A 72,089-nucleotide genomic window follows, 5' to 3' on the forward strand; every position below is an offset into this window, starting at 1 on the left:
TTGTAAGAAGCAATTAATGGGACAGGTAGTCCAGCTCACTGATTTATTTGATCATGTATCCCATATCATTCTCATCATATCTCAGCTGCAATGTTCGATGCTCATGATGTTAATCACTTGATGTTAAGTCCAGACTGGAGGATCAATTACAGACTGCTGTCATACAGCTTGAATATTGCTGAGGACAGTGTATGATAACAATGACAATAACATTACACATATAGGATTGCGCAACAGGGAGGGGTGCAATGACTGTCTTCTTATATGCCAGCAAAGTGAGCAAAGGTTGGCAACATAATGCTGTCAAACAGCTTGAAAATTGCTGAGGACAGTGTGTAATAACAAAGTCAAAAATAACATTGCACGTCTATACGAATGATCAATAAGGAATGTTAGGGTTTCTGCCCCAAGGCAGTCAGGGATACAACCATATCATTCGGCATGCACAGGCGAACTATTGCTTAAATAGGATTACGCAACAGGGAGACAATGACGGTCTTCTTATATGCCAGGGAAGTGAGCAAAGGCTGGCAACGTCCTTCCCTTGCTTCAGTTTGGAAAAATGATTTTTTATGACGAAATATAATAACACCATCATCAATGGTACACACCCATTTCCTCACTGGGTTGTGCTCTGAGATTTCCAACCCCATACTTAATAATTTTATTCAACACTTTAACTCACTTTAAGCATTATTCATGGTTTAGAAGGTCGTTCTTCACCTCCATTCCCCCTGCCAGTTTCCGGTTCAAGGGAGTGAAGGAAAGATAAGCAGAAATTATGAAGTAATACAATATTGCCTAATTTTACCATGAAACTGTTGTAGGACATATTTCTATCTGTCATCGTTATTTTTAGAATTTTCTTAGCATTTATTGTACATAAAAATAAGTCTAATGTAGTGGGCGATTGAAGCAGGGAGGTAAGTGTTCCATATGATGGACACATATTTCAACAAGTATATTGAGATTTAACTCCTCTGTTCCTTCATTATATTAAACTGGAAGGTGGCAGGGAGAATATAGGCGAAGAACAATCTGATATGCCAGGAGTGGCTCTTAAAGTGTTGAATAAAATATATTTCATGTGAGTAATTATTAAATATGGGCTTGGAAATCTGAGATCACAGCCCAGTGAGAAAATCGGTGTGTATCTTTGATGATGCCGATATTTTATTTTGACATTAAAAATAAATTTCATAGGGAAGTATATTGCCAACCTTTGCTTGCATATAAGAAGACTAGTCATTTTCTCCCTGTGGTGCAACCCTTTTTGCTCTACAGTTTTTCTGTGAATGAAGAGATAGCAGTAGGTTGGTGGGTCACATCCTCTGTGCATGCTTCAAAGGGATAAATGAGAAAATATGTTGGCCCATTTTATAACTGCAACAGAGTTTCCCAGTGCACTAGCTTTTCAAAAATGAGTGAATGAGGGTGTTTTATGCAATATTCTACCTGGAGTCCCCAGAAATAGGCTTTGCACATTGTACAGAGGGAGAAATATAACCACCTGGCAACCCTACAGCCCCAGCACTATGTAACCTACTATCACCACTTTATATAAGCAGCACCCATGCACATGCCTGCATCACCTACCCACCCACATGTCTGCATCACCTACCCACCCACATGTCTGCATCGCCTACTAACATGGTTGCATCACCTACCCACCCACTTGCCTCCATCACCCACCCACTTGCCTCCATCACCCACCCACCTGCCTCCATCTCCCACTCATTTGCCTCCATCACCCACCCACTTGCCTCCGTCACCCACCCTCTTGCCTCCATCACCCACCCACTTGCCTCCATCACCCACCCTCTTGCTTCCATCTCCCACCCATTTGCCTCCATCACCCACCCACCTGCCTCCATCACCCACCCACTTGCCTCCATCACCCACCCACTTGCTTCCATCTCCCACCCATTTGCCTCCATCACCCACCCACCTGCCTCCATCACCCACCCATTTCCTTCCATGTCCCACCCATTTGCCTCCATCACCCATTTGCCTCCATCATCCACCCACTTGCCTCCATCACCCACCCATTTGCTTCCTTCACCCACCCTCTTGCCTCCATCACCTACCCACTTGCCTTCATCACCCCACCCACTTGCCTCCATCTCCCACCCATTTGCCTCCATCACCCACCCATATCTTAAAATCAGTACTTGCAAAAGACAACATAGGATGTGGAATTGTCTGAAAAGGTCTTGTAAGAGGAATCAGGAGATAATCCTACTGTGTTTACATTTTGGAAGTGATTATAGTTGGTTGAATTACTAGTATTAGATGTACATTGTGTGAAGTTATTTCCTCAGGACAAAAATGTGCAATTCTCCTACAACCATGACAGTCATGTTTATACAGCATTCCTTTTCTTTGTAAAGTCAGGATGCCATTCATCTCAGATGGTCCATTTAGCTGTACAAAATTATAACCTTTGACATGACAAGCCTCTGGTCATGTGCTCAAATCCCATACTTTGATGTTTAATACCACACCAGCTTTATGATGGTGAGATTATGGAAATTATGATGTAAATTATGGAGTCTTGCTCATACTATCAAGTGATTGACATTGTAATTGGGATGTGATGACATGCATTGGGTTAAATCCCTTTCACCCCAGTTATGTTTATAGGTTTTAGCCCAAAACACATTATTGTGTGTTTTCACCAAAGTAGGACACATCTGGGACATGCATCACTTTTCTGGTAGCTATGAGCTGATACCCTATTTAATCTTTGATTTCTCTGTATATGTTTCAGATTATATCAAACTCTGGGTTCAAGACTAGCAGGAATTGGACATGCAAAGTTTGACACTTCAAGTTTGAGGTGGTGATTAGTGTACTGAAAGTGGCCAAGGAATGATCCAATGCTGGATTGAGGAATGATCTGCCCCAGCAACTGTGGGCAGCATGGCAACACTCCTGTTCGCATCACTAGCTGAGTAAGATCACCAATGTTTTCAGGGGGCAGTGCATGTTTCCCTGATGTCAGAAATGAATCTTCAGGGCATCAAGGAATACCTTGTCCACAGATAAATCACAGCAAGCCTAACAGACAAGATCTACCAGCACTTCCCACCCAGACTGACTACTTGAGAGGTGGTTTTGGCCTTGTCCCATGTATTTTTGGCAACAACAGGGAAACAAGCATGTCACAGAAGGCAACTGGCATCAGACAAGTGACTATCAACACACATGGGGACCAGCAAGCCCTCTTCCCTACTGTGATGCCTGTGGAGTATTTTGGTCCTCATGACTATGCAGCATTCAAGGCCCAACTTACACAAAGCAACTATGGAAGAAATGGAGCCAGTCAAGCAGGAGCCTCACAATGTGAGAAGTCAGTGGAGAATCTGCTTGGTCAGGAGGCTTTGGTCAATAAAACAGTTCAGTGTGATATCTGTGGGGATGTCATAAAAGACTTGTATGAACTTAGAACCATAAAGTGTGATGCTTGCAAGAAGATGTCCACCCACACAAATGCTGACCTGACTCGACCCCAAAGTAAAGTGTACCCTTGTGACATGTGTGACAAGACTTATGTGTCTCAAACAACTCTGAAAACTCACATGAGAGTCCACAGTGGAGAGAAGTCCTTCAGCTGCCCGTTCTGTGACAAGATGTTTCTCTACGAAGGAAATATGAAGACGCACATGAGAACTCACACAGGGGAGAAACCGTTCAACTGTGAGGAGTGTGGAAAGAGTTTCTCACAATCTGGAACATTGAAGAAACATCTTAGAATGCATTCTGGAGAGAAGCCCTTTAAGTGTGAGTTTTGTGACAAGACATTTGCATATTCTGAAAATCTCATCCCACATCGACGGGTCCATTCCCGTGAAAGACCATTCCAGTGTCATTTGTGTGAGAAAGTGTTTTCTCAACCAGGATCTCTTAAGACTCATTTGAAATCACAGCATGGTAGTGGTAATGGGTTACCTAACTCAAAACCAATGACAAATGGAATTAAGAATGAATACTTCAAGGATCCTGTTTTGGACGGAGATGAGGAAATAAATTTGATTTAGTTAGGTCTTTGTAACAATGCCCCACTTTTATAGACCTTCTAGGGTTTTTTGTTGAAGCTGTCTTCAGAGCATGTTGCTCATGTTAAACACAAACTCAAATGAGCAAACTCAATTCACCATGGTATCTCACCAATGTCTAAGTCCTATGATGAATTTCAAACCACAGATCTTGTTATTGAAGTTTGATGCCATGTCCACATGACCAAACAGGTTAAGCATACCAGCAAAGATGATCATGTCATTGATGGCATAACTCTATGCCTGCTGCATACTCCTGTAACTGAAGGTAGGTTTTGTACTGAGACATATTTTACATTACCAAATGTAAATCTGCCCAGAAAGACAGGTACCTCTGTAGCAGCAAGAACAATCCTGCAATGGGATTCAAAGTGTGTACCTTCAGATCTTGGATCAGATACGTTTTTCTCATAACCAAATAGGTCACCAAGGGGGCAAGGTAATGATATCATCAGTGGGATGCCTCATTCCATTTAGCTTGGTGAATGTTTTGTTGCTTTTTGGAGTATGGTTTTACGCCACTATGGCAATATTCCAGCAATATCACGATGGGGGATTCCTGAAGTGTTGTTGATTTTGAAGCCTCATTGCTGTTGCTATGCTGTCATTCACTGAAGGGTATTGATAATTTTCTTATTCTTCTGTACTACAGTTTGGCTCACTAAGTTGGTTGACAGGTCATAGTTGTGTAGTCTGATGCTCAGGCTGTTGGTCATTGGATTGTCTGGTCCAGACTTGATTTAGGAGATAAACATCATGTGTTGGCCAATTTCCGGGTGTTATTGAGTATTTGAAGCATGGGAATGCATTTGGAACCGACGGCGTCAGCCAAAGGGGTTTTACTGTCTGCACTCATTTACATCGAGTAGGGGTACAGCAGTGAAGTGTCATCAGCTGACCGTATCAGCTGGTTCCTATGGTAGCATCTGGAGTTGCTCATTAGTAGTATAGGGAATAGGGGTTCTGGACCACTTTCAAGAAATGTCTCTACAAAGCCTTATTTAGTAAATAAGGCTTTGGTTGGACCCTTAGCTCTTGCTACTATTACCCCTACTACAAAAAAGTTGGCGGTAATTACTGTGCCTTGGTAGGAGGTAACACTGTGCCGTACGGTACGATCAATAATTCTTCTCTTACAAACCCCCTACCCGGCCCATCCCTCAAGTAGTACAAGTTAGGTTCGTCGGCTTTTATATCCACTTTATCTATGTTGTAAGTTTTGACTGACCATATAGGATCGGTGGCTCGCTTACGGCTATCGCCCTCGTGTTCCCCCGGCTGGTATAGATACCTCACTAAGGCCCTATCTGGTATCTGTTTCTCCTTCCCACGCAATGGAGCGGCCGACTCTGCAACTATTGATTTTAGTTTGATAGCGTCTGCCGGTTTCTTACCGGTGAGACGGGTGACTTCATGGTTGATTGCCGACACCACCTTGGGTAACCTCGTGACCCATTCAGTCGATCGTTTTCCAGGGGTGGCCATCTCCCTAGCATACTGATAGCCGAACAAGCGCTCAGCCAAAGTCCTATTAAATCTCTCAACTATGGCTTGGCTGCGATGGGCTCCGGCCGTGCCACGCCTGACCTTTGTATCGTGTTTGGCTAGCAGTTGTGACACGGCACCCATGAACTCCCGTCCGGGGTCAACTTGCAGCTCTGTTGGCCACGTCAGCGGGCTGCGTTTGTATATGCATTCAAATCCTCTGGCTACCTGGGCCGAATCTTTCGTGGTCAAGGGTTCGGCTTCCTTGTAACGACTGGCTACATCCACTACGGTTAAGGCATACTTGTACCTCTTGTCGTGGGGTAGGAACAGTAGGTCTGCCTGGTGAATGCTATTAGGTATGTTAATACCGAACCTCCTTCTAGGCACGTAGCGTGGTGCCGGCAAATAGATCTGCCACAGGGCTTGTTTTTCAAGCCACGCTTTGGCTTCCTCCGGGGGTACTCGCGCTAGTTTAGCTAGCTTATCTACTGCGCTAGCTCCTTTCCAGTACCCACGCGGGCTGTAGTAAATAGCCTCAAATTTTTTCATGTCCATACGCGTATGTGTTTATTCCATCAATAGCTATCCAACGTTTCGTGTCCATAGGTGATAGTGACGTCTTGTTTATAGTCAGTCCGTATATCTTATGCCCATCACTTCTAAGTGTGTTCATTTTATGTCTAAAGGTACGGGTCTTGAACAGGGCTTCCTTGAATCTGGCGTGTTTGATGTGTTGTTTCACCACATACTTCTTAACCCCCTTAGCCTTCCGGATCTCACTATTGTCGGCTTTCAGTATGGAGTACATCTTAGGTCTCAAACCTATGTACTCGGCTATGGGCGTGCCAGCACACTCGTCCTTCATCTTACCTAGGACCTTTTTATTTACTGTACTGTGTAGGGTATGGGTCTTAGGGTAGTCGCTGGTGTCGTATAAATCAAGGTGTTTTTTCATGTCCTCGTACACGTCCTCGGTTCGAATCTCCATCAGCAGGGAATCCGTGTCAGTGTACAGTACTTCACACCTGTCGCCGTACTGTTTCTTGAGCTCGTTGTAGTAAAAGTCGTACATCAGGTGTTTGGATAAATCGAGGATGCTCATCCCAACGTAAACAGGCCGGTTGAATTTTATGTGGCTTTTCTTCATGTGTAGGGCAACCAGGTTGTCTGTGAATATCTTACTACGGTTGAATGCCGGATTGGTTATCAATTTCCTGAGCTTGTCTTCCTCACTAGATCTAACCAGCTTCACGGTCACGCGTTTCCTCAGGTTCTCCATAGTCTTACCAAACACCGAGTTGTTCATGAGTTTGTAGAGATTTTTCTCAAAATCACTGGTGGCTTTTTTTCGTAGGTCTGTGTTCATTCTGATGTAGGGCTCCATCCATGGACTCTGGTCGAACATGAGCACCCTGTGTATTTTGGTCAGCCTCATACCCAACGACAGGTACAACTGTAGGTTGCGATAGTGAACGATGTACTTGGTCTTATTCATTAAGTTAGGCACGAGTTTTTCAACGTCTGTCACACGCCCACCTGACAAGTTATGTTGGTACTCAGACATCCAGTCTGTATTAACCCTCATACGTTCGGGTGCAAGGGGATAGCTGTTGTGCGATGTGTGTAATTCCTTAGGATACTCTAAGTCAACTTCGAGGATATACCCTTTGTTCGAATCTGGTGCGACCCCCATAACATCAACGTGGGGTACCCATTCGAATCCCCCTGTAGGTAGATACTGGCTCATGGCCCAGCCGTACAGGTTGTTTGCGTCGAGGTATAGAATGTGATTGGTTGGTTTGTTAGGATCGTAACCTTTCACGTATTGATTATTTGCTTTCGCGTATCGTTTGGATGCCATGGAAATCCCACCTCGCAAGCCTTTCTCAATGAATAGGTGCATGTCGTAATCTGTTAGCAATTCCAAATTAACTCCGGTCTTTTTAAGCAAGGCGTCCCACGACAGACCTGGGCTGGTGTAATACCATGCGGGGTCGAGTTTATACTGCTTTAAACAGGTCCGCCTGAACGTTTCAAACACGTCGGCTAACAGCAGTACATCTGTCCTCAAGTACAGGTCGTGATAATCACCCAGGTTCTTACAACCCAGTTTATTCCATACGTTAGTCGCGTGCGAGTAATCATCTCGTGAGACGGACGCCTCATTCAGCTTGCTATAAAAGCAGTCAATAGGGGGTAGTCTGGTCTCGGTGAACTTGGGCCAACTATCAATGTACTCATAGGGGTACACACCCTTCCTCATAAGCAGGGGTCTAGTCTCAGCGTCTGTGTATCGATCGGTGATAGGGAAGGTATTGTTGGCCTTGACCAGACTGTCGAGTGACGACAGGAGGAACTGAAACGAGTCAATGAACCTAAGTCCGTTTAAGCTGAAGGAGATGTATCTCTCCATGTTGTTGGGGATGCACGTTATATTACCATCGATTTTCGCGATGGCCTGCATGATCAAGTGTGAGTCGTACCCTCTCAAGTTGTGAAAGACAACGGGGATGTTTATTGTCTTAGGGTTGATTTTAAGCTTGAGGTTGCACGCGTTGTGAGCGGCGCCTCTATACTTACCAGTTATGTGACAGTGATCTCTCACCGAATCACCGTTAAGTGGTGATTCACACACGTGACAGTTAGTGCTACTAGCGTGAGCTAGCCTGTCGGCTCGGGTCATACGCATGGGAGCGATTCTATACAATGCATTCCTAATAATTTTTTCTTCCTCCTGCAAACACTTTAGAAACCTTTCAGCCGCGTCAGGCCCCCTATACACTACCGGAGCTTTCGTTTCCCCGTCACAACGGACGACAATGTATCTAAACGAACAGGCTTTATGCTCTTGTGTCTTGTGGGTGAAGCTACCCCCACTGGGGGAATCCCCACCCACAACTAAGGCTTCGAAGTCGGCGTATATAATATAAGGTACAGACATTTGGTTCTTGTGGTTACTGAATTTTAGGATATTTTCACCTTCCTTAGGCATTTCGACTCGTATGGCCGTCTGCCCCACACCTTGACAATCATCCCGGTGGGATTCTAATAAATCAGCTCGACTGAAACCGTGTAGACATCGTTCACAGAAGTGGGTCTTTCCTTTGTATGCTGATTGGTCATACAACAGCTTGCTAAAGTGTTTTATCCATGTGTAGTGATACTTTTCACCTCGCTGGATCATGAATATATTGATAACTTGGCGATCCTTCACCGGGCTGACCCTGTGTACTATTGTTGTGTTACCTTCGTGCCCAAAGACATTTATAGCCAGATTATTCTGTTTTTCTACTTTAGTGATCTGGGATATGGGGGTGGGTTCATCTATACCATCCCAATTAAGCCCATCATCTTGGGGATAGCTAGAAAGCCTATCTGAATGAGTGCCAGCTGGAAATAAGGCTGACCTGATAGCTAACCTAAGGCAATCGTTTCCTCTATTCTTAACGTTTACTATGGCATGTTTGTTCCTATAGTAGGGAGGCAAGGCTAGGTATGACCCGCCTCTGAACGGCACGTAGTTAGCTATGTCTAGATAGACGTTATCGATTTTATCTACAGCCCACCCGGACCCCAAGTGTGTGTAGCGTTCTAGGTATTCTCGTATCTGCTGAAAACTATTATCGATTGATGCGTCAATGGTCTCTGCATGTGTGACGACCTCTTGTTGACCTCGGAAGTAAGGCTGAACATATTCAGTGGTACTCCCAACCTGCTTATCGAGCGACATTTTCACTGTGATCTGAAACTTGATACTTCCTAGATTATTTAGTTCCTGGTTGACCTTATCAGCTATCAGAGGATATCTGTAATGTCTATGTTTCTATCAACGCGCATACGCCAACCTCTCAAATAATTACCTACGGCGTGCTCAGTGCGCACGAACTGTAGGTCAATAGCTCTATTCTGTCGTAATAATTCTACAAGCTGTGGTTTTCTCATACGAGAATACCCGCCTAAACCCAAATCGTGTGCCTCGGCTTTCAGTTGTTTTACAGTGGGAGGTTTTGCTACGGGGGCATGTGATAATAATGCGGTTAACCCGGCTCTCCCCAGGTTTGAATAACCCGTGTATCCAAGCTGTTTTGCTTGAGCTTTTAATTGTTTTACCGTAGGAGGGGCTTCTAAACCTAGTAATCTCAACAATGCTGACTTCCGCATTCTAGAATACCCGATAACACCTCTCTGTTTTGCGGCCCGCTTGAGCTCGCGCACAGTAGACATCGTGTTTACACCTAAGAAAACTAATGTCTAATTGGTTCACAGTAAGGGGAGGTAACTCTTAAATGGCTATCTTGAGCAGTCGCCTACGTTCTTTTATGTAGCCTTTTTTATTCTCGTATATGAGTTGATGTCTGACTACGTTCGCTCCGTGAGCTTTACATAAACAGTAGTGTCCTTTAACCCCGATACCACACACAGAACACGTGTAGTTAGGACTTCCCATATGGAAACAACAGAACCCCTGATTCCTGCATTTCCTACCACAGGCCTCGGTCTTCCCCATAAGTATGTATTCGCATCGGTATGGAGCGGGTCTCATGTTTACTTATATAGGTATTTTAGTTTAATTGCTTAGCAACCAACACAGTAGCTGCTATACCCAACACTATGAAGCCCAGTTCACGATTCATTTGTCCCTTGGATGGTGTGTAGTACTGAGCGAGTGTGGGTTTATTGAGCGGTTCCAATTGTTTACCAGTTAGTAGATAGTATTCTTTCATTGCTTCATCGACATCGTAGAATGTTTTAATGGCATGGTTTTCACGCTTGAGTTGTTCGTTAATAAAATCGATCCTCTGGAGGCGTTTTTTAACGTACTCGTCCTGTGCTCTTTGTAATTTCTCAGTAGCGAGATCGTGTCGCTTCCTTTCTTCCTGTATTTCAGCCGCGTGATCATCTCGTAGTTTAGAGAAGAGGAAATTACTCCCGGAAAATGCCAGGGCATTCACTAACGCCCCACCGACCATCATAGCTATCGTGGCCATCCCTATATTTATTTCATTATATTATCAGGTATTATTCCTTGTTTTACTAGGATGTCTTTTGTGGCCATCGCCATACCAAGGTTCATTATGAGCATACCCATATCCTGCAGGTTGAAATCTAGCTTGATAGTTGGTTGTTTAAGCACCATTTTAGTCAACCGAGCGTACCCTACGGCTAGACTGGCGACCACTGTGGCGTGGTATGCGTCGTTGACGAACGTTTTCCCCTCAGACATTATGTATATGATATAAAATATTAAAATTATAACATGATATGCGGGTCGACGGTGGGGGTACCCCCCACAGTGGGGGTTACCACCTCAGGTACCACCTCACGTCCCTCACGTGTATATAACCACGAGATAGCCAAGGCAGCAGTTACACCTACAGCCAACAACAGTCGGGTTGGGTTGGTCACTTTATGTTGGTTACACCACCGTTTTTTACCGGCAGCTACTCTCTTAGGATTCTTCTGTCTGGTTACTGTTGAAGTGGTCTCCACCGTCACCTCGGGACTCACTGGTTCCGTCACCTCGGGACTCACTGTTTGGGGTGTGGGGGGTACCACCACTGGGGTTTCCTGTGCAGCATCCATCTATACTATTATTATTATTCTTTCTCTCAAATTGACAATGTTTTGCCGTGATAATCGCCGCCGTCACTGGAGCCAACAACATGCCATATTTGTGGTACAGCCCGCAGCTGATAGAGCTCACGGCGTGTTCGATAAAAGGGTCTTTCTCGAGGTCCTCCCATAGGTAAAGTCGGCGCTCTGGTGGAATGGGAAGGAAGTGTGATACAATACCGGTGTATATCTGGGTCATAGCCGATCCTATTGTCTTTGTCATTTCTGCTCCGAGCCGGGACTCGTATCTAGCGTACAGCTTATCGATTTCTTCGGCTGACATTTTGTTAATTTTATCTGGAGTGTAGTCTCCAAAGTAATGTTTGGCTTTGCCGCCAACAGCCAATGCCACCAGTTTCTCTCGCTTGGGGGAATCCCCCACACCCCCACTGGGGGAACCCTCCAACGACAATTGTTCGAGCAATTCCTCACACTCCATCTTATAATATAACAAGTAAGATTTAGTTTTAACTATATAATACCCGATGCAGACAAAACACAGAGAAATGAAGGTTAAGTTGCACACGACAAATACTTCAAATATCATAGCTTTGCTTAGCTTTGCTTAGCTTTGCTTAGCTTTTGCTTAGCTTTGCTTAGCATACTATATATGCTACTGGTTGGTCGGTCTTTAGAACGAGCTTAGCGTGTTTAGTTTCAGCGAGCTGTTTCTTCACCCGTTCCCGTTCTAATTTACTCATCACATCGTTCTCTCTCAAACACTCCTCAAACGAATCCCTATCCTTGCAGTGAAATAAGGCCACCCATCGCGTCTGCTCCCTGAGGTCTTTCAACACCGAGTTGAACTTCTGCGTTAGCACCCAGACGCTGTGATTTGCATGCCGGCCGGAGAAGGCCAGGTACGATAGCATGTCTCTCTTTTTTGTTATCTCGCGATTAGCGCTGCAGTCGTCCAGTATAAACAGCGTCGGTTCCCCTTTAAATTTCTCGTGAAGAGCTTTCAACCAGTCCTGCAGGCGTGTTCCAGGGTCGATTTTGTGTACGTCAGGGTCCGTCATTACCCAAGGTCGCGCGTACGTTTTATTCATGCCCAGAGTAGGGCACATGATAACGATGTTATCGAACACATCCTTGTAGTAACCCTCCAACATATCCAACACGAAAACGGTCTTCCCACAACCAGTCTGCCCGCATATGATAGCGCAGTGTGGGTCAGTGGGTAGTGGGGGGTACCCCCCATCAGTAGATGGCTTGCACGAATCTCCCATTGTCTATATTAAGTTGCGCGTCCATAATAACGTACAGATATAATTTCAACTTACCAGCGGTTTGAGCCTTCTTACTAATCTGGATGGTTATCCCTTCGCTGCCGTTATCTATACGACGCCCGCTACCGTGCAGTTTATCATCATCCGTGGATCGCATGTCCAACCATAGGGCGTACTTGGTGGTCAGGTATTCACCGATCTGCACGGAGCTTAGGTCCAGGTCCTTTGTTATGTAATCCCCCACTGGTAGCTTTTTTATCTCATCCCACTGCTGGTGTGGCCTCATACCATGACTGAACAGCTGGTTGGGCACGCCCTCGATGGTCACTTCCACCTTTTCAATCTCGGGGTTGAAAAACTTCTCGCTGTCCCTCTGGAATGGCTCGTAATCCTCCACGGGGACGACCAGGATACCTTTCATCGATCGCGCCGGCACGTTCAGGTTGATATTCCACACAGTGTCGCTCTTATCTCGCACGACTGATCTATGTCTCAGTACGCGATCGTATAGGATAGCCATCTTCCCAGAGTACTGACTTCGAACCTGCCTGGCCAGCTCCGGGCTAGTGACCATGTCGAACTCCAGAGAGATGTTGTCTATGGCATAACTGGCCTCATCACCGTTCGGCGTACGCACTACTTTGCTATAGTCGTTAAACGTGAGCTCGTATTCGAGCCTATCACCCAGCGCGGCCTGGTAAAACGGCGCGTGTCCCGTGAGCAACTCGAAGTCGAGCGGCACGCAGAATCGATTCCCGTATGCTAGAGCGATGGCCTTTTCACCGGCCGATAGCTTGTCTTGTTGGTCTTGCGTGAAGACATACCCTATGCGCGCCCGGGTTGATTTGCTGATACCCTGGTACACATCATTGACTCGTTCTCCATCGCTTTTCCAGAGATCCTTGTAGCAGTGAAACACGTCGCTGTCGTCGATGCTCAGCACCTCGTTACCGCTGATCTTGACGGTCGTTTTCTTGATGATAGCTCGACCCACGTTCCGCACTAGCTCGCGTTTGTCGTTGTCGGAGGTCAACGTGATATTGAACGCCAGTCGAACAGTGCCTGGTACAATGAGGTCATTCTCACCAAGGTTTGGAAATCTAACCAGCAGAGTTTGGTTCTGGTCTATCTTGCTGGGATTGTTGGTGATGGTCACCGACTGTCGCACGGCTCTGGCGCCTAATGGCTCTCTCAATTTTCTGAAAGGATCTAATTTTCTACCGTACATTGTTATATAAAAGAAATATATTTTTAATACTAATGGATGAAGACATACCTATGGATGAGATGCCGGGCGCTAGTGCCCAGGCATTCGATGATGAGCAGGAGACCTCATTTACTAGTTCACCATTGAACCAAGAACTCTTGGAAACAACGGTAAATGATTATTTCGAAAGTTTAAGAAGAGATAAAAACTACGTTGAACCACAGGGTCGATACCATAAGGATTTTTTTATTGATACAAAGGGTGTTCTACGCCTTAAGTCTGACCCAGGGGTTGACCTCTTTAACAAGAGCAATAAAAAACCACTGGCCTTGTCAACTCTAGCCAGCCGCTATGGTGTTGAATTTATCCGTAAAAATCTAAACATGAATGATTACGGTGGTGCAATACCTAAGGTCGTTAAAGAAGATCTGCAAGCTACCAGATCCCACCTCACCACTAGAGATGAAATGACACCACAGCGTGCTACAGAAGCCTCAGACAGCATAGAAAAACTGTTGAGCACCTACTGGGACAAACCGTTACCGGGGTTTGACTTTCCGGTAAGGGAACTGCGCGGCTTAGACGAAGCCGTGAAACGCGTGCGTGGAGAACTCGTGAACAACATGGGGAAACTGAACGAAATCGACGAGCACATCGCTAGGGAAAAAACCAAACTCAACGAAACTGAAAACGATGATATGAAGCGCCGTATCAATGAACGACTACGCGATTTAGAAGACGAGAGACGTACACGATTGGAATCCGCTTCCTCGAATCGTGAACAGCTTCGATCCCAGATCAGTCGTATTCGTGAAACAATCGATAGAATACTGAACGAGGATACAACTTTAGCCAACAGGATTCGGATATTGTTCCGGGAGCAAGGGATCACCATCGCCAGCATTCTGACTGCATTGGGTTTCATTATATCAACCCTGGTGGTGTCACTGGTGGGGGGAACCCCCACACCCCCCACACCTGGCGGCGGGGGAACTCCAAGTGGCGGTGGGGGTGTTAAAGACTGGATTAAAAAACTCGGGGAAGGCCTAGCTAAACTGGCTGGTAAAGCCGCCGAAGCCCTTCCCGGCATACTGGGTAGCATCGTCTCGTGGTTGTTGAGCGCTCTGTCTAAAACTGCCATGTGGCTCAGTCAAAACCTGTGGGCAGCCATCGTCGCCGTGGCGGGTCTGGTGTACGTAGCGGCTAAGAAATCTTTAACCAAATAAGCCCCAAAGCTACCCCACCAACCACTAGGGCTGTTTTATTATCGATATGCTGCTGTACCCCCACATGCATATGGGGGTGTGTGGGGGGCACATGAACTTTAGGCTCCGGGGGTGGCGCCACTATACCCTTTTCACGTGGTTGGGTGTGTGGGATATGTGGGGTGTTAATATCGGGGTTGATACCCAACTTTTGATCCTTCGTGGCTATGACTATTTCGTTGTTATAACCCACCACTTTTTTTATTCTCAGTTGCATATCACTCGGAGACATGTACAGCCCCACGCCGAACACGTAGTTGACTTTCGATCTGGCGTATTCTAACACGTTTTGGTAGCGTTCGATGGCCCACGGGAGATCAACTGGAGAATTAATAGCATCCTCAACGTTGGCAACGAACTGTTTCTGAGCGTCGTAAGCAGTTCCCTTACCGATGATGTTGGAACGCGTTTGCGACTGCGCACCCAACAGCGACCACACGTACGTTCGAATCGAGTCGTTCAAGCGTATTGTACCAGCACGAGTGAATCCTTTCGATGTGTCCAGCATAAACATTTTCCACCCGTCTGCGGTTGACTGCTCCACTTTCTGGACTGTGAAAGCAACACCACCTTTAAAGTTCATACGATCATCCCTCCATTCATTACTCGACAAAGCAAAGTCCGGGCGTAGTTTACCTTGTTTCAGTACAAGATCACTGAGTTCTTTCACTGATCGCACGCCATCAGAAGGAATACCCAACCCGTGGTTCGGCCCCGGCAAACGCCAATCCGTCTTCGGGTTTATTTCGAATTCATTACAAATACGTTCGTAGGCCCGTCTATCGTATGGGTTGTTTGTTGCGTCCCACGCTTTGTCCTGTGGGAGGGGGGCACTGATCTCTTTAAGGATACGTCTGACCTGGTAGTACACGTGGAACTTGAACACAGACTGACTCAGCGGTCCACGCTGAGAGTCGGCCAATGCCACACCACACCCCGTTGTAGCGCACCACACAGCAAAGTTGAATTGATTCTGCCAGAACTGCATAGGGTTGTTGAACCACGCGTGGACTGCCTCAATGTTAGTCACCATAAGCTTATACTTATCGAACACATCTAAAAGCTGGGCATTGAAATACAACTCAGGAGCAACCACGATCTTCATGGGGGAGAAATCTACATCCAGTTTAGGGTAAAACACACCAGGGGAATACATTTTAAAACTATTATATAAATAAATATATATGTAATATGTACATAACACTTCCAGGAATAACGAGCGGTGAGGCCGTTCAGCTGACGCACGCGATCGATAACACGTCAGGTCAACTCGAAGTCGCACTCTGCGATATCACCTACCTACCGCAATGGACTAACATTAATATCAGCAACAATAAGCTGTTCGTCAGTGGAACTCGCAGCCAGATAACTGACGGCTACTACAGCGTGTGCTCTCTAAACGACGAGGTCTTCAAACCCCTGGGAGCCGAACTCAAGATGAACGACTCAAACGGTACAGTGGTGTTAATCAACAACGGAAGAACCTCCTTGAGGCTAGGCCGACCATTAGCGAGGATACTCGGTATGTCTCCTGACGAGATAAAACCAACAACAACCGTCACAGGCACGAAGTTACCCGACCTAGTACCGTACCGAGAGCTGTACATTCATCTCAGTCAGGTGAGCACAACGTATAACATTCAAGGAGGCCACCCTTCCACTATACTGAGAGCAGTGCCAGTGAAAACTGAGAAATTCAACGACGGTAGAACCGAGTCATTTTCACCACGGCAGTATAAGAAATTAACCCAGGGCAACATACCTGAGCTGACAATATCGGTGTTAGATATAAATCATAATCCTGTAAATATAGGATACCTCAGCTTAACGCTTCACGTAACATGACCAGCGCACAAGGGCCCGGAGTGAAAAAATGCGTCAATATCGGGATCTCCGACCTCGGAGACACACGCGGTTTCGACGCTCCCGGAATAGATGGTAAATCGTATGCCTTGCAACTGAAAAACAACATTTACAAACGCGTTGAAATCCCCTCCGGTGGAACCCTAAGTGATATGATAGATACCACAAGAGCAACAGTAAACACTAAGTACTCCCTTGTCAACATCGGTGATAATAATTGGGTAATATACCCATCGTTCGGTGGTAAACTGTTCGACTTAGACGATGTTGAGAGCACTACCGTCGTCAAAAACAAACCATATATGCTCGTCTTCACCGAAGATGACAAGTGGGTGTTGTTACCCGATAACAAATGGTTTCTCAATATTAAACTCATCTCCCCTTACGTGTTCACGGATAACAAAGACAACCACCTAAACAAAGTCGTGAACAATGGAACCCTGCTCGTGGCTTACGTCCCAACTCAGAGACGTAGTATAGTCGTCAGCCCAGTCAACACTATGGCAGCCCACATGCTATCGAGTAAACCGGCCATGCAAAACGTGAAATTGCAGTTGGTGTCTGAATTCGAAGGCGTGGTCAAGATACTAGAGGATCTACCGGCAAACTCAACACTGTTCATCAAAGTCTACCTAGGGGAACCATCGGGGAATGATGTTGAGATCGTGAAGGGGATCAAACTCGGGTGGGTGAAACGACACCAGTTTCAAGTTTGCAACGTTTACGTGCGGGTGGGTGTCGACTCCAAGACCAGTCTGCAGGGGGTCAACGTGATCGTGGAAAACAAGATATCATTAATCAATATATTCCTGCCTGACAACATACACTTCATGGGTATGAAGTTAACCCCTGAATTATTATCAGAAAACCAGTTGGAAATTATATCATAATAGTATAATAATGACTAGTCATCATCCCAACACTACGCTTAACGACCTGGGAGATACGGAGGGATTCGATCAGCCTGGTGAGGAAGATGAATTATACATCCTGCACTTCAAAGACAACGTGTACAGACGGGTGTCGTTATCAGATTTAAAAGAACCCAAATGGCTGATCAACTTAACACTCGCCTCACCTTATATCACAACAAAAGAGGGGTGGAGGTTTATCTCTAAGATTAGGAATAACGGTATCTGGCCCGGGGATTTCATTACGGGGAATGAAGCAACAGCCAAGGTATATTTTTATGAAGGAAAAATTGGATTAATTTCTGGAATAGAAAGTAAATTAACATTTAGCAGTAGTTATTTACACGAAAGGCAGCTTGAGATATTCTCCCCCTACACAATCATCATAGAAGTCATGTTTACGTATTTTGACCAGGAAAACTCCTCGAAAGGACGTCAATTTTTACCCGGGGTGGTATTACACTGGTTTACCGAACACTTAGATCAATATTGCCGTATTGTTATACAACGGGATACCCCCACGGGTTCTATAAAACGTTTAATAAGCCTCCCTGGGGTTTTTATTACAACAGAAAAGTCTATTAACCTCTCACCTCTTAGCATTAGTTATGATCTACTCCTTATAGGCTTCAAATACATTGATAGACTATTAACTGAAACCCAATTAAAATATTTTTCAAAATATATATTATAGGATGGGTCTGTACCCAGTCGTAGAGGAAGTAGCGAAGACGTTGGAAACCGTAGATGGGTTCCGCTTGAGGCAGTTATGTGATGTGAAACGTCAACTAGAACAAGACCGTGACACGCGGAAAGCACTATGTAAAAAGTACAATAGAGCTTTCAATATCGTGGACGGGGCTGACACTACCCTTATGGTAACCAGCATGGGACTAGGGGCGGCAGGCGTTGGGTTGTTAACCACAATCGTGGCTGCACCTATAGTGCTAGGTATTGAAATAACGGCTGGGGTGACAGGGTTGGTAGGGTTGGCGCTTAAGTTAGTATCACGCAGACTTAATCGTAAGGCATTGAAACATGACGAGATCAGGGTTCTGGCTGAAGCAAAGCTCAACACAGTGAGTGAGCGAATTTCCACGGCACTCTCTGATAGTAAGATCTCAGAAGAGGAGTTTCGTTCAATCCTTTCTGAACTCAAAAAATATAACGGAATGAAACAAGATATTCGATCCAAGTCTCGTAAGTCTGCTATCAGCGAGGACGAGAAAAAAAAGTACATAGCACAGGGAATACAAAAAGCCCAGCAAGCCTTTATTATGAACACCAAAGAGATCGTAGGCGGTTCACGTTAAACTGTTTCCTCGATATAAACATGATATAGGGGCGATAACCGTAAGCGAGCCACCGATCCTATATGGTCAGTCAAAACTTACAACATAGATAAAGTGGATATAAAAGCCGACGAACCTAACTTGTACTACTTGAGGGATGGGCCGGGTAGGGGGTTTGTAAGAGAAGAATTATTGATCGTACCGTACGGCACAGTGTTACCTCCTACCAAGGCACAGTAATTACCGCCAACTTTTTTGTAGTAGGGGTAATAGTAGCAAGAGCTAAGGGTCCAACCAAAGCCTTATTTACTAAATAAGGCTTTGTAGAGACATTTCTTGAAAGTGGTCCAGAACCCCTATTCCCTATACTACTTCATTTGTGACGTCATTCTAACTTTACGTCACAATATGATTTGAATTCACTGTTGATGACACAACAAAACAATTGTTTAGGTGTCAATACACAGTGAATAGTCTTGTAGTTTCCGGGAATCTAATACCATTTGATCATGTTTTTCAACCAGTCAGATTACAGAACACAGTAACTTTTGGTTTACAGTATTTATCAACTGCTGGCATATAGTTGGAGTATGGCATCAAAAAGCAAACAAAAAACAATCTTGCCCAACAACATGGTTATCTGAATGAGTTATTGAGTTTCATAGTTTGATCCATGTTATGCATGTTGCCCTAGTACACTGCAGTTTGTAATCAGTGTTAGTTGTTACTGTCAGTGTACAGCTCATGGTGAAGTATTGTATGTGATTTATGTGTTGCAATACAAACATAGAAATGTCATCTGTTTTCATCAGATAACTAATACTGTTTATGTCAGGTGAGCTGAATGATGTGCTACAGCTGTATCTGGCTACCGATTAATTACTGAGTGAGTTTAGTTTTTTATGCAGCATTTAGCAATATTCCTCTAATATCATGGTGGGGGATACCAGAAATGGGCTCCTTTAGTGAGCACACTTAGGAAAAATCGCGACATGTTTGCCAGCATATTGCTGCAGAGAGGAGAAAATGGGCAAGAAATGGCATTGATGTGTGGACATGTATCTTGTCATCTTGAAAATGTTTCCATGGTTACCAACTATTTAACTTTCTGTAGCACTTTATAAAACTGACAAAAGATTATTGTGTGAGATTGGAACTTTTAAATCACATTCTTTATTAAGAGCAAGAACAGATTCTATCTTTAGAATGTGCACAGTGAAAACTTGATTTCTTGAGGTAAGATAATTCCTCATGGCGGCTGATAAGGGACGTATTCAGCTTTTCAAGATGTGGCAAGCCATATTAGCTATTACATAACACTGTAATTTAGTTTCACTAAACGTGTCTGTGCTGCAGATTTCCTTCCACACAAGATTACATCCTTGCATTTCTTTCATCAAATAGGCTATGTATAATTCTCTGTATACACATATTGTTGCTTCTGTATGATGGACTCTGGTGAAAATATGTAAATATTTCTCCCAAGTTAAGATTTGCTTTCCATGCTATCTGACAAGTCATGGTGATGTGATCTACATGGGTTAATTTTCAGTACCCTAAGTCTTTTGATCATAGCTTTCATAGGTCTGTTGATCTGTTACCTGATCCTCACACTAAACATATTGGTGTCGAAGTCTCAAAGTCATTTTAGGGAACCCCAAAACAATGATTGGCTTATTTTAAAATAAAGCTTTGTCAAAGGACGCATTGTTGTTCTTGTATCTTGTTATCTGTTTGTTTTTGGATTTGACTTTAAAATGTTGATTGTCAGATGGAAGGGATGATTGTTAATTTGTGTGGTATGTCAGGAATTGGTTCATTTTGTTGGATTATATTAGGGTAAAAGTTTCATTCACCAGTAAAACAGACAAAGATGGTCTGCATGTGTAAGTTTCATGACATGCAGGACATAACCTGTTCTTACCAGTTTTGATGTTAACACTGTATTTTTTAGCATGGTGGGTTAGCCTCGTGGTTAAAGCTTGGGCTTGCCATACCAATACCCATGTTTGATTCTCTACATGGGTGCAATATGTGAATGCCATATCTGCTAAAAGAGGCGTAAACCCATACTCACTCACTGTTTTTCTGTGATCCATTCATATACTTTCCACAGCTATTTTGCCTGTTACCCCCAGTGCTACCATATACTTGAGACTTGTTATTTTCTCCATGTACTGTGTGCTTTTGTGGGGAATGAAACAAACAAAAGCGCACTATGCCTAATCTGTTAATGTTTTTCTTCATGTGGGCTTCTCTTCCTGTCATCCTCCTTTGGAACATCAAATGAATTGACACATAGAGTAGAAGGAGTGCTTTACAAAGCAAGAGTGGAACCATTTGACAAAAGGAATATTTAGATAATGTTATACCACCTTTACACCCAAAAACATAATCTGAATTTTTGTTGTTGTAATGGTTGTTTTAGCTATTCACAAACAAATCTTGTGAAGTATGAAATGAAAAACGGTGGCCTTGATTTATGCAGTTTCACATTCTGGTTCTTGGGGGAATAGACTTGCCAGTATGGTTGAATTTTCCCCTGTCCAAGGGATGGTCAGTTGGAAAAATAGATCATTGGTAGTATGAATACCATAGAAATGCATGTTATCTAATGTACAATTTGTGTCTGTTCATCTCGTTTGTTGTCCACCAGTCCAGTGCTTCTGTATCCCAGATATTTATAAGTCTCAGTCTATCTATCGACGAATTAAAACATCATCCAGACCTGATGCATTGTATTGGTTATATTTTTGTGTGTGAGAGTGTGCGCGCCTGCATGTAGGGTAAAAAATGTAGGTACTATGTCATTGTTCCTCCATGCATTAACCAATATTGTTAAATGAACTACACACATGCAGAGCTTAACTCCTCAGCTTGCAGAATCTCAGATTCATGGGGAGAAGAGTGCCATTTCATGTTAAGAGGAGTAAACCATATTGCATGTGAAGAAGTTGAGTTTTTTGTCAAGCAGATGCATGTGCAGCGTGATGACAAGAAGGATCAGGTGTATGATGACAAGAAGGATCAGGTGTGTATGATGACAAGAAGGATCAGGTGTGTATCATGACAAGAAGGATCAGGTGTGTATGATGACAAGAAGGATCAGGTGTGTATCATGGCAAGAAGGATCAGGTGTGTATCATGACAAGAAGGATCAGGTGTGTATCATGACAAGAAGGATCAGGTGTGTATCATGACAAGAAGGATCAGGTGTGTATGATGACAAGAAGGATCAGGTGTATGATGACAAGAAGGATCAGGTGTGTATCATGACAAGAAGGATCAGGTGTATGATGACAAGAAGGATCAGGTGTGTATCATGACAAGAAGGATCAGGTGTGTATCATGACAAGAAGGATCAGGTGTGTATGATGACAAGAAGGATCAGGTGTATGATGACAAGAAGGATCAGGTGTGTATGATGACAAGAAGGATCAGGTGTGTATCATGACAAGAAGGATCAGGTGTGTATGATGACAAGAAGGATCAGGTGTGTATCATGACAAGAAGGATCAGGTGTGTATGATGACAAGAAGGATCAGGTGTATGATGACAAGAAGGATCAGGTGTGTATGATGACAAGAAGGATCAGGTGTGTATGATGACAAGAAGGATCAGGTGTGTATCATGACAAGAAGGATCAGGTGTGTATGATGACAAGAAGGATCAGGTGTATGATGACAAGAAGGATCAGGTGTGTATGATGACAAGAAGGATCAGGTGTGTATGATGACAAGAAGGATCAGGTGTGTATGATGACAAGAAGGATCAGGTGTGTATCATGACAAGAAGGATCAGGTGTGTATGATGACAAGAAGGATCAGGTGTATGATGACAAGAAGGATCAGGTGTGTATGATGACAAGAAGGATCAGGTGTGTATGATGACAAGAAGGATCAGGTGTGTATGATGACAAGAAGGATCAGGTGTGTATCATGACAAGAAGGATCAGGTGTGTATGATGACAAGAAGGATCAGGTGTATGATGACAAGAAGGATCAGGTGTGTATCATGACAAGAAGGATCAGGTGTGTATCATGACAAGAAGGATCAGGTGTGTATCATGACAAGAAGGATCAGGTGTGTATCATGACAAGAAGGATCAGGTGTATGATGACAAGATGGATCAGGTGTGTATCATGACAAGAAGGATCAGGTGTGTATCATGACAAGAAGGATCAGGTGTATGATGACAAGATGGATCAGGTGTGTATCATGACAAGAAGGATCACGTGTGTATCATGACAAGAAGGATCAGGTGTATGATGACAAGAAGGATCAGGTGTATGATGACAAGAAGGATCAGGTGTATGATGACAAGAAGGATCAGGTGTGTATGATGACAAGAAGGATCAGGTGTATGATGACAAGAAGGATCAGGTGTGTGATGACAAGAAGGATCAGGTGTATGATGACAAGAAGGATCAGGTGTGTATGATGACAAGAATGGTAGAGCATGTCCTGTCGGGTAACAGGATGGGAAGACCAACATGTACTGTATGCCAAGAAGAGATGTCTTATGTCACAAAAGTTAATGCATGGTTGATAAGGATATTTATTATGTGTGTCCGATATGAACAAGTGTAGCATTGTTGAAAAGAGAATCACGACTTACCTCAACAAAGATAAAAGTGCCTTCAAGATGATGAAATCACATCCAAAAAGATTAGTACAAGTTTCATGTCAAGAACAGCAACACATCATACACAACATACATGTTTTATACAATTAGTAGGCCATCTTAAACACAATTCTTCTGCAAATAATTAGTTGAAATTGCATAAGCATTATATTCAGACACTAATCCAAATACTCGCAGTTCAGACATATAGGCAATTATTCGGCTAATCGTGACGAGAACATTTATATGAATATTAAAATCAATATACTTAGGTCATACGGGTCTGTAATCGAAGGACAGTAAAATGCTAGAGTATTCCAGCTCTTAACGTAAAACTGTAGCACGTTATAAACATGTCAATAGATCGCCAGCAAATGAAGACGAACATTCGCATAAACTGACGATTGCTGAAAGCCCCATCATTCAGTCAATAACTAATACATCTTGAATTGTGTTCGTGTTGAAATTTGGATCAACATCCTCTGGGGTGTTTTCAGTTTTCAGAGTGACTGAGTTTAGTTATACACCGCACTCCGCAATATGGCGGCGGTCTGTTTTATTCGAGCCAAAGTCCAAGTTAAAATATGCTTATTTGTATGTGGGGACACCGATCCATATACAGCGGTTACGAAGAAAATTTACATTTAGAAGAATAACAATTGTTTCTTTAATATAATACATTGATGGATAATACAATGATAATCTTTGTGAAATGGAGACATCGCATGAGGAACCAAAATGCTGTGTTACTACTTCTGTTTTAGTACAGTTTTATCTTAGACTGGACATTCAACAAGAAAATGTAATTCGTCTTTCATGCCGTTTTCACGAAATGGACATACTCTATGCTTTCTGGGTAGTCTTCTTCCTTCATTTCCTTTTAAATCTAATAGCCCAAATCTAAACTTTAAAAGTAGCTGTCTCAGATTCTTTGTAGTAACAAGGAATACATGTCTTTCTGATTCAAAAAGGTACTTAAACTGTCTTTGACAATCAAAACGGGAGCTTTCTTCTAATCTCGAGTGCCAGTCTCGTTGAAAAATACACACACAGCGATCTCTAAACTGGTTCAGGAACTGACATTAACTACGCATTGGTTTTAATACAAAAACCTTTAGAACAAAGACGGTTCCCTATATGGGACGCCGTTTCTTTGCCGTTATTGTCTAAATGTAGAAGCATATTGTAGGAAATTTTCGGAAGACGGTGCTCATGCATTTGCACGATCTTTAGCCAGTGTTTTAAGCATCTAATTCTAAGTATCTAATTTTAGCACTAATGAGAGCTGGAAATCTCCCACATGCTCCATATACCATGTCGTTAGGGGAAGATTGTGTAACGCCTAAACATTTCTTGCAAGCCTGTAAGTGTATCTTTTCAAGCTCTTGGGAAGGTTGGAAGCCCCCATATTTCATAACCGTGCAAAAGAATAGCCTGAATTTGTACATCAGGTAATTTGAAGAACACGTTGTGGGTAAGAAAGCCAACGTTGTTATAAACGGATATGAGTTAGAACAGTGCTTTCCTAGCTCTGAGAGCTAAATCTGCAGCACTATGTGTCCAATTCATAGTAAAAAACGTTTTTTCACCAAGGTATTTTTAACGATTTACGATATTAACGGGTGCTTGGAATTAAAACACCAATTTTCCTTCGAAGACAGGGGACCACCGTTTCTAAAGACAACAATATTAGTCTTTTCAAGATTTACTGATAACACCCATTCTGGAGAATATCTTTCTCGTATGTTTAGTTGGTTTTGTAACCAAATAATTGAAGTAGATACTAGAATTACATCACCTGCAAAAAGTAACTTAAATATTTCAATAATGTCAGGGAATAACTGGACACCATGCTTACCCTGTAGCGAAATGTCCTTATATAACTCGTTTATGAAGAAAGATAACTGGATAGGGTTCATAATACACCCTTGCCTTAAACAGATTGGACAGTCCCAAAAAATCAGATAAACAATTTTGACTGCGTACACATGATTTGATATTTGAGTGCAATGACGTAAGCATGGTGTACATTTTGCCTCGCAGGCCAGCATTTCTACAACAAAACCAAAGTTTGGAACGACCAGCAGAGTCAAACGCCTTTTTAAAAACAACAAATGCAACATACAATATAGAACTGCGTCGAGATACACATTTCTGAATAATTGCATATATTGTGAAAATATGGTCTGATGTGGAATAAGACTTTCTGACTCCTGCTTGACATTCGGGAATTTTGTCGTGCACGTTTGCCCACAGTGCAAGTCTGTTATTGAGAACAGATGCAAAAGCTTTACCTAAAATACTCAATAATTATATACCTCTGTAGTTGTCTGGGTTGTTTACATCTCTATTTTTATGAACTGGAACAATAACTGAGCGTGACCAGACTTCTGGAAAGTAGCCATCACTGAATATTTTGTTAAAATAATTATTTTAAAAAGGCAAAATTTCAGAACTAATAATGGCATTGAGAATTTCACTGTCTGTAATATGGCAGTCTAGCACCTGACTGTCTGTGTCATCGAGTATAATGGGTGAGTCGTCTGTAGAGCTGTCTTCATTCTGGATAATCTGAAAGATATTCTCATTCTTAAAGACAGACTTAAAATGGACTAGCCACTCTGATTTGATATCTGATCAGGCAAATTGGGTGATTTGCGCAATTGGGAACGGAACCAAGTGAGTCAGACCATCGGGTGCCGTTAGTCCCCTTTTAGTCGCCTCTTATGACAAGCATGGATTACTGAAGATCAGTTCTAACCCGGACCTTCTCTCGTGTTCAATCATATATTCTCTCAAATTACGGGTGACTTGTAATTTTTCAAAGCACTTTAATCCAGGTCAAACTAAAAAAATGTTAAGACAGCAAATCACATTGAATGCAGGTTTAAAGGAGTAATCAGTCGCCATAAACACGTCATTTTCCAAAATGCACACACGTTTTACGTGGAAATGGACCCAAATGCATGATGTACGAGCAAATTGGCGAGACTGTGTTCTAAGGTGAAGTTTTCAACAAACGACACAATGTTATTTCTAGTCGCATATTTGAGCTTACTCGGAGATTGTAGAAATGCCACAATTGGGAGCTGAAGATCGAAATATTGCAACTGGCCGTCTCGAGAGCCAGTCACATCAGTTGCATGCCATTTTCATGTTTCATGTTTCATTTAGGACTATTTAACGACTTAGGGGTCGTTACTAACAACTTTGATCCCACCGGGACCGTCCGCGAAGTGGAAGTCCAAGGGATTCCACTGCGGCACAGGGTCTTTACATCCGGCTGTTCCATCTGCTCATCAGAACTGTGGCAGCCACTGAAACCACAAGAAATGTCCCAGGACTACAGAATGTTTCTGCCCAGACTGTAAGAAATCGCGCACGACAGAGTGGACTTCTTGCAAGAAGACTGTACGTTAGATGTACGACTGTACGCTTTTTTGTTTGTGTTCGTTGGTGCAGGAAAGTTTAAAGATGGAACTGGAGACACTGGCAAAGTATTTGGTTCAGTGATGAGTCTCCTTTCATTCTGCAACGTCATGACAGTAGAACCAAAGTGTGCCGACGTCGAAATGAGCGTTACATCCTTAATTATGTCGTGAAGGTTTACAGAGTTTGAGGAAGATGTGCAATGATGTGGTCGAAAATTTCTTATAACCCAAGACCTGACTAAGTGCATATGGAGGGGAATATTCGTTACAGAGATGGATTCCTACATCGTCATCGCCTTCCCGTTTTCGACTCACAGAGATTTTCCAGCAGGATAACGCCACGCCCTATACAGCACGCATCAAACGTCTTCACCAACCAGAGTATTACCGTGCTTCCTATAGGAGTATCTCGATCGACGGCTCCGACGACACCATCCGCGACCCCAGACGAGCATTACGGCAATCACTACGACATGCATTGCAGGATGAATGGGCTAAAATACCAAGGGCTCGAATCCGAACACTTATTCCATCTATGCCCAGGAGATTCTCAACTGTGCTCCAAGCAAACGGGGGTCACAACCGGTACTGACGTTAAAGCCGGTTCCCGTGCAGCGTTGGCGTTGGCGTACGCGTTGTGTGACATAAACCTACAGTTATTTGGTGCTGCTTCCCAATGACCCTCGTGATGCAAAGCTTGATATCTGTGGGTTTTTTTGGTTTTTTTATTTAGTTTATTGTTGTCAAAATACAGAAAGTTTGTACCTAGATTTACCTCCGTGCGTTTCCTTTTGAGAGAGTGTATGATGTCTTTAATGAGCTGCAGCTGCCTCGCATGAATCAGACATGGTCGCCACTTTGTCACCCTTGCTTGTATGGGTTTGTGAATGAATTGCTTGTGAATCATAACATTAATCAGGCAAATGAACAAAAATTAATCGTAGAAATTTCAACTTGCACTGTTTTGCGTGAAGCACAGTTACTTTTTCTGTTAGCATGTAACATGAACAAATTCATGGCACTGTCATAGTCGTTCTGTTGTATCATACGTGGTTAAAAGAGGACATCCTTAATGCGACTATACGATACGTCATGATGCTTTGATCTGTACCTTTATTAATTACTCGTCGAGCTTCAGAAGCAATGAAACAATTACAAATGTAACCCAAGAATACATATCCTTGTTGTCAATTACGGATCCTGTATATAGACATCTGTACAGTAATTACAAGCTTAAAATGTATATGTCTACGAACTGATCGGAATGAGCGTCTGGTCAGTGTCACATAGGATCCTGACAATAGAGGATAGGAGGAAACTAAACATGATACTGCAAATGATTAAGTTGATGGTGTGCAGGCAGGATAGTGTAACCATTTCTTGTCTTTTTTCGCAAAACTGTTCATGATCTTTTCAATGAGAATTGATAAAAATAAAACCGTCGTTACGTTTAGTTTGTCTCCACTGCACCATCAAGATATAGCCACACCTTCTATTTTCTATCACACTGACAGTGTCTGGTGTCATTTGTCTTCCTGCGGTGGTCCACTATCACGACAAATTCTACATCAGATTACTACCGTTTCGACCACTTCAGTCCGATTCCAACTACCCTTACATGCACTCCTACAGCGTCTGACGTCAACAACCACGGCCACGTTCACGGCTTCCAACGCTACATTCGCAACCACATCGCTTTCTATCGTTGCAACCACACCAACGGAGTCCAACGTGTTAAGGTAAATCTGGTTCTTTGCGTACTGAACTTGATCCATGTTGTGTGATGGAATTACGTGGTTGAGTCCATTCAGTTGCGAATGTATTCCTTTTAATGTAGTCAACTGATGTTCGCTTAGTACAACATTTGTGTTCATTCGTTCGTATATCGTAATACCAGAGTGTTTTTGTATAAAATCTATGTTATGTCAATTTATGTCCTTTGCAGAAAAGATGTGATGTTTGGAACATCGAATGTGGAAAGGTTACTGGGTCTTTCTGAATGTTTCAAGACAAGACAACAGCGTGCATCCATACCTGTGAATGAGCGAAATCACTAGTCCATAATTATGAACTGCGTTCCCATATATCTTAGTATATGTACAACGTGTGACAGCGATCAAACAAAACCAACAAACGTGTATACAAGGGGTTGACCAATACAACCGATTCGTCAGGATGTCCAGAGGCACAGACCAGTGAGCTTTTGTAACAAAACAGATAATTAATGTCATCCAATTGATATTGTGACGGTAACGGATGACGTTGGTGTGAATTGGTGTACAATTCTTGCTTCAGTTTTCCTGTCAGATTAATCTGTTGAACTCACGCAAGTGTGCGAGAATTGTGTTCAGTTTTACCATCAAACTAAGGTGGGTATATTCATTCAAACATATAATCAAAAATGAATAACACAGTTCATTGTGAGATACCCGACCGAATAGAAGGAGTGTGGCTGACACTTATTACGGTTTTTGGAAGTGTTGTAGTCACGATCAGCACCCTTGGCAACATGATCGTTATATCCGCCTTCATCAATACAAAGACGCTCCGTAAACCATGCAACGTAATGCTGACAAACATCGCGGTGTGTGACGTTATGTTATGCGGCGTAGGTTTCATAATTTTCATCACCCCAGACTATTTCAAACGAATCTTTTGTAATGACAGCTTCATGCAAGCCCGGTTTGGAATTCTTTACTTTGTTCTCAATCTCTCCAAGACCAGTGTCGTGGTAACGTCTCTTGAAAGATTTATAGGAATACAGTGGCCATTCCGTTACCATTCATCTATGACATTCAAAATAAGTATCCTCGCTTCAGCAGCGGTTTGGGTTTTTTCAGCACTTAGAGCCGTACACGCCTCGTTTCGGTTCAACCAAGTGCATTCCTCACGAATTATGGAAGTCATTGTGATTACGATGGAGATATGTGTGACTGTTGTTTGTAATAGTCGTGTCTTCGTCGTCAGCAGGTGGCATCTGAATCAAGACAGACTGTACGGCATTCGGACACAGGACAGTAAGTCACAAGCCGTCGTCAGGATATCGCTTGTGTACTTGATGTCGTGGTCTTTGCCCCTAATTTTGTGGACGGTGGATCTCATAACCGGCAACTTGAAACACTGGAGGCAGGTAGCTATCCTTCCTCCTCTGTGTGGCACATTGGCCAACGTATACATCTACTCATTCAGGATGAAGGATTACAGGGAAGCTATAGCACTGTTGCTGGCTAACAGGTGTCGCAGATCGCCCTGAATAATCACTCCAGTTTGGGATATACAGATAAACAATGAAGTTGGATATGTAGTTTGTTATGTTTAAAGGAGGAAAATAAATGCCAGCTTTGGGATCGTTTCCTCTTGCTACTGTAGGTTTTTATTAACTACGTGAATAAAATTCTCTTTCGTTCTGATATGCATCACGTGAATTTGATATGATATTCAAACTTGAATGTGTGTATAGTATATCCATTCTACATTAAACGACCTAAATGGCAAAATAAATGCGAAGTCTTTAGTTCAATTGACAAATGTATTAATCATACTGAGATGACTAGTTTTAATCTGCATGTGTTTTTACTTTAATTTTCCAGACCAAATTGATATATTACAAAAAGAAACTAAACTCTACTAAATAAAAATACGCAAGATAAGAACAACTGAAAGTATCATATGAAGTTTTACTTGATATTTGATCACTGGACTGTCTGGTCCAGACTTGAATATTTACAGACAGCGGCCATATAGCTGGCATACTCCTGAGTGCGGCGTAAAACCAAACTCACTCACGCTATTTAGAGCCACTCTGTATTTAACAATATTTAGTACGGGCCAATAATGATCTCCTCATGTATGTGGAAGGAATGTTTGTCACGTGTTGTACCATTCCTTTGACAAAAGGATATGCTCTTAAGCAAACAGAAAGTGTCAAAGGGACGTTGTATATTTGCAACTTTGCTACGGAAATGGACATGGGGCTTACCGCTATTAAACTACAAAATGCAAGCATTCTCGCATTTCTATGTTTTACACATTTATGATATATTCAGTTGTTTAATTTCTAAATACCTGAAATGCGTGACATTTATCACAAAGTGAACTTCAACCATGAAATTGAAACAGCTTTGTGAGATGATCTTTTTTCATTATAACTCAGTGATAGGGATAAACGACATCGAAAATGTCGACATTGTCACAAAACGGAAGTCACGTGGTCACTTTGACTGTAGCCATGTCTTATTTATGGGCAATGGAATAGAAAATTTTGTATTTGGTTGAATAATTATCTATAATTACAAAGTATGCGTTTTTTGTCCGCTATTCTGATTGGCTGCACGGAATCGAGGCTATATTTCAATAACTGCAAACAGTCGGAGAGGGGCTGCACCACATTTCATGCACGTATATCTGCTATTTTCTATTTCACTTAGCAAAGCTTACTTACTTCTTAAAGCACATATAATATTTGTGGTGAATTATAAAAAGACGGAATCACCCATTTTCACTTCAGTTAACCCGTGAACATAGGCTAGAATAGGTTTTCAGCAAACCAAGCTTGTCACAAAAGGCGACTATGCTCATTCTAAGAGGAATCTGGAGTCAGGCTCGCTTATTTGGTTGACTCATGTCATTGTGCAGATCGATACTCATGCTGTTGATCACTGGATTGTCTGTTCCAGACTCGATTATTTACAGACCGCTGCGATATTGCTGGAATATTTGCTACGGGTGGTGTAAAACTATACTCACTCATTCATTGCGAGCAGGGTAATGCCGCTCGCAAGAAAGGGCCTGGGGTTGCGCTGGAAGTACTTTCACCTCATTCGTGTATAGTATACATGTTTGTTGTGTCTTGTGTAAGCAACTTAAGAAATCTGAACTCAACTATGCCTTCATCGTTTCGTCAAGGTATTCCACGTATAATTCTCTGATAAATCACGTCGACCACATATGAACGAGTTGGCACTGCTTCCTGAACTGTCAGTTTTCTTTTCGTTCGCGATTAAACTTGTGAACGACCTAGCCACGGAATACTTCCAAATTTCAACACAAGCTGAAGGTTATATAACGTGTTAGAAAAAGTTCCAGACATTAAGCCATTCCAACATAATACACACATGGAAATAGGTATCGCAAGAGAGTATAGTAACAATATGTTTACACTGACCATAGCAAAGGGATTTTCTTCAAACTTCATTTAAACTTAACATCTGGATAAAGTAACCCTAGTTTAAATATCGACTTCTGGAAATGCTCTCGTCTGTAAGATTTGAAATCAATTTACATCACGCAAACCAGCTGATGTAGTTCGAAATTACACGAAAATAGTTCTGGACCGAAATGATACAAGAGCCCAGGTAAGCACTCTTCTTTAACATTCACTGTTACCAGATTATTGTCCACCTCGGTCATGAGGCGGAGGACATATCTTTAATATATCTCTTTAATGATAAATATCGCTTTCATCGTCACGTAATTACTTATGAAAAACAGTATATAAATCAAACATCATTATTCTGTTTTATGTACTTAATACTGCAATCTGAAATTTTCTTTTCAGTTAAACTTTGTTTTCTGGCCTTTGTCATCGCCAAATTCGACCTTTTAGTATTGATAATCAATGTACTGTCAAGTAGACTCCCGAGTTGAATTAATGCATACTGAGACATTTGAAGCAGTTGGATCAGTAGAACCTTCAGCTAAACGCCTTTATGCAAATGTCCCAGTTTGGACTTTTTCATTTAACTACTGGATGTGCTCATGAAAGTGTAAACGATCTCAAGGCGTTTGTAAAAGTCTGTGAACCTCCGAACTTGGTGAACAAGATGATGATATCAAAATTATCCGACTTGTTCCTCAGTGAAGAATACTATTAGGCGTCATGGATTCAAATGAAAGTGGAAGACGAGTGTGTGGGTATTTCACTTTCTACCCAGTCCATATAAAGGAAGCTGTAACGAGGTTGCTAAAATTGGTGGAGACATTCACTCAAGTAGTAAGATCTTTCTATTCCACTAACGTGCAACAAACCAAAATATGAAACACTTATGAGTTCATTTTGCTTTAGCTTCAAATCAACCAATAGGAAGAGGACCCATGCATCTATGCCGCACCCTTCTCACATATGTAGTAGAAGCCATGAAGTGCTGATGAGTCATGCCACTTGTGAGATAACTTAAATGTTGTAATTGATACTTTACAATTCATAGATTTCATACAGTTAGGCTCAAAGTCGGAACGCCAGTCAGAGTAGCCCACCTCAGTGCCATCATCCCACGTGTATTTTCCGTCTTCATACAGCATTCCCATCCAGAAATGTGCAAACCGCAGGTAGTCTGAAATTACACATCACAGTCGTCAGTAGAGGAATGCTTTTGTTAAACACTCTCACCATGGATTAGGGCACTAAACGTACCAAACGTATCATATCGGGATATGATACGGCTCAGTCGGCTCTGGAATGACTACACTCCGTTGCTATGATACAACATTAAATGAATGTAATTTCAAAAAAACAATTTCCTTAACAGGTTTGATTGATTGCATACTGAATATTACCGAATTATCATTTCTCAAGAAAAGTCAAACTTATTTATATATCGTGAATCCTCCTCTATTCTCGAGACAATCCCGGATTCAACGAATACTTCTAATTAAACGTCAGTTTCTTTTTCAGCTACATTCATTCCATCTCATTCTTCACACAGGGCAGTTTGTCGAGAGATTTCGGTGCCTGTTTATGGTGTACTCATTAACAAGACGAGTACCGGGTGTTCTTTCGTTGCCATCCTGAACACAAATATACCTCCCTCTTGGCAAGCAAGTGGTACCACGTGTGCCTTAAGGAGAGTCACATGTTCCTAGATGTAAATGTGTTCTACCAGTGACACTCTACACCATTGCTGAGCCTCCCCTTTACTGTCGTTCTGTCTAACCTTACCGACCCACGATCACACTATCGTGCCTGTCAAGGAAGTCCAAAGTAAACCTTGATCATCCGATAACATAATGCTCTTCACTCCAAAGCCATGCAGTAATATGTCGGGACGGCAACCACGTGGTAAGACCTGGGCGACAGGCCTGCGGGTCCCGTCTATGTAGAGCATTATGAGTAATATGTCCACCCACTCTAACACATGCAGCTCTGTGATGTTCATGTGACTGTGGGAAATTCATACCTCTTTGTAGATGGAAAAATCATTTTCTGGTGTCATATACCACCAAATGAATTGCTTTACGGCTAAATAAAGACGATGGCCAGCTACAGTCTGTGATGTTCTCACGATTTGTACCAATGGTAATCTTGGTCCAATCACCACTTTTGTATAAGGAAACAGAACCAAATGAAACAAAACCCATTCGACTTACTCAAAACTAGTCGACAATGTTTCTAATGCTTTTCCCATTTTCTGCTGATATGTCACGCCCGATTCGCATTCGAAATGCAGTATGTATCACTGTTGTATCAAAGCTATCGGTAGTTTCTTTCAGTTGAATTTTAGCTTATGAAACAAAACGATAATTCTCTACCATAAATCTGTTTTGTTGTATGCCGACGACACCGTTCTACTAGCGTCAGACTCAAATGATTTACAACATATGTTAGATTGTTTCGATAAATACCGTAAAACATGGAGACAATATAAATGTATTCAAAAACAAATATACTTATATTTGCAGGTTCCAAAAAGGATTATAAATGCTGTTTCAAAATTGGAAATCACATATTTGAGTACGCGCCGTCTCATAAATACCTAGGAATCACAATGCAAATAAAATAATGCGTTCACCTTAATAAAAAGAAATCTAGCTGAGAAGGCCACCAAAAGTATGTATTTTGTTTTACACAAAACGGGTTTTGTAAGTTTTCTTGTGATTGTCAGTTACAGATTAATCGATTGCTTAGTTGCCCATGTTCTACCTTATGGGTGTGAATTATGGCATTTTGGTAATAACTCTTGGGTAGAAAATAGTCATTTTAAATTTCTAAATGAACTTCTCTCATTAAAGACAAGCACCTCCTCATTCATGGTTTATGGGTATAAAACTGCAGCGACAGCGTGAAGCTTAGCGCTCTTCATCATGACGTAGCTGTGATGGTAATATCTGAACATAGTAGCCTAGGTCTAGATCAAACTTTGAATGTAACCTATCTTGCTTGAGTGACATATCAAACAACAGGAAGTAGGAAATTAACTAGATGATAGCGTGTATTCGCAATATTATCGAGTACAATACAGGATTGGATCGACGCCTGTATACAGTTGGTATGACTTAATACTGTGGATGTATGAAATGACAGCAACAATGTTCCTCTGCTACATTTTGAATGTGTGTAGGTCCACCTATTCATGTTGTTAAAGAACAGAGACGGGCAAAGTACAAAGAGCGAAAATGATACTGTCTACACGATCGCTATTTCGAGAGATGTGTTATCACTGTGACTATTTAGAGGTGCTAAAATGATACAGGACAGGACCAGCTCACTCCTACGAGATCGTTTCTTTTGGCCGGGGATGGCTAAGGACATTGAGAATCATGTCAGCCAGTGTGACAGATGCATCAGAAGGAAAAGCGGAACCACAGTAAAGACACCACTTGTAAGCATCAAGACCACTCAGCCCTTGGAATTGGTTTGCATGGATTTTCTGTCTCTGGAACCATCCAAGGGAGGACAACAGTGTATACTAGTGGTCACTGATCACTTCACCCGCTACACCCAGGCTTATCCCACGAAAAACATGACTGCTCGGACAACAGCTGAGGTATTTTTCAAGAACTTTGTTGTTAATTATGGATTACCCAAAAGAATACACTCAGACCAAGGAGCAAATTTTCAGGGAAAACTCATGAAGGAATTGTGTAATCTCACACAGATTTATCAGTCCAGGACTACACCTTACCACGCTATGGGAAACGGACAGTGTGAAAGGTTCAACAGAACACTACTGAACATGCTTTGAACCTTGGATGCTAGTGAAAAGAAGGACTGGAAGAGCCACGTTGGTCCTCTTGTGCATGCTTACAATTCTGCAAGGCACGAAACAACCGGATATCCATCATTCTTTCTCATGTATGGAAGACACCCAAGACTTCCTGTAGACCTAGCGTTCGGACTAGACACGGAACCAAGCAAGGCCAAATCCATGCTGCAATACACAAGGTCCCTAAAAGATCGACTGAAACAGGCATATGAGCTTGCTGCTACAGCTGCCACCAAGTCTCAAGCAAGGCAGAAGGCCAACTATGACATCAAAGCCAGAGCTGCCATGGTGGACATTGGAGACAGGGTGCTTGTTAAGATTGTCGCATTTAATGGGAAACACAAGATCGCTGACAAGTGGGAGGAAGATGTATACGCCATTCTTCATCAGCCTGAGCCAGCGATACCTGTGTTTGTAGTGGGGAAAGAGAAAGATGACGGGAAACGGAGGACTCTCCACAGGAATTTACTTCTTCCCATAGGGTCTCTACCCCAGCAGTCCACCCATTCCCATTCCAAAACTTCAGAAATCCAGGAGCCGGAGGATTCGTTTCAGGATCAAGAGGAAGATTCAGATGATGAAATTTATTTTGTGCCTGTGATCCCATCAGTACCCTCAGTTTCAACTGGTGTATTGGCTGATAGGCCACCTGAGAGTGAGGCTGAAGTTGTGACAGATGCCGCTCTGCATGAGGATCACAGGGACGAAGAGTCAGAAAGAGCAACAGATGTTGAGAGAGATGAAGTTGGAGATATCCCAGGTGACGAAGCAGTTTCTGCATCAGAAGACATGCAGATAGAAGTTGAAATGCGGGGATCATCTGCACCACCTGCCAGAATATCAGAGGATGTGGATGCCTCTGCACCTGAGGATGTGCAGGTATAAGTAGAAGCTCCAGAGCCACCATCAATAAGGTTCACGCCCGAGAACAGACCTCGGCGGAGGATGCTACCTACCCCACCACTAAGGAGGTCATTGAGAGAACGGCAGAAACCATCGTGGCAAACAAGTGGCAAATACGTGATGGCAGCTAGGACAACACCAAAGCCAGATTGGATCTCAAGAGCAGACTATCTAAGTTCGCTCATAGCTACAGGAGTGGTAGCCAGTAAGTGTGACAAGGCATCAGATGTGCTTGTAGATCTTGTGGCCGGGAAGTTGTGATGACGAGGACGTCATTTGTCGTAGAGGGGAAGTGTTTGGTAGAGTCATATTTATATAGTTTATTTATTGGTGTAAATACGGTATCAATCTTTAAACAGTTTGGTTGTGGTTTTATTTGAGCAGATTTTTATAGTATATATGGTATTTGTCCCTAGCTTGATTGCCCCAAGCTGGACCCTGGCTCTGTTGTGTCCTATTGTTCACAATCCACATAGAGCAAGCTATCCCTTGATCCCCGATTGGTTGGGTTAAAGTTGTATGTTTCCTTTTAACTAACATGAGCACATTTTACTCAGTCTGTCTTATACAGCCGAATTAGAAGCACTTTGTATGGCATCTCATATTTGAAGGACGGCTAATTTCTCTTCCCATCATTGGTCTGGCAACAAATTCTCTGGGTTTCAGGTTAGTAGACGTAATTATAAATATTTATGTAGGATGAAATGTTTGTTAAATATAGTTATATTATAAATATCATGCATGTCTAGGTTACATTATTACTGTGTGATGTGAAGATATGAAAGTGTTTTATACATAGTATAAGTCTTACTCAAATAATGTGTGTTTACAGGCATTATTTTCATGTTCATTGTACCAAGATTATTATCACAAGTTCACTGGTAACAATTGAACTGTTTTATGAGATTCAGGTGACACACAAAGCATGTGTGCCTACACAACAGCCATGTTTTATATCTATTGCTGGTAAATGTAATGTATGTACCACTTGAGATGTAATATAATTTCATAACTGTTTATTGTATATATTTCTGTGAATATCACAGTACATATCACTGTTGGATACATGTATATTATGTAGGTTTATTGTTTAGAGTTGATTACATAGTGGTGTTATGTTATTTATACATGGGACATGCAGTGAGAATTGTGTAAGGTAGAATCTACACCATCACCTAGGTACCATATATTTGGTATGTATTTTATTATTTTAATGTATTTGTATGCCATGTTATTATTGCTAATATGTGTGGAAAACTATGTATTTTCTGTCTGATTATAATTGTAATGCTTTGAGACAGCAATGTTTTTGTGAACTGCATGTGTTTACTATTAACGATGTCTATCTGGAGTTTATGCAGTTCAGGTAATTTGTATTATTATACTGTAATTGTGTAAACCACTGCATTAGTACATGTGTGTTATAATTGTTTTATTAATTATCATCTTACAGGGTGGAAATCGAAACCCAAAGATTGTTGCAAAAAAATGTTGATGCAACTTACCACTCACACCCCAGGAGGCGTTGGTCATCTCAAACCACCACCCCTTATCCTGCTACAAGTGTTAGCCACGTCACAAGTTTCATATTCAGAACGTGTGTGCGTGTGTTGTGTGACTGTGTGTCTGTGTGTTTTTGTCTGTTTCTGTGTGTATGTGTGTGTGCTCTGTGTGTGTGTGTTTCCTTACAGTATTTTTAGGGATATTATGGTTCTTGAAGAGCCCTTGTCAGTCTTTCCGTGTGACTTTGTGCGTTGTCTTTTTTTTTCATTTGTTTATTACACTCAGTGGGTTAGAGAATAGAAGTACATTCAAAGTAGGGTACAATATTAATCCAGGCGCAGCAGCTGTGGTTGATAAATCGGCACCTGTGCGTTGTCTTTTGAAAAGATGACTTCAGACATAATGGAAAATAAGACGAGTAATGTGCATTAAATTTCATTTCATAGGTTTCATGTCAGCAGAATAGTTTCCACCACGGTCAGGAAGTGTAGAATATTATCTTTAATATGCCCCTTTAATAATGAGCACAGTGATGAAGAGTCACATTCACCGTAACGTAACTTGCCAAGCTACATTCACGGAAATCGAAGTATTACCTTCAGTTGCAAAACAATGATGAATTTATGTTAACTTTGCTTTTTTCGACTTTTGCTATCGTCTAATGAGAATGTATGTACTGTTAAACAGACTCCCGAAATACATCAATGCATCTTGGAACTTCAAAGCTGTTGTATCAGTAGAAGTTTTAACTAAAAGCCATTACAAATGTTGTCAGCTCCCATTTAAAAATGATTTTTATTTTCTTTTAATCACTGGATGTTTTCATTGATGTGTTCAACGATTTCAGAACGCTAGTAAAATTGTGTGAACGCCCGACCTTGTTGAACAAGATGAAGATATCAAGTCAATAGCACATTGACGCAAATTTATATCATGGGTTACCAGACTTGGAGATTGTGTGTGAGTGAGTTCAAATGTATTATCACACTGACATTATTTCAGATAGTCTTGACGAGAACAAATTTGATTTATAAAGAATATACATGTATATTATATAATTTTGTCGGTAATGGACAGTAGAACAACGAGAATATCACAGTAGCAATTTAAAACTAGCATGTAACACTGAGTTATTAACACTATGTACACAGTACAAAACATAAAGCTACTATAGATTGCCAGCAGCTGAATTACATCATCGTACCAGGGACCCTGAGGACTAACAATACTTTTGCTACCTGCGTGTGTAAATCTAAATCAATTTGAAACTTTTGAGACTTACGTAAGCTCTCAAAAGGACAATAATTTTACAATACTGGATATCCCATGTAGAAAAAAACAGGCACTGTGTGTGGATCCAGATGAAAGTTGTACCCGGGTGTGTGGGCCATTCACTTTCTACACAATTTTGTTAAAGGAAGCTGTTGCTAAAGTTGGTGTTGACAGTCAGTTAAGTAGTAAGATTTTTTCTATTCCAGTCAAATGCAACTAACTACAATATGAAAAGCAAAAGAGTTTATTTTGCTTTGGTTCAGCTTTAAAGTGCCAACCGACCCATGGAAAGAGAAATCTTGCATCTATGCTGCATCCTTCTCACATATGTAGTAGAAGTGATAAAGCGACGACGCGTCCTCCCACTGATAAGCTGTCTCGAACGTTGAAATGAATGATTTACATTTCATAAAAGTATGAGTGAGTGAGTGAGTTTAGTTTTACGTCGCACTTAGCAATATTCCAGCTATATGGCGACGGTCTGTAAATAATCGAGTCTGGACCAGACAATCCAGTGATCAACAACATGAGCATCGATCTGCGCAATTGGGAACCGATGACATGTGTCAACCAAGTCAGCTAGTCTGACCACCCGATCCCGTTAGTCGCCTCTTACGACAAGCATAGTCACCTGTTATGGCAAGCATGGGTTGCTGAAGGCCTATTCTACCCCGGGACCTTCACGGGTCCATAAAAGTATGCATACAATAAGGTTGATTGGACGAACGCCAGTCAGTGAAGCCCACCTCGGTGCCGTCAACCCACGCGTATTTTCCGTCTTCATACAACATTCCAATCCAGAAATGTGCAGCGCTCTTCTCGTCAGGCGGGTAGTCTGAAATTACACATCACACTCGTCGATTAAGGCATGCTTTTGTTAAACACTCTCACCTAGGGTTGAAAACGTCAAACTTGATGCACATATACACTGAACCAGGATGTCATGTCTTGTGATGCTAACATATGCTTAATATATATATCATGCTATATGGTCTAAGCAAGAACTGTATTCAGGATTAACAGTGCTGGAAATAATTCAAGTCTGGTATATCGCGCCCTTTGGTCGGCACCAAAACAATCCAAGACATCAGCCCAAAGTACATATTCGTTTTTTGTTCATGATGTCAATATTTCGTTAATTCCGTTTTGAATGTTGGTACGAACATTATTAGCTTTTTAAATACGACTCTTATTATTACTTTGTGATATATACATAAAACAAAACATCAGGAAACCAGATAGATAGATAGATAGATAGATAGATAGATAGATAGACAGATTTAAGGAATCAACACTATCTATCTATCTGTCAACTGAGTCATGACTGAGTGCGTGTCATGCTCAATTGTTGGAGGGGTTCATTAACAATACGAACACCGTATACTCTTGTGTTTTTATCCTGAAGCACAAATATACATCCATCTTGGCAAGGAAATAACACTACGTGTGCCTCAAGGCGAGTGAAACGTCCCCGAATGTAAAGGTGTTCTGCATGTCACAGCGGTCCCACTTTACACTATTGCTGAGCCTCCCATTGACGATCCTTCTGTCTAACGACACAAGGCCACAACGTTGTATCTGTTAAGACAGTCCAAAGTAAACCTCGATTCACCTGTACAAACGCCAAGGCCTTGAAGTACCTAATATGTCAGAATGACAATCTTGTAAGACGTAGACGCTGGACATGCAGGCCGCATCTGTGCAGAACATTATCAATCACCTGTCCACTTTGACACCCGAAGTTCTGGAAGATTATCTGTTTGTACAAAATTCATAATGCTTTGTAAATGTAACAATTATTTTTGAAGCCATTTACAATCAATTAGACGAGTTCACGGCTAAAATGAAGACGACCAACAACTGCAATCTGTGCTGCTCTCATGAACTGCACTAATCTTGGTTTCATCACATCAACTCCATTGTTCCTTCTGCAGCACAAGCCGTGTGTTCAGTATAAGGAAACAGCCAGATTAATGAAAGCCCTTTCACTCTCAAAAGCTCTCTCAGCAATAGCCTCGCAACATGCCGATCCTAGTTCCACTCCATCTTGAACTGTTGTACCTGATTCGAATTCGAAATGCAGTATGTTCCATCCCTTGTGTCACAGCCATGGATTCACATGTCAGTTCATGTCAACTATGCAGCTGTGACTTTCGGATCCGTTCATGCTTCCTTTTCCCATCGAAGTGCACGTTTTCTGCTTTAACTGTCTAACAAACACTGGTCTCAATTTATATAATTATATATATCCATATTTCTTTGATAGAGGTTCAAGTCTTAGAGCTTTACACATGACACTGCCCGAAAGTTTCACAATTGTAACCTATGGAAGTTGTGTGACAGTGATATGTGAGATATCGTTTAATTCAACAGTAAAAGGTTTCATCAATCACTGACGATTCTTCGTCAGTGCTTTTGTACTAACCCATAATGACTAACGATCGCAATGGTTTTTGAATCCTGTATTAACAGATCTTGTCAACAGACGGCATTCATCTCACCGACCAGTGACACCTTTTGACAAATCGGCCAAATGCGCATCGTGTAAGTACCAAAATATGGAATGTGTGTGTTTAATCGAAAGAGTAAGCAAAGCTTTCGAGCTTGGGTATCCATTGTTTTCCTTTTTGTCAAAATACAACAAAGGGAGGTTAAACGGTGTGTTGAAGTTGCCTGTGCTTCAGAAACACAAAGAAAATCTTATTCCTGAAATGTGTAGGAACACATGATAACACAACAGACACGTTTGTATTGGAAATGACGTCTGTACTTACATTCCTTTATTTTCTCCACCAGAAAGTTGTTCTCAGATTCCGTATTAATAGAGACGAGGTCAGCACCTAGACTACATCTGTTTCTTGCAGGATCCCATTTGACTTCATCCAGCTCCAGTATGTAACAGTGGTCTTCAAATTTCACAAAGCCACCAGCACACACTTCTACAAAATAACAACGTGAATGGAGATTTTTGAAAACTTATTTTCATTCACATTCATAACCGGAAAGATTAATACAGCTGCAGACACTAGATAGAGAAGCTACAGTATCATAAAGTTAATGGCTGAAATGTATTCCAAAGGTAAAAGGCCGAAGAGTTGTAATTAAATCACACTATGAACAAGCATAACTGACTATGCACAGAGAAACACTTCAATTTTATCATACCATTGGCAGCCGGAGTGGTACATTAACAACAGATTGTGGTTTCTCATACGATATAACAGAGAGATATGTGCACAAAAGCCCTTTCGGCGTACTCCACATACACAACCATCTTATGAGCATTTCGGTTGTATATTCAACAAACAATGTACACTTTACTTGGTTTTGCTGTAGTCGCCCTTGTAGTCGTCATAGAAATGTAAGTTGTTGGTGTGTTTGGAAGTGTGATGGGGGGTGTGTTTGGAAGAGTGATGGTGCCGCATTGTGAAAGAGCAGTCTCGAGTTTCTGAATTCTCTCATATGACACATCAACCTTCTCCTCTGTCACCCGCTGACGTGCCCTCTCCGCAGCTATCTCCTTCTTCAGAAGCTCATGTTCCTTGAACTGACTCTTAAATTCTTCTTTTATCTCGTCCTTCAACTCATTTATCACTTCCGACCGAACACGTTTTGCGTTCTCTTTTAACTTCAGAATACACGTACTTGTGTCGTTGTCTTTACCCTCTATGGCATGAAGCTTCACTATGAACATCAAGTATAAAACTGCAGCTACAGCGTGAAACTTAGCTCTCTTCATCGTGACTACTTTATGTAGTTCTGATGTAAATATCTGGACTTGTCAGACTGGGTCTAGATGCCACTTTGATTGTAACCTATCTTGTTTGAGTGACATATCAAATGACAGGAAGTAGTCAAAATTTAAACTAGATAATAGCAGGTATCAAGCTTGTAATCACATACAGTATATAGTTTGATTGATGAATGCTTAAAGGTTGCATGCAACGTAAACCACAAATTTGCAGATTCTGATACCTTTCGGTATGCACTTACCGAAACAAATAATCACAAATGCCAATTCAACCAATAAAGTTGAAGAAAAACGCGATGAAAAAAAAGCCCGAGAAATCGGAGTTCAAACGATTCACTAAATTTCCCCCAGCGCTGTTGGGAAAAGTGGTTTCAGCAGCTGTACTGAGCTGTGCGCATAATGCATGCGCAGTGAATAGGTTCGTAGAGCTTGAAACAGTATCCATGCCCAGAGTATGAGCAGTGTCTAATCCTGTTTGTGTACACAAGCAAGTAAATAATCTACTCGGTACATATAAAAAAAACTTGTTGATTGTGGTAAGCAGGCCCTGTCACACAGAAATCTCAGTGTCTGCTTTATTGACACCTATGTGTCTGCCTCTTTGTCTGCTAAAGACAATATGCAATACAGCTTCAGTCATTGACCACATCCAATTTGAACTTACGACCTATCAGGCTATACGCCACAAACAAAATGCATTGATTTATGACTCGTGCACCCGAGTCTCGTCTCTGCCACATTATGTAATTAGGCAGGTGTGATACTTGTACACATGACATGTTTATATGTCTATGCAAACAAAATACATCCATTTTTCTATGATGACTGGATCTGACGGAAACTTGTGCAAACTCTTGTTAGTTTCAAGTCCTGCCTTGTACTTGGACGAATGACAGTTTCCAGCCACGCAGTAGTTCACCATCTCTACTGAGATGATTTTTGATTGGATCGAAGGCAAATTCAGTTAACATGTGTTCACAAAAGCCAACATCTCCATATAAATTCTTTATGGATAACAACTTCTAGTGTGTATGATTTTGTTTGACAACAGTATATGAATCCATACTGAAACGACGCATCAAATACAATAAAGTTGTGAACCATAAAGAATCTTACTTTCTTGTGACTCGTCATACTTCTAAAATGCCCACCAAACAGATCATCTTTCTGACCACTCTGTTAGCCCCGAGCGTATTAGAAAATGAACCAGCCAATCGGAAGCCGTCGTTACACTTGAGTGCACACCTACTCGCTATGACTGGGTTCGGTCTCCCGATGGCTTCGTTTCGAGGGAAGTAAGCCCAAGTACAAAATATTGCACTTTTGAATTCGGATTGTATGCTTATAATTTTGTTTATTTGTTTTTGTACAAGCAGCAATGTATATTATATGTCATGAATAAGTGATGATTGTGTTTGATAATGTTTGATTTTTTCGTTGCATGTGACCTTTAACTGTTTGAACTGAAATGTCATCGTGCCTTTGCTACTTTATGAAAGTGATGTACACCCGTTGATGCGGAAAATAACAAAGACGCTTGATGGACACAGAACAAGAATAACACTGTCCAGTCAGTCGGTATTTGGGCAGATTTGTTATCACTAGCACTGTCGCTATTTGGGCAGATTTGCTGTCACTGTCGCTATTTGGGCAGATTTGTTATCACTATCACTGTCGCTATTTCGGCAGATTTGTTATCACTAGCACTGTCGCTATTTGGGCAGATTTGTTATCACTATCACTGTCGCTATTTGGGCAGATTTGCTATCACTATCACTGTCGCTATTTGGGCAGATTTGTTATCATTATAACTGTCGCTATTGAGATTGTGTGTGAGTGAGTTCAAATGTATTATCACACTGACATTATTTCAGATAGTCTTGACGAGAACAAATTTGATTTATAAAGAATATATATGTATATTATATAATTTTGTCGGTAATGGACAGTAGAACAACGAGAATATCACAGTAGCAATTTAAAACTAGCATGTAACACTGAGTTATTAACACTATGTACACAGTACAAAACATAAAGCTACTATAGATTGCCAGCAGCTGAATTACATCATCGTACCAGGGACCCTGAGGACTAACAATACTTTTGCTACCTGCGTGTGTAAATCTAAATCAATTTGAAACTTTTGAGACTTACGTAAGCTCTCAAAAGGACAATAATTTTACAATACTGGATATCCCATGTAGAAAAAATAGGCACTATGTGTGGATCCAGATGAAAGTTGTACCCGGGTGTGTGGGCCATTCACTTTCTACACAATCTAGGTAAAGGAAGCTGTTGCTAAAGTTGGTGTTGACAGTCAGTTAAGTAGTAAGATTTTTTTCTATTCCAGTCAAATGCAACTAACTACAATATGAAAAGCAAAAGAGTTTATTTTGCTTTGGTTCAGCTTTAAAGTGCCAACCGACCCATGGAAAGAGGAATCCTGCATCTATGCTGCATCCTTCTCACATATGTAGTAGAAGTGATAAAGCGACGACGCGTCCTCCCACTGATAAGCTGTCTCGAACGTTGAAATGAATGATTTACATTTCATAAAAGTATGCATACAGTTAGGTTGATTGGACGAACGCCAGTCAGTGAAGCCCACCTCGGTGCCGTCAACCCACACGTATTTTCCGTCTTCATACAACATTCCAATCCAGAAATGTGCAGCGCTCTTCTCGTCAGGCGGGTAGTCTGAAATTACACATCACACTCGTCGATTAAGGCATGCTTTTGTTAAACACTCTCACCTAGGGTTGAAAACGTCAAACTTGATGCACATATACACTGAACCAGGTCGAGCCGTTCTGGATATGATCCAGCTCCGCAGCGCCATATGACCGCCACCCTAGCATGTCTTGTGATGCTAACATATGCTTAATATATATATCATGCTATGTGGTCTAAGCAAGAACTGTATTCAGGATTAACAGTGCTGGATATAATTCAAGTCTGGTATATTGCGCCCTTTGGTCGGCACCAAAACACTCCAAGACATCAGCCCAAAGTACATATTCGTTTTTTGTTCATGATGTCAGTGTTTCATTAATTCCGTTTTGAATGTTGGTACGAACATTATTAGCTTTTTAAATACGACTATTATTTTTATTTTGTGATATATACATAAAACAAAACATCAGGAAACCAGATAGATAGATAGATAGATAGATAGATAGATAAATAGATAGATAGATAGATGATAGTGTTGATTCCTTAAATCTCTCTGTCTACTGAGTCATGACTGAGTGCGTGTCATGCTCAATTGTTGGAGGGGTTCATTAACAATACGAACACCGTATACTCTTGTGTTGCTATCCTGAAGCACAAATATACATCCATCTTGGCAAGGAAATAACACTACGTGTGCCTCAAGGCGAATGAAACGTGCCCGAATGTAAAGGTGTTCTGCATGTCACAGCGGTCCCACTTTACACTATTGCTGAGCCTCCCATTGACGATCCTTCTGTCTAACGACACAAGGCCACACCGTTGTATCTGTTAAGGCAGTCCAAAGTAAATCTCGATTCACCTGTGCAAACGCCAAGGCCTTGAAGTACCTAATATGTCAGAATGACAATCTTGTAAGACGTAGACGCTGGACATGCAGGTCGCATCTGTGCAGCACATTATCAATCACCTGTCTACTTTGACACCCGAAGTTCTGGAAGATCATCTGTTTGTACAAAATTCATAATGCTTTGTAAATGTAACAATTACTTTTGAAGCCATATACAATTAATTAGACGGGTTCGCGGCTAAAATGAAGACGACGGGCAGCTGCAATCTGTGCTGCTCTCATGAACTGCACTAATCTTGGTCTCATCACATCAACTCCATTGTTCCTTCTGCAGCACAAGCCGTGTGTTCAGTATTTGGAAACAGCCAGATCAATGAAAACGCTTTCACTCTCTAGAGCTCTCTCAACAATAGCCTCGCAACATGCCGATCCTAGTTCCACTCCATCTTGAACTGTTGTACCTGATTCGAATTTGAAATGCAGTATGTTCCATCCCTTGTGTCACAGCCATGGATTCACATGTCAGTTCATGTCAACTATGCAGCTGTGGTTTTTGGATCCGATCATGCTTCCTTTTCCCATCGAAGTGCACGTCTTCTGCTTTAACCGTCTAACAAACACTGGTCTCAATTTATATAATTATATATATCCATATTTCTTTGATAGAGGTTCAAGTCTTAGAGCTTTACACATGACACTGCCCGAAAGTTTCACAATTGTAACCTATGGAACTTGTGTGACAGTGATATGTGAGATATCGTTTAATTCAACAGTAAAAGGTTTCATCAATCACTGACGATTCTTCGTCAGTGCTTTTGTACTAACCCATAATGACTAACGATCGCAATGGTTTTTGAATCCTGTATTAACAGATCTTGTCAACAGACGGCATTCATCTCACCGACCAGTGACACCTTTTGACAAATCGGCCAAATGCGCATCGTGTAAGTACCAAAATATGGAATGTGTGTGTTTAATCGAAAGAGTAAGCAAAGCTTTCGAGCTTGGGTATCCATTGTTTTCCTTTTTGTCAAAATACAACAAAGGGAGGTTAAACGGTGTGTTGAAGTTGCCTGTGCTTCAGAAACACAAAGAAAATCTTATTCCTGAAATGTGTAGGAACACATGATAACACAACAGACACGTTTGTATTGGAAATGACGTCTGTACTTACATTCCTTTATTTTCTCCACCAGAAAGTTGTTCTCAGATTCCGTATTAATAGAGACGAGGTCAGCACCTAGACTACGACATCTGTTTCTTGCAGGATCCCATTTGACTTCATCCAGCTCCAGTATGTAACAGTGGTCTTCAAATTTCACAAAGCCACCAGCACACACTTCTACAAAATAACAACGTGAATGGAGATTTTTGAAAACTTATTTTCATTCACATTCATAACCGGAAAGATTACTACAGCTGCAGACACTAGATAGAGAAGCTACAGTATCATAAAGTTAATGGCTGAAATGTATTCCAAAGGTAAAAGGCCGAAGAGTTGTAATTAAATCACACTATGAACAAGCATAACTGACTATGCACAGAGAAACACTTCAATTTTATCATACCATTGGCAGCCGGAGTGGTACATTAACAACAGATTGTGGTTTCTCATACGATATAACAGAGAGATATGTGCACAAAAGCCCTTTCGGCGTACTCCACATACGCAACCATTTTATGAGCATTTCGGTTGCATATTCAACAAACAATGTACACTTTACTTGGTTTTGCTGTAGTCGCCCTCGTAGTCGTCATAGAAATGTAAGTTGTTGTGTTTGGAAGAGTGATGGTGCCGCATTGTGAAAGAGCAGTCTCGAGTTTCTGAATTCTCTCATATGACACATCAACCTTCTCCTCTGTCACCCGCTGACGTGCCCTCTCCACAGCTATCTCCTTCTTCAGAAGCTCATGTTCCTTGAACTGACTCTTAAATTCTTCTTTTATCTCGTCCTTCAACTCATTTATCACTTCCGACCGAACACGTTTTGCGTTCTCTTTTAACTTCAGAATACACGTACTTGTGTCGTTGTCTTTACCCTCTATGGCATGAAGCTTCACTATGAACATCAAGTATAAAACTGCAGCTACAGCGTGAAACTTAGCTCTCTTCATCGTGACTACTTTATGTAGTTCTGATGTAAATATCTGGACTTGCCAGACTGGGTCTAGATGCCACTTTGATTGTAACCGGTCTAGATGCCACTTTGATTGTAACCTAGTTTGTTTGAGTGACATATCAAATGACAGGAAGTAGTCAAAATTTAAACTAGATAATGGCAGGTATCAAGCTTGTAATCACATACAGTATATAGTTTGATTGATGAATGCTTAAAGGTTGCATGCAACGTAAACCACAAATTTGCAGATTCTGATACCTTTCGGTATGCACTTACCGAAACAAATAATCACAAATGCCAATTCAACCAATAAAGTTGAAGAAAAACGCGATGAAAAAAAAGCCCGAGAAATCGGAGTTCAAACGATTCACTAAATTTCCCCCAGCGCTGTTGGGAAAAGTGGTTTCAGCAGCTGTACTGAGCTGTGCGCATAATGCATGCGCAGTGAATAGGTTCGTAGAGCTTGAAGCAGTATCCATGCCCAGAGTACGAGGTCGTGAGCAGTAGTCTAATCCTGTTTGTGTACACAAGCAAGTAAATAATCTACTCGGTACATAAAAAACTTGTTGATTGTGGTAAGCAGGCCCTGTCACACAGAAATCTCAGTGTCTGCTTTATTGACACCTATGTGTCTGCCTCTTTGTCTGCTAAAGACAATATGCAATACAGCTTCAGTCATTGACCACATCCAGTTTGAACTTACGACCTATCAGGCTATACGCCACAAACAAAATGCATTGATTTATGACTCGTGCACCCGAGTCTCGTCTCTGCCACATTATGTAATTAGGCAGGTGTGATACTTGTACACATGACATGTTTATATGTCTATGCAAACAAACTACATCCATTTTTCTATGATGACTGGATCTGACGGAAACTTGTTCAAACTCTTGTTAGTTTCTAGTCCTGCCTTGTACTTGGACGAATGACAGTTTCCAGCCACGCAGTAGTTCACCATCTCTACTGAGATGATTTTTGATTGGATCGAAGGCAAATTCAGAGAACATGTGTTCACAAAAGCCAACATCTCCATATAAATTCTTTATGGATAACAACTTCTAGTGTGTATGATTTTGTTTGACAACAGTATATGAATCCATACTGAAACGACGCATCAAGTACAATAAAAGAAGTTGTGAACCATAAAGAATCTTACTTTCTTGTGACTCGTCATACTTCTAAAATGCCCACCAAACAGATCATCTTTCTGACCACTCTGTTAGCCCCGAGCGTATTAGAAAATGGACCAGCCAATCGGAAGCCGTCGTTACACTTGAGTGCACACCTACTCGCTATGACTGGGTTCGGTCTCCCGATGGCTTCGTTTCGAGGGAAGTAAGCCCAAGTACAAAATATTGCACTTTTGAATCCGGATTGTATGCTTATAATTTTGTTTATTTGTTTTTGTACAAGCAGCAATGTATATTATATGTCATGAATAAGTGATGATTGTGTTTGATAATGTTTGATTTTTTCGTTGCATGTGACCTTTAACTGTTTGAACTGAAATGTCATCGTGCCTTTGCTACTTTATGAAAGTGATGTACACCCGTTGATGCGGAAAATAACAAAGACGCTTGATGGACACAGAACAAGAATAACACTGTCCAGTCAGTCGGTATTTGGGCAGATTTGTTATCACTAGCACTGTCGCTATTGGGCCGATTTGTTATCACTAGCACTGTCGCTATTTGGGCCGATTTGTTATCACTAGCACTGTCGCTATTTGGGCAGATTTGCTATCACTATCACTGTCGTTATTTGGGCAGATTTGTTATCACTATCACTGTCGCTATTTGGGCAGATTTGTTATCATTATAACTGTCGCTATTTGGGCAGATTTGTTATCACTGTCGCTATTTGGGCATATTTGTTATCACTATCACTGTCGCTATTTGGGCAGATTTGTTATCACTAGCACAGTCGCTATTTGGACAGATTTGTTATCACTATCACTGTCGCTATTTGGACAGAATTGTTATCTTTATCACTTGTCGCTATTTTTAAAGGTGCTACAGCATACGGCGAATGCACAAGTTTCATATTCATGTGTGTGTGAGGGAGTTTGTGTGTGTGTGTGTGTTATTGGTAGTTGACAGAGACTAGCAAGTTGTTTCAATATGGCATGTCAGGTACACTGATCAAGGTTCATTCCGTCAGACTTGGTACAAATGAAGGTTCTGTACCTGATCACAGTGCACCCCATATATGTGTTTGATTTGGTTTACATCTGGAGACCTTGAAGGTAAAGGCAGTATTTGTATGTTGTGGTTCTTTAATACTCATTGCCAGTCTAAAAGATGTCGTGTTAGTAGACTATAAGGTGACTAAAATGACTTAGCTGAATTCCATGCATTTTTGATTATTCTAAACAGATGAAGACATCGGGACACTTCAGTTTTGAAAAACTGGATGAGTGAGTTTAGTTTTACGCCACACTCAGCAATATTCCACTTGTAAGGCGGCGGACTGTAAATAATCGAGTCTGGACCAGACAATCCAGTGATCAACAACATGATCATCGATCTGCGCAATTGGGAACCGATGACATGTGCCAACCAAGTCGGCGAGCCTGACCAACAATCCCTTTAGTCGCTTCTTGCGACAAGCATAGTCGCCTTTTATGGCAAGCATGAGTTGCTGAAGGCCTGTTCTACCCCGGGACCTTCACGGGTCGTTTAAAAAAGAAAACAAAATTGTGTTGATTACCTTTCAAATAACATCTTCCGAAAAGTTTATACCTAAACATTTGAATTCACTGATTCATAAATCAAATGATGTTTTTTGAAATTTCACAGATATGCTCATGGCCGAAAAGATATACCATCGGGGTGTATCTCGGCTGGACTCTTCTTTAACATTCATGACTGTCATTAGGTTTTCTATCGCGAGAAATGATTTTACGTTTCCGCCAGCCAACGGAAACTATAATCTTTAACGTGTCCCTTTAATAATAAGTACCCCAATGGAGTAATGCATTCAATGTAATGTACATTACTGAACTACATTCCAGGAATTAAAAGTAATACTTTGACTTGCAAAACAGTGGGTTATAAACATAGATTACTTAACAATTGTATCGTAATACACAGGTCTGAAAAAGTCTTTCAGTTAATGAATTTATGCTCACTTTGTTTTCTTAGTTTTTGCTATCATCAAATGCGACCTTTTAGAATTGAGCATGAATGTTCTCTCAAATAGACTCCAGGTTAAAGCAATGCATATTGAACCATCTAAAGCTGTTGAATCAACATAGCCTACAATTATTCGCCTTTATGCTAGTGTTCTAAATTTCGAGATATCTAAATTTCGAGGTTTTCGAGGTTAGTAACGCAACCTCGAAAATATTACATCCATGCATTTTTCCGAACTTCAAACCTTTGAGTTGGATTTCCTATCGATAAGCATTTCAACTGTTGGCGGCCAATGACTTCTTAAGGTGGGCATTAACTCTGTAATTCGTGTTTACAACTAATCTAAACATTCAGTGACACTCGACGGCCTGAATTAAAAAAGAAACAACAGAAGTGCGGTGTCGAGACAATTTAATTGATTTATTGATCCAGAATAACATGCAATAGAAAAATAGGTAATTCAGTCAGTGTCTTACTTGTGGAGTCAAACCTACAGTCAGTAGAGTTAACGTCACTCTCTCACCAAAGGGTCGGCATCGGCGATAGTTCGTTGATAAGAAAACAATATCGTCTGAGACTCTGCTGAAAATATTTTTTTTTTCATGTAAAAATGGTAAATGTTCTCACTTTGTTGAAGAAGATAATGACATTAAGTCAATAGCGATGTAAATTGACACTGTTGGTTACGCGAATCGGATATATTATGTGAGCAAGTGAGGTAAAATTTATTGTCATATTGGCAATATCTCAGCTATATTGTCACGATAAAAACTGGCATACATAAAGAATATATACTATGTATATTATATGAACCAGTCGGCAAAGGACAGAAAAACAATAGAGCATCACAGTGGGAATATAGCATGTTAAATTGAAATAACAACACTATTTGAAAAATACACAATATTAAAACAAGATATACATTGCAGCAAGTGAATGTATATCACCATACGAGTGACCATGGGAAATTACAGTACTACTGCTACCTGGATGGACCTTAGGTGAATTTTCTAAGGCGTGAAATTGACTGAGAAGGATTTGAGACTTACGCAACCTCCCAGGAGGAACATAATTTGATGACACTAGATACTCTTATTGGTATTATCTGTGTGCACGAGTGAGTCATTCAGATTTTACCCAATGTATTTAAAGAAAGTCAGAACGTGGTTGCTAAAACTGGTGTTGACGTACAAGTAGTGAGATCTTTCTATTCGATTCATATACAACTAACCACAATATGAAACGCGAAAGAGTTTATTTTGCTTTGGTTTCAAAGTACCAATCAACCCATGGAGAGAGTAATCTTGCATCTATGCTGCATCCTTCTCACATATGTAATGGAAGCCATAATCAGATCTTGCGTCCTCCCACTTGTAAGCTGACCGGAACGTCGATATGAATGATTTACACGTCCTAATCATACAGTTAGGCTCATTGGACGAACGCCAGTCAGTGAAGCTCACCTCGGTGCCGTCAACCCACGCGTATTTTCCGTCTTCATACAACATTCCAATCCAGAAATGTGCGGCGCTCTTCTCGTCAGGCGGGTAGTCTGAAATTACACATCACACTCGTCGATTAAGGCATGCTTTTGTTAAACACTCTCACCTAGGGTTGAAAACGTCAAACTTGATGCACATATACACTGAACCAGGTCAAGCCTTTATGGGTATGATCCAGCTCCGCAGCGCCATTTGACCGCTAACCTAGCGTACATGCATTGTGATGATATGCTTCACATATATCTGGTCAAATTAATAACATGTCTGGTCAAATAAAGGAAAGTATTCAAGATTAAACACAACAGTCTTGTATCTAATTCAAATCTGGTATAGAGCACCCTTTGTTGCAAACAAATCATCCAAGATGGCCACCAAAGGTATATTTGTGTAGATATTTTCGTTTCTTTGTTCATGATGTCGTTATTTGTAACTGCAGTTCCATTTAATTCTGTTCTGGGTTAAAACAAAAATAGGGATCATTTACCGAATGCTGGTACAAGTACAAGATATATAGAAATATTGAAATAAGATTATTACCTTGCGTTATTTTATAAATAATCAAACGTCAGAAAGTCATTGATGCATGTAATTATGCTTGACAATGTTTGCAAAACATACTACAAACAAAAGGTTACATTGATAGTCATATACAAATTTAATAGTGGTGAGGTCATTTATAGTCTAGGGTAAATGCAACATTTTGTATGTTTCATGGGCACTTTAAATGACGTGCTGGAACACATACAGTGAATATTCAAATATTCCCGGATGGGACTCAACCAAAAAAGTACTAGAATTTGTATTTTACTAAGAAAGTGAAATCCCAAATATGACATATGTTGCATTTGACATTCCAAATGACATTGTGTAAACATTCAAATATTCGTTTAGTTGGGGTGAAATGAACCGTTGTCCAAAACAGCGAAAAACAAGGGTGCTGAAACACATCAGCACCACATTTGTTTCAAACGACCGAACACAACAGCCTAGATCATGTGAAAGACAGTGGTAAATATAAATGAACGGGGACTTAGACTACACTAGTGTACCCCTATCCTATTTCATGACAGCAGATGATTATGTGTCTTTTCCACCCAGCATATGCACAGTGCTTGATCATATTTATGAAAGGTTGAAACACTGTTAAAAGTCAATGTTGTGCAATGACGATTTACTCTCACAGGAAGCATTTAGGCCTTATGTAATCTGTCCTGACCTTATGGCACCTTTTCGTGAATGATTACGCTCCCTTGCTATGGCACAATATTAAATGAAAATGTAATTGCTTAAATAAATTCAGTGAAACAGTTTCCAATGCCCCTTGTGAAAACAATTTTCTCATCAGGTTTGATGGATTGCATACTGAATTATACTATGACTATTCAATATAAAAGAAGGGACTTTTCAACGAAAGTGTTTCAGACCTGTTCATACTTCTAACTGTAAATAAAGGACAGCTGACTGAGACTTGCGTTAGTCGTTGAACGTCAAGCTGGTTGCACATTTTTCAAAAAAAGTCAAACTCATTCAAAATCTCGTGACAATCCTAGATTTGACGAGGAATTCTTCTTTTCAAGTGTCAGTTGAGTGTCGGCTTGATTCATTCCATCTCATCCTTCATACAGCTCAGTACCACGTTTGTTGAGAGGTTTCGGTGACTGTTGATAGTTGTCTGAGTGCTGGCATTGTAAGGTGTTATTACTCTTTAACAATACTAGTTCCGTGTGTTTTTGCGTTGCGATCCTAAAGACAAATAGACGTCATTCTTGGGATACAGGGAAGTGACACGTGCCTGAATGTAAAGGTGTCACAGTCACAGCAATCATACTCTACACCATTGTTGAACGACCACCTTTACTATCGTTAACTACACCACATGGCTATACTGCTGTCAAGAAAGTGCAAGATAAACCTTGATTCATCCGCTAACACAACGCTCTTTACACCAAAGCCTTGCAGTAATATGATGGGACGACAGTCGAGTTTGTAAATGGGCGTACTTTATTATGGATCATTTGTCCACTCCCTCTAACACCTAACGTTCTGCGAAGCTCATCTGTTTGTGCGAACGTCATAACAATTTGGAAATGGAGTAATTACACATTAAATATACAATTATTTGGATTGGTTCCAAGGACAAAGGAGACAATGGACTGCTACAGCATGTGCTGATCTCATGAGTTGTGCCCGCCTTGGTCTAATCATATCGCCAGTCATGTGCTCATTATGAGGAAGTGGAAGCAAATGAAAGAAAACCCTTTGACTTTCAAGGGCTAGCTCAACACTAGCCTTGCAGGATGTGGGCCCTAGTTCTACTGCTTCACTCCACTTCTTGAACTGGAGCATCAAATCAAATGCAGTATCATTTGTTATATCAGTGCCATGGAGTTTCATGTCAGATCATGTCAACTACACATATATGTCTTTAGGATCCGATCACGCTTCTTTATCACCCGACGTTTGTATCAGGAATTTTGTTCCGGTGCATTTTTACTCATGAATCAAAACAATTCTCTTCCATGGCATAGATAAGCTTCCCGAACTAGTGTTGAAAGGAGGCGATTCCAGTTTTAATATATGTACCATTCTTCTTCATCACAAGATTACTTACAAAAGTTACTTTTTGTGATATTTTGTTTATCTAATATAACAGATATAACTGTTTATTTGCAGATCATTACCGAATGATGTTCTGTAAAACCGTGCATTTTTAAAATCCTAATGTTAAGAGCCATAATTCTTACAAATCAGGCACAGGTGTGCATAAATGTACACATATATATTATTGCCAACATGTAATAATTGATGGGATTTTGGACCAGCCCAAGTGTGCCATGTTTTCTTTCTTTTCATTTTCCTTGCATAGAGATTCAAGTCTAACAATAGTTCACATGGGACTGGACTACCTTTAGGTTTCACAATGAACATTCTGAAATTCTGGAATCTGTGTATCAGTGAAATGTGAGTTATGTTTCATTCAACAACAATAAGTTCCACCAATCACTGACACGTTTTAGCCACTGGTGTTGTATCGGTAATGGGAGATTCGAACCCTGGATTAATAGACCTTCTCACTACAACATACAGATTCCATCTCATTGAGCTGGGAGATCTTTTGACAAATGGACCAAATCTTCATCTTATAAGCACCGAAATATAGACAGCATGTGTTCACTCAGAATGAAAACATGGTTATTGATTGTTCTTCTCTTTGTCAAAGTACAACAAACGGAAGTAGTTGGCTGCCCCTAAACTACAAAAGGAATCTCACACTCTTGAAATGTGTAGGAACACATGATAACACAACAAACACTTCTGCATCGGATGTGGCGTCTCTACTTACATTCCTTTATTTTCTCCACCAGAAAGTTGTTCTCAGCTTCCGTATTGATAGAGACGAGGTCAGCACCACGTTCACGACATCTATCTCCAGCAGCATCCCATTTGACTTCATCCAGCTCCAGTATGTAACAGTGGTCTTCAAATTTCACAAAGCCACCAGCACACACTTCTACAAAATTACAACGTGAATGGTGAGGTTTGAAAACGTATTTTCATTCACATCAGAAGCGATTGTCACAGATGCAGACACTAGATAGGGACACTAGATAAAGCTCATTAAAACGTTAATGACTGAAAGGTATACAGACATAATCAATGAGTTGTAATTAAATCACACAATGAACATGCATACATGACCATGCACAGAGCCACTCTTCAATTTCCTCATACCGTTGGCAGTCGCAGTGGTACATTTCAGTTAAAAGTTGAAACCTTTCAAAATATTCTAACACAGAACAAAACAGACTGTGCTATTCTTATACTACTAGCATGTAACAGAGAGACATCCAATTTAGAATGCGTGTGTGCACAAAAGTCCGTTAGGGGTATGTTGACTATTATCACTCCTTGTACACAACCATGTTATCAGCATTTCGGTTGTACAAACAATGTACACTTTACTTGGTTTTGCTGTTGTCGTCCTCGCTGCCGTAGTCGTCGTAGAAAGAAAAGTAGTGTTTGGGACTGTGGTGGGCGTTGTGTTTGCATCTGTGATGGGGGCGCATTGTGAGAGAGCAGCCTCGAGTTTCTCAATTCTCTCATATGACACATCAACCTTCTCCTCTGTCACCCGCTGACGTGCCCTCTCCACAGCTATCTCCTTCTTCAGAAGCTCATATTCCTTGAAGTGATTCCTAAATTCCTCTCTTATTCCATCCGTCAACTGTTTTATCACTTCCGACCGAACACGTTTTGCGTTCTCCTTTAACTTCAGAATACACGTATCTGTGATGTTTTCTTTATGCTCTATGGCTTGAAGCTTCACTATCATCACCAGGTATAGAACTAGAGATACAGCGAGGAGCTTAGTTGTCTCCATCGTCTGTGCTATATGTAGTTGTGATGGCAATATCTGGACTTTGGTACAGATGCCACTTTGATTGTAACCTACTTTGCGCGACTGGCATAATAAATCACAGGAAGTAGAAAATTAGTGAAACTAGATGATAGCTGATATCAAGCTTATTGCTGCGTACAATATAGGGTTTGATTGAAGCCTCATTAAAGCGGGTATGACTTAATATTGTGACTGATTGAAATGTTATGACAGAAACATTGTTCCCCTGCTACATTTCGAATGCGTTGATGTAGAAAATAACAAACAGAAACCCTTGATGTACAGGGAACTAAAATTAAACCGGCCAGACAGTCGTAACTTAGACACATGTGTTATTACTTTCTGTAATTTAAAACTAACTAGATTGATGCCACCTTGAGGATTTGGACAGGCGCTGTTCTTTGACATTCACGACTGTTCTTAGTAGGATTGGATGTTGCCAAGATTTTCGTATGCAATATATAGAGAACCTCACCCAAATGTCTACTGATATCAAATATATCAAAACGAGTTGATAAAGTAACAAATATCCGAGGCTTACGTCTCCTTGTGGAACACAGATTTAGATGATAAATTGTGGTAAGTGAGTGTGAGTGAGTTAATATTTAACGCCATATCGTGACGAGAACATACGAGACATAAAAAAGATATATATATGCATATTATGAAGGACCTGTCGACGAAGGGCAGTACAACCACTAGACTTTCACAGTTAGCATTAAAACTAGCGTGGAAACTTAAAATATAATAGTATCACTATTTGGACAGTACAACATAAAAACAGGCCATAGATCGCCAACAACAAAAGGTAGATCACCATACTAGGGACCATGGGGACCTACAGTACCTCTGCTACCTGCATGGTCCCTAGCTGGATTTGCACCACAACCACCCATCAGCTGCTGGCGATTGTATGCAAGATTAGCCACAATTTTAAATGACACATATTCTACCGCTAAAATAGGAAAAGATTAAATCTTACTTCAACTGTTTTGGACCTTACGTATCCTCTCAGGAGGACAATAATTTTACGATACTTCAACCCCCTTCGAGGATACAGCCACTAACAATCTTAGTTACTAATTCAAATTCCAATCATAAGATATTTATCTATTTATAAGTCATGGAACAAATCTAATTCTTTTAAAAACGCAATGATCAAATGATAACTAATATTACTAAAAAGATCCTTCATAGTTCGTGATTTAAAATAGTAATCCCTTCTGATGGAACATTCAACACAGTCAAGCACGACATGCTTGACTGTGATTCTTTCATCAAAAGGGATACAAAACGGAGGATCTTCAACTTTAAGCAAATATTCATGTGTATATCTTGTGTGGCCAATACGACATCGTCGCATAATGACCTCTGCAAACCTGGACTAGCAACAGAAGTAGGTGTAACCAATGAAGGGTTTTATTTCATGTAATTTGTTGATACCTACTTGAGTGTCCCACCTCTTCTGCATCAGATCACGGATGTAAGATGTAGGGAATAAGAAGTGGTGTCACAGATTTGTTGAATGCTGCTGTAGCAGCAAGGTCATCAGTGTGTTACCAGATATTCTACATGGTTGGGTAACCAACAGAAGACGATGTCGTATTGGCCAGTAGGAAGATCATTATACAATTCAATAATTTCTGTTACAAGTGGATGTCTACAAGAAACATTTTTAATCGTCTGAAGGCAAGAAAGAGAGTCTGAATAGATTATATATTGTTTTCGTTTAGGGTGTTCTTGAATATATACTCATGGAAAAATTTAAGGGAACGCATGTTTCTTTGGGCAATTCAATATTTCTGTTTACTAACTTCAGCGTCGTGTATTATCGTTTTCGTGAAGAGCAGTTCACTCAAACTCATCATAATGCTTTCCGTGCATGTGCACTACATGCTCCTAAAGTGACATGCACTTAGATTTACACGTGACGTGTATGTGCACTGTCAAACACAACGGTTAAAAACATTGTTAACATGGCGAGACAGTACTTAACTTTGGCACAGAAATGGGAGGCAACTGGCATGGTTAATGGTGGAAGCTCATTAGGACAGGTTGCAACAACCTTTCACAAATCTGTTAGCATGATATCCAGACTTTGGAATCTCTATAGAGCGACTGGTGACGTCAAAATGAGGCGTGGTCGGGGACGGAAAAAGAAAACCACCCCACGGGATGACCGGACCCTACTCCTTATTGCTCTGCGAGACAGATTCAAATCCTCCTCCAAAATCAGTACGGAATTCAGGCGAAGAACAAACGTCAGAATTTGTTCACGTACAGTGCGTAATCGTCTTAAATCGGCTGGTCTAAAAAGCCGCAGTCCATTGGCTAGAATCAACATGACTGAGCAACACAAGCGCTTGAGACTGCAGTGGGCACGGAACCTTGGAGGAAGAACCGTACGTCAATGGAGAAACACCATGTTTAGTGATGAGAGCAGGTACACACTTGACCATAATGACGGTCGAATTCGAGTTTTGAGACGCGTCGGGGAACGTCACAGTGCCTGCACCATTAAACAGCATGATCATTTTGGAGGGGCTCTGTTATGGTGTGGGGCGGGTTTCCCTTTAACCACAAAACAGATCTTGTGCGTCTTGATGGCAGGATAACAGGTGTACGATATCGTGATGAGATCTTGAACCCGACTGTGATCCCTTTTGCGCGTACAGCAGGTCGAATGTTCGAGTTCCAGCATGACAATGCCCGCCCTCACATCGCTCATGTTTGTCGGGACAGACTGAGGGCTGCAGGTGTCCGGGTGTTGCAATGGCCGGGTAAAAGTCCTGATCTTAACCCCATCGAACATCTTTGGGATGTTCTTGGCCGCAATGTTCGGGACAGACCTGTTCAACCCAACAATTTGGATGAACTTTTCGTGGCTCTCCAGGAAGAATGGCGTAGAATTCCGATTGGTACCATCCGTACACTGCATTCGCAGCATGCCACGACGATGCCAGGCAGTTCTCCAGAGACATGGGGGACACACTCGATATTGATTTTCATCACTTGACATAAGCCTTTTCATCTGTATGAACTTTTCTCTTACTGTTTCAAAGATTAAAAGTCACGGCTATTTCATGCGTTCCCTTAAATTTTTCCATGAGTATATTTAAGAGCCGTTAATATGGCGTTTGCTTCAGCTGTATAAATAGAGCTGTTATCTGGCAGTCTAGAAACGATTGTTCTGGATCCAGTGACAGTGGCACAAGCCACTCCGCCACCGTCCTTGGACCCATCTGTAAATAAAGATTTGCAATTGCTATATTTAGCTTTTAATTGATTATTTTCCTGTTTATATTGCAATTCGTTAGTTTCTGATTTTTTTAAAATGTAGTTAATGTTAGGTCATGTTGTGGCCTAACTAATTGCCAGGGAGGAGAAGAAAGAAACCAGGAAGGCTCTACATTATCCAGCTCATTGCCGGCAGCAAAAATAAGTGGTTTTATTCTTAAACCAAGAAGCGGAACTAGAGAAGAATTCTCATTGTATAGATCATCATAGAGAAGATTGAAAACAGAGTTATATGCAGGGTTTGACTCATTGTTTGGTTACATCCACATGTTGTCAACAGGGGAAGTTCGAAAGGAGTTAAGACAAAGTCGTAGACCCTGATGATGGGCAGAATCTAATAGTTTTAAGTTACTTTTGCAGGCTCCGCCATATACAACTGAGCCATAATCAAGTTTCGAGCGGATAGGTGATCTATATATGCGTAGAAGGGTAGCTTGATCACCTCCCCACTTTGACTTTCAGTCAACTTTGATGGGAGTGCCATTTACAAATAGTTCTGGGGCCTTATGTGGTTTATATTTACGGCAACAATGTATGCAATTAGTTTTTGATTGAGAGAAGTTAAAGCCGTTTTCAAGACACCATTTATCTATTTTGTTTAAACATAACTACAGTTGGTGTTCAATGGTATGCATATTTTTCCCATGACAAGAAATATTAAAATCGTCCACAAATAACGACCCATCACTTGAATCGGTTAAAACTTTTGATAAACAGTTAATCTTGACACCAAATAAAGTCACAGACGAAATACCGTCTTGTGGAACATCCTGATCCTGATTGTAATGATCAGACAGGTCAGAACCCACGCGGACTTGAAATTGTCTGTCATTTAATAATTTACCTATAAATTGAGGTAAATGACCTCGTAATCCAAAGTCATGTAGATCTTTTAAGATACCGCATTTCCAGGTTGTGCCATATGCTTTTTAAGAGCGTTTTAAATAAATGATTCCAGACGCACTAAGTGATCAACGGTACTTCTGTTTTTACGGAAACCACACTGAATATCTGTAATAAGGTTATTGGTTTCCAGGTACCAAACAAGTCGATTATTTATCATGCGCTCCATGGTTTTGTAAACGCAGCTAGTAAGCGAAATAGGTCGATAGTTTGAAAGAGTGAGTGAGTGAGTTAATGTTTAACGTCACATCGGCAATATTTCAGCCATATCGTGACGAGAACAGATTGGAAATTGAAATGGGAAATACGATAAAAACTAATACTAAGGACAGTAAAACAACTAGAATATCACAGCTACTGATAAAACTGGTGTGGAACGGTAAAACTGATAGAACTATTTGGACAAGACAAGATAAAACACGGGCTATACACATCACCAGCAGCTGAAGGTAGATCACCATGCCAGAGTCCATGGGGACTTACAGTACCTTTGCTACCTGCATGGACCCTGGCTGGATTTACACCATCGCTTCAGACAGTGGCGATGATAGGAAGATGTAGCCAGAATCTAAAACAACAAACACACTACGACGAAAAAGTATGGTTCAGCAGAATCGACTTTGAAAGTTTTTGGGACTTACGTACCCTGTTGGGAGGACAATAATTTTACGCTACTTCAACCTCCCTCGAGGGCACAGCCACTAACGATCGCAGTTGCTAATTTACAATACCATGCATAAAAGATATATTATCTATGTACAGAACATATTCAGAATTTATGTAGCAATTCTATTTCCTTTAAAAACTAACGTTATAAAAAGATCCTTTACAGTTTTCTCATTGAAATATTTATCCCATGTGATGGCAAAATCAACACAATCAAGCAAGACATGCTTAACAGTGATTCTCTCATCACAAGGTATACAAAACGGAGGATCCTCACCTTTTAACAAGTGTTCGTGAGTATATCGCGTATGGCCAATGCGACATCGTCGTATAACAACCTCTTCAAATCTGGACTGACAACCCATGTGGATATAACCGATATAGGGCTTTATTCCATGTAATTTATTGATACATACTTGGGTGTACCACGTCTTTTGCATTAGATCACGGATATATGATCTTATGACAGCCTTATAATCAGAATAGGGTATGAGAAGCGGTGTCACAGATTTGTTGAGTGCTACCTTGGCAGCATGATCAGCCAGAGTGTTCTAGAGATTCCAACATGGCTGGGTAACCAACAGAAGACGATGTCATATTGGCCAGTAGCAAGTTCATTATACAATTCAACAATGTCAGCTATAAGTGGATGTTGAGAAGATATATTTTTAATAGCCTGGAGGCATGAAAGAGAGTCTGAATAAATGATATATTGTTTATATTTAGAGTGTGTTTTAAAAGAGTTTAGGGTTGTTAATATGGCATGTGCTTCTGCTGTAAAAATGGAACTGCTATTTGGTAATCTAGAAGATATTGTTCTGGATCCAATGACAGTGACACAAACAACTGCGCCACCATCATTAGACCCATCTGTAAATAAGGATTTATATGTACTATACTTACTTTTCAATTGATTATATTCCTGTTTGTACTGTAAGTCATTAGTTTCTGATTTTTTATATTTACTTAATGTAAGGTCAACTTGTGGTCTAACCAGTTGCCAAGGAGGAGAAGAAAACAAGCGAGAAGGAGCTATATTATCCAGCTCAATGCCAGCAGCAGAAAGAAAAGGTTTAACTCTCAGTCCAAGAGGCGGAACAAGAGAAGACATCTTATTGTACAAATCCCCATACGGGGGATTGAAGACACAGTTATATGCAGGATTGGACTACAGTTTAGTGAGATACTGTAAAGATAATTTAATACGACGGTGGCCAAGAGGAGGTTCGTCTCCTTCAACGTATAGTCTGTCAACAGGAGAAGTTCGGAATGATCCAAAAGAAAGTCTTCTTCCACAAAGGTCATCATGGACTGACCATTCAAATTCACCCAATAGTTCAGGGTCTGTAATTGATAGATCAAGAGCCAAATATGTTCCCGTGCCTGGATGTAAATATGTGTTAGAACCGTCATTATATAAGCATAAATCATTATCTGAATAGAACTCTTCTAATAGTTTACCTTTAGTGTTAGTAGTTGTACCACCCCAGAATGGGTTGTGGCCATTTAAATCTCCCATAATAATACACGGTTTGGGGAGTTGATCATATAGTGTTTGAAGGTCAGTCTTCTGAAGAGCTGCAGAAGGTGAGATATGCAAAGAGCATAATGTGAGTGTAACATGTAAAGTGAGTCGGATGGCAATTCTTTGAAGGTTAGAAGTGAGTGTAAATGGGCTATGGATGACATTGTTAGGGGTGGGGTGGGGGGTGGGGTGGAGGTGAGGTGAATACTGGGGATCTACCCCCGTACCTTTTTGGCTGTGTGCCCTAAAATGGACATTTTCGAACACGTCCATGTACTCAAGTGATCCATATTTGTTGTAAAGTATAATCTTATTTTCGGACCTCTTTTGGGGCTCTGCCACTTTGTTTCTGGGAAGAATCCGGCTTATGTTTACCTTTGCCTTCAGTAATTTGTTGCACTTTACAGAACAATTGAGACCTTGTGGTAGACTGAGATGACACATTATGATCACGATCTGGTTCTGGTTGACTTTGAGACGTGCCAGGGATGTGGCTCAGCAGTTTGGGTAGATATTGCAGGTGCAAAAGTCTGTGGGAAATCGGCGTTCACCCACTTCAAATCTGTATAACAGCCTGAACTTGATCTGGTTGCTTTATTCGTCGCCTCAGATGATGTCTTAGTTTTTGAAGCATATGTTTCTGTTTATTCAGATCTCTGGACAAGCTGTTTTGCTTCAGAAAAAACTAATATTTTGCGTGAATTTCAGTTTGTTTATCTCCATCTGCTGCTTCCATTGTGGACACTCTTTTGAAAAAGAGGAATGGTCTCCTAAACAGTTAGTACATTTCTTATAACTACTGTCACAATCTTCTGTTGTGTGTGTCTTCTCACCACAGTGAGCACACACAACAGACAATGTGCAAGTATTTACGCCATGCCCATACTTTTGGCACTTGAAACAGTGGATTCGGAATACACGTTTCCACTTTGATATGACAGTAACCAGCCTATATCGATTTAGGAGCAGTCGGAGTAGAGCAAGAAAACAAATAGGTTTTTGTTTGTTGGATCTCATTGTGTTTCCGGGTAGTGAAACGTTTTACATGTAACCACCTTGTTCTTTCATCTCTGAGGCAATATCAATTTCTAGCATATCAGCAAAAAGCCGGTCTCGGTCTCTCACTACGCCTTTGCTGGTGTTAAGCGTTCGGTGGGCAGAGACTGATACGGGAATGTCGACAAAAGATTTAGTTGACAGGAGGTTATTTGCCTGTTGTCTCTTACCACATTCAATAAGTTGAGAACCTGTACGCAACGTCTAACGTCTTTAACATCTCCTGCTGTGCCTTGTTTGCCTTTTGAAAACAGCAAAGGGGTTCAGCTTCAAAGGAGTCTTGTCAACAGTCTCAAGTACTAAAAACGTGACCAATAGTCAATAGATGTGGACGGTCTTTGTTCATTAACATCAGGATCCGTGTCAAGAGGACGTTTTTTTCTTAGTAATAGAGGTTTCGTAAGCCATGGTTAGTCTTTTAAGGTTCATCATCCGACTTCCCCACCCACCACGGAGTATCACAAGGACAATGCTAAAAACAAGTGGGTCTCCAACTTGCAGCACCAAGGATACTCGGATGAAATACTCCAGCAGAAGAGTTATAAATAGCTAATCCACCAGATTGGCCCATGAGCTAGCGCCTTCTGGGCATAAGACTCTAAGCAAAGAGCAAAACATCGTATTGCAAATCATTGGCATTTGATATGAACAAATGTGCCAAGTCCAAAAGTAAAACATTTTCAAATCAAATTTGTGCAGTGACGTACAAGTCCATACACAGGGTTTGGTGTGACCAGCTAATTGATAGAATCGGGCCGATTCTACCACCCGTTCCAAATTGATGCTTGTACGGGAAAGATGTAGTGTTGAAACAACACTATTCTAACTTCTTTGCGAGGCATTTAGAAGTTGGAGTAGTAAGGAAGGATGACAATATATGGATGGACAACTTTTTTATTTCTATGAGAGTGACATTTCGGAGTGGGTTCTAACACCGCTATCAAGCAAGTGGTTAGAATCTGGTACCGAAACGTCGCTCTCACAGCAATAAAAAAGCTGTTCATCCACATATTGTCATCCTTTATTCTATTCTTTCTAAGACTGTTTCGAGTAATTTGCTGAGAATAAAAGTTAAAGTTATTAACCGGTTATTTGAAGTATCTCATGTTGCTTTACCTTTACTCTTGTGAATGGAGAGTATGGTACATTAAAACCACAAGGCAGATATTCATAATGCACAGTAGTATTGTACAATGCCTATAGGTGATTCATAACAGATGTGGCGGCGTAGTGTAAGTTTTTCTTAACAATAACATCAGGTCCAGGACACTTTGTTTTTAGGCTTTTGCTATCTTTAAAACATTGACACCTTTACAGCAGTTGACTCTAGAAGTTTCAACGTACAACGTTCATGCAAATGTTGTAAGACTCTGTTTAGATATGACCTCTTTTAATTGAACGTCAGTGAAAACGTTCATGGGAGTGTAAACGATTTCAAAGCTCTTGTGAAACTGTGAACCTACGACCATGTTGAACAAGATGACGGTATCAAATTATCTGTGATTGAAACTGACGCACTTCTACGTCTATAAAATCCGGCATGTTTAAATTTCCTTCGATAGTTTAGGAACGTACGCACACTCTTGGAAGGACATTAATTTTATGGACTTTAACCCCTTTTGAGGATACAGCCACTAACGATCTGAATTCCTAACTCAAGCTTGTAACCATTCAAAGTTTATCTATTTACAACTCATTCAACAAATCTATATCTTTTAAAATGCAAAAACTAAATGAGAACTGATATTATTAAAAAGAACCTCCATAGTTCCTGATTTGAAAATTTTCCCCGTGTGTGTTGGTCATTCAGTTTTTACCAAATCAACGTTAAAAAGAAACTATCACGTGGTTCCTAAAAAAGGTATTGTCATCCAATCCAGTAGTAAGATCCTTTGCAAATATCATGCAAATACAAATGACCACAATACGAAAACAGAAAGAATTTATTTTCCTTTAGCATTAAAATACAGAAGAAAACCAGAAGAGGTTTGGTTTGGCTGTTGTTTTACACCGCACTCAACACTGTGCCAGCTGTATGATGGTGGGCTGTAAATAATCCATCCTGGACCAAATAATCCAGTAATTAATATCATGAACATCGATCCATGCGATTTGTGTACTATGACATGCGTCAACCTTGGCAACCTGTTCCGATAGTTATCTCATGCGTCAAGCATGGATTGCTATAGCGTAATTCAAACTCAGATCAACATGAGACCTTGGAAGAGGAATCCTATATATACGTAACGTACTTCTCACATATGTAGTGGAAATCATAAGACCAGGTCGCGTCCTCCCACTTATAAACCGATTCGTAAGTCGAAATGAGTGCTGAACATACGTGATCCATACAGTTAGGCTCATTGTCCGAACGCCAGTCAGTGAAGCCCACTCTAGTGCCATCAGGCCACACGTATTTTCCGCCTTCATACAACATCCCTATCCAGAAATTTCCGATCTTCTTCTCACCTGGCGGGTAGTCTGAAATTACACATTATAGAATGATTTTTACGATGGCTTTTAGCAGTTAAAGGCACTAAGCGTGGTACTCTGAAACATGGAATCAATCCTGACAGTTCTGGACATGATCCAAATTACTTGTGCCACCCTCTAGTAAAGAAAAGCCAATGTTTTACACAATCATTTGTGATTATAGTGAATGTACAATACATTACGCTATCTGCTCAAATTAAAGAATGTTTTCAGGAGTAATCGCAAGAGAGATATACAATTCAAAATTCGTATATGCCACCCTTTGGTGGGGAGAGAAAATCCATGGCTGTCGCCCAAAGTACAATATTGCACAGATTTTCAGTTATTTGTGTACGACGTCACTATTTGTTCCATTTAATTAAGTTATCGGTGATAATGATAGCAAGTATTAGACCCTAGACAATGTACATTGTTTTACGCTAGACAACGTATATTGATTTACAGGTACGAAGTTTTCAAAATATATCTAATATGTAAAAAGTTCCATATATATGTGTTTGTCTGAATGACCGTCTTGCAGAAATGCTATATGAAGTCAGTTTGCAACTAGTATTGGAAATATCCCAAATATACAATCAGTGACAGCTGCTTATAGTCGACAGCACAGTTTGGGCAACAGTAGTGGTGAATATAATTATACGTTCAGTTAGGCTCTACTAATGTATTGTGTTTTAAGATGTCAAATGATTATGTGCCACTTTCACCAAAGATAAACAAATTGTTTGATCATGCGAATGAGAGGCTGGAACACACGAAGGAACTACGGGGAAAAGTGGATGAGTTGGGTTTATGCCGCTTTTAGCAATGTTCCTGTAATGTAAAGGCGGTGGACATTAGAAATAGGCTGTACACATTGTACTCATGCGGAGAAACGAAACAGAGTATTCAGCGTGACAAGCGAACGCTTTATCCACTAGGCTACCCCACTGCGCCCGACTGGAAAAAGTATAAGTAGGACAACGATGGTCTATTCTCACGCTAAGCATTTGGTGCTTTATTTGATGTGTGGTCCCACCAACATTTGACCTTTATAGCATCAGTAGCCTACGCTGCCTTGCGTGATGTAACGTTAAAAAAACATGATTACTGAATCAGATACATTGTCTCCACTACTGAAGGCAATTTTGGATTTGATAGATTGCATACCGAATGATACAGTACTATTATTATGCGAAATGAAAGAAGGAAACATTCAGCAAACGCGTGACACATATTCATACATGTGATACGATCAAATACGAGAAACAACCCGGGTTCAAGGAGGCATTGATCTAATCAAGTGTCAATCCAACTCCGTTTGGTTCATTTTATCTCACTCATCATGCTGGCAGGGTCACGTTTTTCAAGTGTGCTCGGTGGCTGTTGATGACGGGGAATGCGCCGTCACAGGATATTCGAGATATCCATGTTCAATGAGTGACAAGTTTGGACTTGGTATGGGGTTAATGTTCCATTGTTTGAGTTCGAGGTACTCATTAACAATACGGGCACCGTGTACTCTTGACTTGCCATCCTGACGATCCTTGCCAAAACGTCAAACTTGGCACGCAAATGACACCACTTGTGCCTCCAGGACAGTGACTGTAAACGTGTTCTGCCAGTCACAGCTATCCCACTCTATACTATTGCTGAACCAACCCCTTTTTGGATGTTGTTTAACGATAACGGCACAAGGTCACACTGCTGTACTTATCAAGGTAGTCCAAAGTAAACTATGATTCACCCGGAAACATAACGCTTGACACCAAAGCCTTGAGGTAATATGGCGGCGACGGCAATAGAAGGTAAAACCTGGAAGTCGGGAATATAAGACTCCATATGTACAGAACGTTATGAATCATCTGTCCTCTCACTTCAACACCTGTAGCTCTGTAGCTCTGAAGTCCATCTCTTCATGCGAAATTCATAACACGTTGAAAATAGAAGAATACTTTTCTGACCCTATATACACTGAGTCGAAAAAACCTCACAATTCATTTTTGTAAATGATTATATGAATTGCTACGCTTGACAGTTACTGGTATTATCGACCCAAGAAAAAGCCTCAACCCAACACATTAAAGTCAATGGAGACATCGTGACCTCAATAGCGCTAAAACGCTTTTTGTTTTTCACGTGCCCCTTGTCACATGATCTTGTTCACATGTTCCCCGTAATAGTAGAAAGGGAAACATCACTTTGCAGCACTATTCAGAACAGCCAATTCTTATGCCTCACTTCTCTGTGGACTTGTAGCACACGAAACAAAACGACTATTCTCTGTTACGGAACAGATCAGTCTCCTGAACTAGTCAGTGTTATATTGAAAGAATATGGATTCCAGTTTTAATATATGTATCATTCCTTCCTTATTATAAATTAGTTAAACCTTTCTTTTGCGACATTGTGGTTGATCTGATGTAAGAGACTTATTTACTTGCAAATCATCACCGAAATTATGTTCTCTGAAACTTTGAAAATCCTCATATTATACAAACCATAAATAATAGACCACAAGTTAGAACACCCTTTGTGACACCCTTTTTGACAAATGCGACAAATGTGAATCTTCTAAGTACCAAAATATGGTGTGGCTGTTTAGTCGAACGAATAACTAAAGGTTCGAACGTATCTTATCAATTATTCTCCTCTTTGACAAAATACACCAGGTATGGAAGTTAAATGGTCTGTTGTGATTGTATGTGCGCAAGACATAGCATACTTTGAAATGTGTAGAATCACATGGTAACTCAACAAACACTTCTGCATTGGAAATGACGTCTCTACTTACATTCTTTTATTTTCTCCACCAGGAAGTTGTTCTCAGCTTCCGTATTGATAGAGACGAGGTCAGCACCAAGTTCACGACATCTATCAACAGCAGCATCCCATTTGACCTCCTCCAGCTTCAGTATGTAACAGTGCTCTTCAAAGTTCACAAAGCCACCAGTACACACTTCTACAAAATGACAACGTGATTGGAGAGGTATGAAAACTTATCAATATTTACATTAACATTCACATTAACATTCACATCACAACAGAATAAATTAAGACAGCTGCAGAAAATATATGGAGAGGCTAAAGTTTCATTACAAAAGTTAATAACGGATACGTGTACACAGATACGTCCAATGCGTTGTAATTAAATCACACAATGAGCTTGTATAGCTGACCATGGGCAGAGACACTCTTTAGTTTCATCATACCGTTGACAGTCGTTGTGGTTCACTTCACTTAAATGTTGAAGTCATTGAAAATAGAGGACAATGAGTGAATGAGCTTAGTTTTACATCGCACTCTATTCCAACTACATTTATATGGCGGCGCAATACAGAACAAAACCTGTGTTATTCTCATTATATACTCTGAGCGGCACAATAACAAACCACATTTCTCTAGAAATACATAATGAATTTTTCTGAATAATGCTTACTATCAACCCTTACGGAAGGTACCATATAATTTATTTACCACAAAATTGCATATTTAAATTACAATATTTAATTAAACAGTTTGAATGAATAATTACAACGTTGCATTATATAGACTGCCGAGCCCTTAGCGGACGGACAATATTTCAAGCCAAGCCCTAAGATCCGTCTTCCTTGGAGCGCTCCCAACGAATACTGTATAACTTGCGATTGAAATCAGTACGGCAAACACTACACCATCGCTTGCGACAGGATTCAGTGCTTGGAACAATTATTTCTGTTCTATGTATAGCAAATGGTAAATGATGTAAGCTGTTCGCCTCGTAGTTTCAAGTATCGATTTCAGGCAAGTCGTGAGTGATAATAACTCTTTCATTGAATCAATAGGAAACTATAGTGAGTGCATATGCCAGTATATAACAAAAGCTACAATACTGTCGAAAGGTGTGACACCATGCCTTGGCAGGAAGTAGGGGAAACCCATTAAGCTTTCAGTTTCGCTAGGAGGTAAAAAAGTAAACAAACTTTTCAGAGACAGACATCTTATCAACGCACCACGTACACCACTTCTCCTGACCTCCCCTAAACTCAACACATAACACGAAAGTGTACACCGCAGCAGTAGCACTTGATTTTAACTGTTTCAAAAGGCCGATAAATCACGGTA

The 72,089-nt window shown here is 40.9% G+C and overlaps 5 protein-coding genes across 6 annotated transcripts in view; 1 reads left to right on the plus strand and 4 right to left on the minus strand.

Moving 5' to 3' along the window:
• LOC137274602 (zinc finger protein 626-like) overlaps window positions 1–4,983 on the plus strand; it is a 5,411-nt gene extending 428 nt beyond the window's left edge. The window contains exon 2 of the mRNA XM_067807881.1: window positions 2,771–4,983. Within this exon, the coding sequence (XP_067663982.1) occupies window positions 2,967–4,040 (1,074 nt within the window). The 5' untranslated portion in view covers window positions 2,771–2,966 and the 3' untranslated portion in view covers window positions 4,041–4,983. The remainder of the gene's footprint in view (window positions 1–2,770) is intronic.
• A 34,962-nt stretch (window positions 4,984–39,945) lies between these two features.
• Window positions 39,946–43,379, minus strand: LOC137273017 (low affinity immunoglobulin epsilon Fc receptor-like). The gene is made up of 4 exons (XM_067805456.1): window positions 42,962–43,379; window positions 42,415–42,579; window positions 40,337–40,475; window positions 39,946–40,048 (listed from the first exon to the last, which is right to left on the minus strand). Exons 1-4 carry the CDS (start codon window positions 43,377–43,379, stop codon window positions 39,946–39,948), a joined length of 825 nt encoding a protein of 274 aa, XP_067661557.1.
• A 2,384-nt stretch (window positions 43,380–45,763) lies between these two features.
• On the minus strand, window positions 45,764–49,120 carry LOC137273018 (C-type lectin domain family 4 member E-like). The gene is made up of 3 exons (XM_067805457.1): window positions 48,636–49,120; window positions 48,086–48,253; window positions 45,764–46,088 (listed from the first exon to the last, which is right to left on the minus strand). The coding sequence occupies exons 1-3, from the start codon at window positions 49,024–49,026 to the stop codon at window positions 45,841–45,843; spliced, it is 807 nt and encodes a 268-aa protein (XP_067661558.1). The 5' UTR covers window positions 49,027–49,120; the 3' UTR covers window positions 45,764–45,840.
• Window positions 49,121–52,568: 3,448 nt separating this feature from the next.
• On the minus strand, window positions 52,569–58,136 carry LOC137273019 (C-type lectin domain family 6 member A-like). 2 transcript variants are annotated; one of them, XM_067805460.1, is made up of 4 exons: window positions 57,634–58,067; window positions 57,014–57,181; window positions 53,632–53,720; window positions 52,569–52,750 (listed from the first exon to the last, which is right to left on the minus strand). In XM_067805460.1, the coding sequence occupies exons 1-4, from the start codon at window positions 58,049–58,051 to the stop codon at window positions 52,688–52,690; spliced, it is 738 nt and encodes a 245-aa protein (XP_067661561.1). In that variant the 5' UTR covers window positions 58,052–58,067; the 3' UTR covers window positions 52,569–52,687. The 2 variants fall into 2 exon arrangements, with proteins under 2 accessions (XP_067661561.1, XP_067661559.1); XM_067805458.1 differs by having other exon boundaries at window positions 52,569–53,720; window positions 57,634–58,136.
• A 9,305-nt stretch (window positions 58,137–67,441) lies between these two features.
• LOC137273020 (C-type lectin domain family 4 member M-like) overlaps window positions 67,442–72,089 on the minus strand; it is a 5,372-nt gene continuing 724 nt past the window's right edge. Inside the window, exons 2-3 of the mRNA XM_067805461.1 lie at window positions 70,780–70,947; window positions 67,442–67,997 (exon numbers count right to left, since the gene is read on the minus strand). Of these exons, the coding sequence (XP_067661562.1) occupies window positions 67,750–67,997; window positions 70,780–70,947 (416 nt within the window). The 3' untranslated portion in view covers window positions 67,442–67,749. The remainder of the gene's footprint in view (window positions 67,998–70,779; window positions 70,948–72,089) is intronic.

The sequence above is a fragment of the Haliotis asinina genome, chromosome 2 (genome assembly GCF_037392515.1).
Source record: "Haliotis asinina isolate JCU_RB_2024 chromosome 2, JCU_Hal_asi_v2, whole genome shotgun sequence".
NCBI classification, from domain to species: Eukaryota; Metazoa; Mollusca; class Gastropoda; order Lepetellida; family Haliotidae; genus Haliotis; species Haliotis asinina.

Bases quoted from the DNA above. Each gene is read 5' to 3' on its own strand.
- LOC137273017 (XM_067805456.1), bottom strand. From the start codon at position 43,379: ATGAAGAGAGCTAAGTTTCACGCTGTAGCTGCAGTTTTATACTTGATG. The intron at 42,580-42,961 runs GTAAAGTGTACA...GTTATTTTGTAG, and splicing joins GGCGACTACAGCAAAACCAA to AAGTGTGTGCTGGTGGCTTT. The intron at 40,049-40,336 runs TTTTATGGACCC...TCATACTTTTAT, and splicing joins CAACCTTATTGTATGCATAC to GAAATGTAAATCATTCATTT.
- LOC137273018 (XM_067805457.1), bottom strand. From the start codon at position 49,026: ATGAAGAGAGCTAAGTTTCACGCTGTAGCTGCAGTTTTATACTTGATG. The intron at 48,254-48,635 runs GTAAAGTGTACA...GTTATTTTGTAG, and splicing joins GGCGACTACAGCAAAACCAA to AAGTGTGTGCTGGTGGCTTT. The intron at 46,089-48,085 runs GTAAGTACAGAC...GTGTAATTTCAG, and splicing joins GGTGGAGAAAATAAAGGAAT to ACTACCCGCCTGACGAGAAG.
- LOC137273019 (XM_067805458.1), bottom strand. From the start codon at position 58,051: ATGGAGACAACTAAGCTCCTCGCTGTATCTCTAGTTCTATACCTGGTG. The intron at 57,182-57,633 runs GTAAAGTGTACA...GTAATTTTGTAG, and splicing joins GACGACAACAGCAAAACCAA to AAGTGTGTGCTGGTGGCTTT. The intron at 53,721-57,013 runs GTAAGTAGAGAC...GTGTAATTTCAG, and splicing joins GGTGGAGAAAATAAAGGAAT to ACTACCCGCCTGACGAGAAG.